Source organism: Schistocerca americana, chromosome 8 (genome assembly GCF_021461395.2).
Source record: "Schistocerca americana isolate TAMUIC-IGC-003095 chromosome 8, iqSchAmer2.1, whole genome shotgun sequence".
Lineage (NCBI taxonomy): Eukaryota > Metazoa > Arthropoda > Insecta > Orthoptera > Acrididae > Schistocerca > Schistocerca americana.
This window is the reverse complement of record NC_060126.1, coordinates 155,444,796-155,516,884: the sequence shown is the minus strand read 5'-3', so window position 1 is coordinate 155,516,884 and position 72,089 is coordinate 155,444,796. Positions and strand designations below refer to the sequence as shown.

Genomic DNA, 72,089 nt, shown 5'->3' with positions numbered 1-72,089 from the left:
GGGAGCTGTAGAGGGCAAAAACTGTAGAGGAAGACAGAGATTGGAATACGTCAAGCAAATAATTGAGGACGTAGATTGAAAGTGCTACTCTGAGATGAAGAGGTTAGCACAGGAAAGGAATTCGTGGCGGGCCGCATCAAACCAGTCAGTAGACTGATGACAAAAAAAAAAAAAAAAAAAAAAAAGAGAGAGAGAGTTTTAATGCGGCGACTGAAGCCGTGTTAGTCTGTCGGAGACAAGTCGGCAGTGAACCGACAGTGCTATCGGATTCAGGCTACTGGACTCCCAGGAGAGGTTCCGTCCGGCAGCCCCAGACGTTTCAGTCTATTGGAGAGTAATCGGCATGGATTTTGTAGTTTTCAATCGCGACCCAATTTCTGTCGCATCTTCAATGGGAGAGTGCCAGAGTTACAGTAAACAGGCAGTGGTGCATCGGACTCCGAGGAGAGGGTCCTTGGGGCGACGGTAGCCGTTTTAGTCTCTTAGAGAGTAATTGGCATGGAACTTCGTGACGTAATTTATGTGTCGCACCCTCAATGGGACCATGCGAGGGTTTCAGTAAACGTGCAGTGTTGCATCGGATACGAGCTACTGGAATCCCAGGAGAGGTTCCGTGCGGCAACTGCAGCAGTTTTACACTCTTGGAGAGGTCTCCTGATTGGGCCTGTAGTTTTCAGTCGCGACGCAATTTCTGTGTCGCACCCTCACTGCGACGGTTTATTTGGCATCACAATTTTCACATAATTTTGGCGATAAATGTGAATGAAATTGTGAAGTTGATAAATTACACAACTTTCGTAGTATCGACATAACCATATTCTTTGTACGTATGATTTGCGACCACAGATCTTGGTCAGAGAGGTTAGTTTTACTTAGAGTAGCATTCAGTGTGAGTTAGACAGTCTGGCTATGAACTTTATCTGAGAAGGATGGAAGCTTCCGCTGCTGCATATGGGAGGCAGCATTGTTTGAAAAGCATTTTGTATTAATTTATTCTGAGGGAATGTTTTGTGGAACTGAAACGATACGAAATCAAGAATGTGAGAAGAGAAGTTTTCTAATGTAATCTAGTTTTTTTGTAATTTACAGTTTCTAATTGTTAGAACATTGTATGTGCTTAAAGTTTACCTTAAGAGGTTTTATAGTGAAGCACATGGATTTGTCTTATAATTGAAATAAGTCTCACATGAAAATTATTGAGAAAGATTTATGCTAACTTGCCTAGTTGTGAGAAATTTATGAAAGGGTGTATCGTTATACTTGGAGTCTTTGTTCTCATTTATTAGTCGTTAAGTTTAGTTTCTCATCTTTCAGTCTTTACAAGTATGAACGTGTCTTGTATACTGGCATTGCACATCACGAGTTGTCTGCTGAAGAGGCATTTTTAGGAAAAGTTATATGATAAGCTCATGCATAGCACATTGAAAGTATGGTAAATGAAATTTCACTGGTTAGTAACAACCTATTTAATAGTTAAGGACGATACGGGAAGACGGCTTCAAAATTTCGACGACTCCAACACACCATACGTCGCTGTAGCCAGAATGGCCCAGGAAGCAAGAACCGGCAATTAATGAAGAGATGTCACAGCAATTGAGGTTTCATAACAGGTTAACTGATCACTCAACTTCAATGTCCATGTTCAGTGGGCAACGAACTTTGTAGCTCTCAAAGCTAGTGCCTCATAATCCCACCGCGCGTGCACGCCGCCAGCTGTCCCAGCCTGATCTCACACTGTGGAGACTTCCTCGCTGCTCTGTCCCAACCAAACGACTCCCACATGCAGCACGCAGATGGCATTAAAATGGCTGCACAATCAAAACCACACAAGCTACACACGGTTCCACGAAACACTTCCACAAACAACTCGAACAATACTAAAATCAGTGACTGTGGAACAAAGGATGAATCACAAGCCAACACACATGGAGAACCCAGAAGCAGTTGGCGACCAAATACAAGTCGTCAGATGAGACGACCGACCGAACGACCAGCCCAGGTCGTCCCCACTCAAGTCGTGTGTTTACAACAGTCGGGAGAGGCATGGCTGTCCGGGCTTCACTGCGGCTCCGTCCCGACTCAACTCCCGACACACGACGACCCGGAATTACTTGCTGTCACTCCAAAGATAATACGACAGTGCTCCTATCGATAAGTGCTGCTGCTGCCACTCATGGGCTGGCAAGCCAGTAACTTAGTGACGCCAGTAAATCGAATAAGAAACGAGGTAGCAGTGCCGTAAATGCAAGATGACAAGCAATGAAGGGCATGAACAAGAGCCACGCATGGCTCATACATATATATAAAATAGATTGCCTTAGGAAACTTACCTTCTGACATTCTTGCATTCATATTGTCTCAGTTCCACAAAATTTTCCCCAGAATAAATTAAGACAAGTTGCTTTTCAAATAATTCAGTCTCTACTACAAGCAGGCCAGATTCCAACCTTCTCAAAGCAAGTACATGACCAGACTATCTAACACACACTGAATGCTACTCTAACCATGATCTGTGGTCTCAGGAAGAGACTTACAAAGAATATGAATATATTGACACTACAGATGTTGGGTAATTTATCAAATTCACTGTGTCATTTACATTTATGGCCAAAACTACCTGAAAATTGTCATGGCGAATAGAACAAAAACAGCATCCTTTCAAGTTATTTATGTTAGTAAATAATTTAAGAATTCTCGCTGTTCCTCTGTTACAGTGCCGGCAGATGTGGGCGTAAAAGGGCATTATTTGAAATAAACGACAGTTTGAGTCTCATTAGTACCCTCAACGGGTTTTGTAACAGACCAAAGAGGATCAGTTCAAATTAGGGTTCCCAAAAATTAAGTTAGTTGAGTTACTGTAAGATTCTGGTTTCGGTTAGATGTATTTTTTGTGTTTGAGGTACTCCTTGGGTGTCCTGCTGCGACACAAGGTCTTCATTCGACTTGATCTCGTCATCACCAGTACTTCCTTAGAGTCAGCAACTCTGACCGCCGTGGCATGGAGCCCCTGACAATGTGATGTCCAGTGGTTTGGGCTTCCCAACAATAATCAACACGTGTTTGACGTAAATTCCAAGAAATGAGACGGTCTACAGTGGAATCCTGTACAAAGCTACCTGACTGTAAAGTCCAACGTAATACTGCCACTGTGTTATTTTGAGGTTAATAATTCGAATCAATATTTGACGTTTGGGCTTTCGTTTCGTAGTCAGAGTTATCGTGCGAAGTTTTTCTAGTATTTTCGAGGTCTATTCGTTTCACGGTCAAACTTCAAAACCATTTAAGTCACGAAAACTAACCTTGCTCATAGCAAATAAATTGAGTTTTTCTCGTGCGATTTCTTACGCATTGAAATGTCTGCTCAACAGCGTGGACCTTGGCCAGACCAAGGCAACTTCCTTCTCAAATAAGAACACAGCAAAAAGTGCCTATTCAGCTTCCCATACCAAGTCTGAACAAGTGACAAAAAATTATGGCGTACTACTTTCAAACGAAAAGGACCGCACATCCCAATATCCGCGAAGGGATAGTGTTGGTCGAAAGCTAACCGACTCGGTAAAGACTTAAGTTTGTCAGAGGGATCAAGCAAGGAGGTTGAAAACGATCGAAGATCGAAGCTGTTTAGAGCAAGTTCTCATTGGGCGTAGTAAATACAAGCATCCCGATTCTCAAAAAGGCAAAATGAAATTGCTGCGTAAACAGGCATCTTTCAGTTTTCCTTTGGATTTCAGTCGTACAGGTGTTTAAGAATCTCGTGAGCATGGTCAGAAAGAGTAACGATTCTTCACGTGATCCGATCTAAGCCTTAATAATTTTGACGACGAAATGTCCATAATGGCGCCAAGATAAATGAAACAGCAGTTTTGTAAAAGGACGAGAGGCTTTCCATAAGTAATTAAAAACTTTTGTAAAGCAGATTGGTTTTATTGTGGATTCCAATACATCGTATTATTACCACACTTTTGATTAAAATACTGTAGTCCTCAACACAATCTCCGTTCAATGTGACGGCATTATGCGACCTAACTGGGACGCCCTGTACGCCCTTATGGTACGACCCTACTGGTCGACGTCGGAGAGAACATCTCACTGCATCAGTAAGCGTCCCATCATCCACGTACTGATTCTCGTACAGAGCATCCTTCATTGGGCCAAGAGATGGCAGTCGAAAGGTCGAGATCATGGCTGAAAGGTTTATGAGGAAGGACAGTCCAATGAAGTATCCTGAGTTCCTCTCGAGCGCACAGACTTGCGTGAGGCCTTGCGCCGTTACGTAGAAGTTCGTTTGTATTCTCACGGCAACGAACGCATCAAGCCCCTTCAGAGTCCCAGAAGACCGTTACCAAAATTTACCAGCTGAGTGTGTCGCTTTGAAATTTGTCTTCGGAGGAAATGTGATGCAGCGCCATTCTACGGATTGCCGCTTTGTTTCCTGTTCGAAGTGATGTCCCATGTTTCATCGCCTGTGATGATGTTCGAGAAAAAAAATGGTCTCGTTAAGTTTCGTAAGGGGCAAGCAATTCCTCACAGATGGTCCTTTGTCGTTCTTTATGGTCCTCTGTTAGATGAAGAGGAACACAGCCGCCACCCACTTTTGAGTGCCCCAACTGGTGGGCGAGTGTGTCAGAACTACCTACAAAGACGTCCAGCTGAGCAGCGAGGTATTTGATTGTGATTCGTTGATGATCTCAAATAAGAGTATCCGCACGTTCCAACATAGCAGGAGTCACAGCTGTGTACGGCCGGCCGACACAGGGGAGATGGAGAGGCTTGTGCTACCTCGATGCGATGAGGGCAGACATCTCGCCCAACGACTCACCGTGCTTTTGTTCACTGCCAGGTCTCCGTAGAAGATCTGTAAGCTCCTAGGAATATCTGTGATGCCCTTGTTTCCCGCCAAAAGAAACTCAATGACAGCTCTTTGCTTGTGGCGCTCCTCCGTTACAGATGCCATTTTGAAAGCTACGTAGACCGCCGCCACCTACGCAAATCCGTGAAACTACCTATCGGAAATCCGTGAAACTATAGGGGCTGAAGCAAGGAAATTCCCTGATAGCTCACAACAAATTCTTCATTCTTTCAACCGAAACTGACGGAGAAAAATGTGTTACATTAATCTGAACGCTCGTAATACTGAGTGCGAGGGCAGACTGAATTACTCCTAGATTGAAATTGTTGTGTAACGAGCAAAGTACACCACATGTACTGAATGCAAACCGCGTTCATCCTACCATTTATGAAACTGCAGAATCATCTAGCTGTGTTACAGTCGAAAAGCGAAGTTGGAGTTGGTAGTAGGCAGCACACGCTCATAGCTCTTAACCCTGTCTTACTTCCGTGTATGAGAGTTCTTCGTCCAAACCAAGCGACTGCGAATTGGTTTTGATTAAATTTGCGACCGGTAATATAGATCGAATCAAAGAGGGAGATGATGGAAGCTTATACACAATCGGCTTTCGTTCCCTGTAAACCTGCTATGGCATTTGAGCCGTGACTAAATTATCAAGATGCTACCTGCATTTTGAAATATTGGTTGCTGTGAACGAGTGATTTTCTTTGAGGTGAATGAAAATAAGTACTGCTCTCACCAGTAGGTTATTTGGCTCTGAGCACTATGGGACTCAACTGCTGTGGTCATAAGTCCCCTATAACTTAGAACTACTTAAACCAAACTAACCTAAGGACAGCACACAACACCCAGCCATCACGAGGCAGAGAAAATCCCTGACCCCGCCGGGAATCGAACCCGGGAACCCGGGCGTGGGGAGCGAGAACGCTACCGAGTAGGTTATTTATTTACTAACTTAACATACAGGGTGTTACAAAAAGGTACGGCCGAACTTTCAGGAAACATTCCTCACACACAAAGAAAGAAAATATGTTATGTGGACATGTGTCCGGAAACGCTCACTTTCCATGTTAGAGCTCATTTTATTACTTCTCTTCAAATCACATTAATCATGGAATGGAAACACACGGCAACAGAACGTACCAGCGTGACTTCAAACACTTTGTTACAGGAAATGTTCAAAATATCCTCCGTTAGCGAGGATACATGCATCCACCCTCCGTCGCATGGAATACCTGATGCGCTGATGTAGCCCTGGAGAATGGCGTATTGTATCACAGCCGTCCACAATACGAGCACGAAGAGTCTCTACATTTGGTACCGGGGTTGCGTAAACACGAGCTTTCAAATGCCCCCACAAATGAAAGTCAAGAGGGTTGAGGTCAGGAGAGCGTGGAGGCCATGGAATTGGTCCGCCTCTACCAATTCATCGGTCACCGAATCTGTTGATGAGAAGCATACGAACACTTCGACTGAAATGTGCGAGAGCTCCATCGTGCATGAACCACATGTTGTGTCGTACTTGTAAAGGCACATGCTCTAGCAGCACAGGTAGAGTATCCCGTGTGAAATCATGATAACGTGCTCCATTGAGCGTAGGTGGAAGAACATGCGGCCAAACAAGACATCACCTACAATGCCTGCCCAAACGTTCACAGAAAATCTGCGTTGATGAAGTGATTGCACAATTGCGTGCGGATTCTCGTCAGCCCACACATGTTGACTGTGAAAATTTACAATTTGATCACGTTGGAATGAAGCCTCATCCGTAAAGAGAACATTTGCACTGAAATGAGGATTGACACATTGTTGGATGAACCATTCGCAGAAGTGTACCCGTGGAAGCCAATCAGCTGTTGATAGTGCCTGCACACGCTGTACATGGTACGGAAACAACTGGTTCTCCCGTAGCACTCTCCATACAGTGACGTGGTCAACGTTACCTTGTACAGCAGCAACTTATCTGACGCTGACATTAGGGTTATCGTCAACTGCACGAAGAATTGCCTCGTCTATTGCAGGTGTCCTCGTCGTTCTAGGTCTTCCCCAGTCGCGAGTCATAGGCTGGAATGTTCCGTGCTCCCTAAGACGCCGATCAATTGCTTCTAACGTCTTCCTGTCGGGACACCTTCGTTCTGGAAATCTGTTTCGATACGAACGTACCGCGCCACGGCTATTGTCCCGTGCTAATCCATACATCAAATGGGCATCTGCCAACTCCGCATTTGTAAACATTGCACTGACTGCAAAACCACGTTCGTAATGATCACTAACCTGTTGATGCTACGTACTGATGTGCTTGATGCTAGAACTGTAGAGCAATGAGTCGCATGTCAACACAAGCACCGAAGTCAACATTACCTTCCTTCAATTGGGCCAACTGACGGTGGATCGATGAAGTACAGTACATACTGACGAAACTAAAATGAGCTCTAACATGGAAATTAAGCGTTTCCGGACACATCTCCAGGTAACATCTTTTCTTTATTTGTGTGTGAGGAATGTTTCCTGAAAGTTTGGTCGTACCTTTTTGTAACACCCTGTATATGAAGATGGTATCTGTTCCTTCGGACATGTGACCTTGAAGCCGATTGTTTTAGAATGAAATTACAATTAAATCACTACGCTTAGCTGCATAAAGGCGTTGATATATGTCAACGGGGACGCGTGAAAATGTGTGCCTCGACCGGGACTCGAACCCGGGATCTCCTGCTTACATGGCAGACGCTCTATTCATCTGAGCCACCGAGGACACGGAGTACAGTGAGTGCGACTGCAGGGACATATCTCTGGAACGCCTCCAGTGAGACATGTTCTCACCCTATTGCCCCACACTATATTGATAGTGTCTCTGCCCATTATACTCATTACTCGCTGCTTTATGCCGATTCCCGTAAGAGTTCGGGACTATTTGTGCATCAGCACATAAGAAGATGGTCAAATGGTCGGTGAGCCTTATATGAAGATGGCATCTGTTCTTTCAGACATGTCCGAAAGAACAGATACAATCAGTGACCATACAGCTCATTGTTTTAGAATGAAATTACAATTATATAGTTAAGGTTCACCGGCCGTTTGACTATCTTCTTCTGTGCGGATGCACAAACAGTGCCCGAACTCTTACGGGAATCGGCAAAAAGCCGCGAGCACTATATACAGTGTGGGACGATAAGTTGATAATTTGGGTCTCACGGGAGGCGTGTCAGAGATAAGTCCCTGCAGTTGCGCTATCGTCGGTGACTATCGATGGCTCAGATGGGTAGAGCGTCTGCCATGCAAGCAGGAGTTCCTGCGTTCGAGTCTCGGTCGGGACACACATTTTCACCTGTCCCCGTTGAAGTATATCAACACCTGTGTGCAACTAGGTGTAGTGATTTAATTTTAATTTCATTACCAACTTTTATTTGTAGCCTGCTATACCGACACTCTCCTTAGCTGTATTAACAATTTTTCCTCATCGCAAATTTTTCTGGCCATTCAAAGTGCTCAAAGCCTAGGAATCAGCACACTCAACCAGTGATCACTTCACACCATTTCCACACCGCGTGAGATCTAGGTGGGTGTAATATCGGGTGATCCAAAAAGAAAGAACAGATTTTATTTATTTATTACAGACAATAAAGGTAGAAGAATTTTGGCATGTCAACGGACAGAGGAAGGTTCACAGTTTTCGCATAGGTGCACTGTTGTTTCTTTATAGCATCATGGCGACTACACCACAAGAGAAGTCAATCCATTGCCCAAGTGGAACGTGCATTTCGCCGTCGATTCAGCAAGAAGTCACTCTTGCATAAGCAGATTTATGACTGGAAGGAAAAATTTTTAGGAGTCGGTTGCATATGCAAAGGGAACAGCACTCGTCGGCCACGCCCGCCTGATGAAAATGTATGCGAAATGTGTTCACAGGGAATCTTCGGAAGTCCACAAAATGGTCATGCCAGGAACTTCAACTTTCTGAAAACAACGGCATGACGGGTTCTGAAACGACGCCTGCATATGGAGCATTACAAGTTGCAGTTACTGTGCGTCTAGGCGACATTAACGGAATGTGCGAATTTTGCATTTCAGTTTTCCGGGATATGTCAGAGGACACTTTTTCGGAACGATTCTTCTTTTCGGACGGATCGATGTTTCATCGATCAGGCAAACTGAACACCATAATGTAAGAATTTAGTGGCCTCAAAATCCTGGCATTGTCGTCCAACGTGAAAGGGACTCACCGAAACTGAATGTGTTTAGTGCCGTTTCTGTTCGTAAAGTTTATGGACCTTTTTTTTTTTGCGGATTGTGGCAGAAATGTCATACCTGCACACTGGTTGTTTTATTGACCACGAAAGTTCCTGTGATTTCATTTTTATCCATTACAGCACCACGTCTCACTTGCACTTTGAGATGCGGTGTTATTTTAATCAAAGCCATTCCACAACGCTGGGATGCAAGAAGTGGACAACAAGATCTTGTTCACTGCTTTGACCTCCCTTGACACAAGAGCTCACATCTTGCGATTTCTTTTCTGTGGGAGTCTTTCTCCCATCTATGGCAGCTATTCTTCGAGAGCTGAGAAACTGAATTTTTCAAGTTGTCGAATTAATAATCAGGGACCTGTTACTTCGAATGTGGAATGAAATGGACTACCGTTTCGATACTTCTCGAGCAACGCATGGTGCACGTGTTGAGCGCGTGGTACAGTGTTTGAGCGAACATATAACTTTCGAAGTCTCTAAATCCAGTGACATGCGGAGTGTATCTCGAATAACCTTCTCTCCTGTCCGCTCCGATAGCTGAGTGGTCAGCGTGACGGATTGCCATCCTACGGGCCCGGGTTCGATTTTCAGCTGGGTCGGAGATTTTCTTTGCTCAGGGTCTCTGTGTTGTGTTGTCTTCATCATCATTTCATCCCCATCCGGTGCGCAGGACGCGCAATGTGGGGTCGAATGTAACAAGACTTGCACCAACGTGGCCAGACCTGCCCCGCAAGGGGCCTCCCGGCCAATGACGCCAAACGCTCATTTCTATTTACCTTCTCTACTTTCTTCTCAACAGTTTATTTCCATCCATGAGGTAGTCGTACTCTCTCTTTATAAAAAGTATTACCAGGATACTGTCAACCTCACTCCATCGTGTTGAGGAAAACAGAACAGCTGACAGGCACAATTCGCTTCAAACAAATCACACTGATATATGATCGAGTTAGTAAAATTAATTTAGATTAATTTAGGCCTAACGTAAACTCGCCATAGAAATCGATTTTCAAACTTCCAATTTCGTCTTTCAGAAGTTGCGTCGCCATGGACGTCAATTCTAGGGGCCTGGGATGGGGGCGGGGGAAAGAATCTGAAATTGCCATTGAATGACCCATCATATAGCAACTGATAAGGGCCATACCACTGTCTCACTGCGGGCAGCGGCGTAATGCTACAGTTGGCTAAATGGGAGATTTAGGGGAATCTCGAGAAATCACTGCTACAAGTGTACGACAATTCTGTAGAGAAACAATACTCTGTACCCCGGGGGGGGGGGGGGGAGGGGGGGGGGGCAAGTGCCGTCTCTTGTCCCTCTTGCAGATGTGTGTCGTTTTAGAATAGAATACATTATAATCTGGTTTTTGTAGCACTGAGGTGTCATGTGAACGTTCCACGAGTCCAGTGCTGCGTTTACCTCTCTGAATACCCGTTCGCTCAATGGCACTCTGCTCGAAACCCTTTGCGTTAACCCATACACAGTGTGCGTATAGCAAGGTCGCTAATTTGCGACGTTAAGCTTCTGTGAAATTTCTCTGGAGTCCAATGCACCGAAGCCTCCAACAAAATGAGATGTACACCTCATGAAGAAAGTGCAGTGCACAACGTACACTTATTTATCCTCGATTTCAATTTATCCGACTACATCTTTGATGTTAAAGCAAGACAGATCATTGTTATTCACGAAAAGAAGAGAGGGGCACAACAGACACTTAGCTATCCCATACTTCAGTGCGCCTGACCACATATTCGAAATAAAGGCACTCGTAACTGACAGAAAATGGGGAAGGAAGAAACACTATGGTAGAGAGATCACCAGCACCTTAAGTTGCAACATATTAATGCATAACACTGGTGTTCCACCTGGAGGCTTCTATAAAGGAAACAATACTTCACAGCGTTTACGCATCACAGTTACGACTGGCATGCAGTGTAAGTTGTGGTGACACATTTATCAATAGCGTCGTACAAGTTGGAGGGTGACAGTCTGGTTGCAAATCAGCGAAGCCAGGAAAACTCATATCGTGAGAAAAGCTAGGATTATTGTTAAGGCGCATGTTTTACGCACATTGGGCTTCGGTGAATGATTTATGTCGGGTATTTTGATGACGTCATAAGTGAAACCAGATGGCTGGTATTTCCGTATTTATTGAATTACATTCAGTCTTCGACTTAAACTTCCCTATTATATTCTCACAAGGTCCCAACTGGCGCCAAATCAAAAGATTTGCACCAACGGCTTATCTTCCCAGAAGAGGACTCAAGGTCAAAAATTCTATACACACATTTCTTATTATATTCTTCCGTTAACCTCTTCCAGCTGCTGTAGTGACGAAGGAGTCGGAAATCTACTCGGGAATCTGCGCTCCAACACCGCCCATAAGGGTTCGATAATGTTCCAGTCCGGGGACTGTGCCGGCCAGGGTAGGTGCTGCAATTCAGTTGCATGCTCCTCATACCACGACTGTATTGACCTTGCTGTGTGAATGGGTGCATTATCGTCCTGAAATATGGCAGTATTGTTGGGAACAACGTTTGAATCATGGGGAGCACCTGATCTCCTAAAATGTTCACATAATCGTCGGCTGTAACATTACCTTTGACAGTATTGATGGGACCAGCAGAATATCATGGCACCATCACACTTCACCTCCATGTTTAACTGTTGGAATCAAGCAATCACGACTGTAGGCTTCTCTTGGCGCTCCCCAGACGTAGACCCGGCCCGATGTTGGAAATAACGAAAACCATATGACGTGTTTCCACTGATCAGCCGTCCATGATTCATGCTCCTGACACAAAGTTTTACTCCATCTTCTTCCTTGGTTGCGGTCACTAATGGTTTCGGTGTAGCAGCTCGTCCATGAATATTTGCTCTGTGGAGTTCTCGGCGGACAGTGTCGATAGATAAGGCCTCTCGAAGATACCTATTGAGTTCTGCAGTAGCCACCGTAATTTTGTGATGTTTTGATACAATCCTTGTTAGCGTATGACGATCTCTGTCATTTAGTTTTGATTTGCGCTCACTATTACGTTTACACGATGATGTCTTTCATGTTCTGTGTAGGCTGTCATGACTCTTCAAACAGTTGCTCCTGAAACATTCAATCAGCTGACTGTTTTGGTTACTGATGCTCCAGCTAATCACACCCACAAAATCTGCCCTTTGTTAGGTCTTTCATTGCACGTCCACCTCAGCCTCTGAATGCAAATATGGAGTGTGCAGTACTCGTAAACCACGTGCGCTGATGCCTAGTCCTTAGTGAACACGCACAGTGCACGTTCCTTACCTGCGTTGTTGACCGTCAAACACAAACATCCCATTACTACCACTGTTCATACTATTTTGCCTTTCCCGGATATAGCACTCCACTCCGTTTCTACTCTTCTGTTTAATCATTTTGCTATCCCTCGAACCGTTGTCTTCAACTGACCTAAATACACAAACCCATAAAATGTTTTAGGGCATATAAGTTCATTAGTAATGTTTTATTTTCTGTGTGTAGTTATTAGATTATTTTCGACTTTTTATAACTGATCTGGAGTGATACTTCGATACCTTGTCTATTAATTTCTACCATTACTTGTTGAAGTTTATCTGCACAAACAGCACAATCGAAGTGTCAATAGCTAAACGAAGGTGGTTGAGATATTTTCCATTCTTTCTCCTTCTTTGCAATTGATGTATCTCAGTATTTCCTCCAGTGAATGTTGTTTATTGATTCCTCCCTCAACTCTGGTTTTGTTAAGTATAGTTGTGAAGTGTAATGGAAATTGTAGCTCTAACGTACAAATTCTTCAGGATATTAACATATGCTGAAACTGAATCTAGAGTACTGTCAATAACTTCTAATCAAAGTGGTCATTCAGCTCAATTCTCCGTTCAATATTTAGTTCATCACTGACTGGCAAACGGTTCCGTGTGATACATACAGTTCTAAAGTTCTTTTATTGCTCTGCACGACCAAAATCCAAATCTGTCATCTGTGAAACTAGTTTTTTATAAAACAGAATCGATTATGAGCGTTACAAATTTGTTTCGTTCATTAGAAAATATGAGACAATGTCCGCTATAGATTAACGAAAAACAGAACTAGATACATTTACTTCTTCTGGATATATTTGAGATGATCTGCCTTCTTCAATCTGTACACAGAGTCAGTTCAACCACCAGAGACAAAATTTGGGAAGGTGCGCTGGACGAAAGGAAATTCCATGTGATATGTCACCCTGAAATAACGTAGCTCGGTGAACTTTCAGTCGTACATAGAAAGAAATTCTACTGTATGGTACGGAAGACAACTGAAAGAAATACGCGTTGAGACGAACAGAAATGTCGCTTTTATCGAAGTCACTTTTATACTGAAGTCCCCGCGATTCACGATGGTTTCCTGGACTTTACTGCAGGCGGGACATGGTTCGTAATAGGATGTGCGACCACCATGGGCAGCAGTGCATTGGTGATGGGAAAAACCGAACATAAACAATCGACCCAGTCGGTTGTAGTATTACTTATTGCTTGAATTATTCATTCATTATTTTGAATGAAATCAATCTGTGGAAGCAACCGAAGGAAAACATTCCCTCGTTATATCATTGTTAGATGTTTATTGTTGGCTACACTCCATTATAGCCTGTCGTTACTGATACTGCTGTTCCTTCATTTGCTTTTTGTTGAGTGCCGACTGGTAGCTTTCAGTGCAGTTTTCCATCGTGCGAGGTAACATCTCAGAGATGTTGGGCATCACATGCGGTTCCGTGTCGCATTACACGCGCTAAATTAGACACTTGTGACCCTTTCGTTAAATTTTCTGGCTGATGGGAAGTTTGCGAAATACAAACTTAATATAACATATAATAACAGTAACAATAATATCGGGAACCAAATTAACGACCCATAAATGATGTAGGCCACACAATTGCTATTAGGTTGCAATAATTTTTATTCAGAAAGCAAACAAACATCGAAAGTGGTCGTATTTTGAGTTACTGATACTCAAGAGCGCATATCCATTTGACACAGTTCGATTATTCAGAATCTCATCGCGAATTGCAAGACCATCTCGTAACTACGAGAAATGTTAGTTTACACAAGCCGAGCGGCTGCTCACCGCTCGGAGGCTAGGTCCCACGATACCACACAACGCAAAATTTTCTAAGTCGTTTCACTTCCTAGCTACCTAACGACCGTCGGCTTTCGCGTTTCCCCCAGTACTGTATCCTTTGGTGTCTCCAGCCGAACTGTCCTCCTTGGTGTCTAGACCAGAATTGTAAGTCTCTGCCCCTCTCTGGCCACGTTTTCCCACGTGCCGAACATCGTCACTCAACTGACTAGGGCAGTTCCCTTTCCTGAAGCTGTCCATCTGATTGGCTACAGCTTATTCTACATTATTTTACATTTTAACATATTTAAATAATCAAAGCTTGACCACTTTCACGTTCTGAATAAAGTAACAATAATATCCATTTCATAATAAACGTTAAATTCTTTTACATAAAACCAATACAGTTTCCTTCTTAGCTTTGACTGTCATGGCCAGTATCCTTGCACCAGTGTGCTTTCTTATGAATAAATAAAGAACAAAAGTAACAATTATGCACTAAACATAACAACAAATATTCTGTTACCTAATGATTCAATAAGGTGTCATGCTGTCATCGTTCAGTGTGTTTTGAGTGGAGGAAATCATGATATGATGCTTAACTGAAAATACTGATAATTTAAATTTGCTATATCTTTTAAGAAAATGAAGTTGGAGTTGATATTTACAACATTTGTCATTTTGATTATGCGCTTCTATATGAAATATCGATCGTTAAGATCGACCAAAGCGTTCAGATTTTACCATTCAGGTTTTTGTCACGAAACTTGTGAATTTAACTTTAACAGTAAATCCTAAACAATTATAGATATGATCAATATTCAAGTTTTATTGGGATCTCCAAGAAAATTTGTGGAGGATGGCAGATTAAAATTACTGTGGCTTTATTCTCTGCATTACTACAGAACTAAATAGTTTTCGTAAATGTTTCCCTTTAAGGTCGATCTTAGGTCCGCCATATTTAACACTGCTACGCATCCCTGGCCACAAAAGCCTTCTACTGGGTTTTCCTATGACGTAGGTCCTCGTCTGCCTCACTCGCACACTACAGCGCTTAGGCCTCAATAGACAATAGACCCTTGTAAAGTTTCCCCATCCCGTGGTGAATCTGCGCTCTTTGTGGCACGCGGTCTTGGACGGCAGGTTTCGTTTCACAATTCCTGTAGGCTGACTCTTTCGGCCATATACTTAAATGAGCGTACAATGCTCGTAAACTCACAGTCAGTGTCTATAAATAGAATCATACTTAATAGTGGTGTGGAACTGGAGGGAATCATTTAGCTCAATAACAAGTAAGTCTCAAGATAAATTCAGTACAATATACTGTATCTGCAGGAATGATTCATATTGTGAAGCTATATTAATTAAAGAAATACAGAAAAGTTAACGAATGATGGCAAATATACCTCTTGAAAAGGGTACTTCGGGTAAGTGGCAGCATATCCTTAATACCAAGTTATTTAAGTCACCAAACAATTGTATCTTATATACTTTCTGTACATGTCACCTCAATATTTCACAAAGAGAATTATCAGTGATGGGCACTAAACAGCGGGAAGAGAGAGACAGGGCTGCAGTAAATTTGAATGAGAAAGTAATTGTTCATTTATTTTAATGTAAAGTCATTATGTAGCACAAGATATCAACATTTTTTAAAAAATAAAAAAATCACATTTAATACAGAAGTACAAAAACTTGTATTTAAGTAAATAGATGAGTAACTTTTGAAAATATTTCATTTTTAGAAAAAAAACTCTTTATTCACCTCTATTTGGAACAAGGTACGTTATTTGTCTTTCTAAAAGTTGGCATCAGCAACGATGGTTCATGTATAACCGAAAATACTGAAAAAGTATGTACGTGAAATCACACAAACTCGGAGAGTGAGTGATAAATATCCATATGGCTGACGTGGCCGTGGAGACTGGTTTCATTCGGTTGTTTCATTCCACTGAAAATGCCGACTGAAGGAAAAAACAATAGACAGACCAATCGGTCGTTATAGCCAGTCGGTTAATCCTTCGCTGAAGTGCGTACTCTGCAGAGTGCTACCATATGGTTGGCAAACAGCTCTTCTGGTAGGGCGTTCCATTCCTACGCCAGTGCGGTTCACAACTGCTGAATTGTCGTTAGTGCATGAAGACGTGCTGCAATTCCACAGGTACTCAATCGGGATTAAATCTGCGGTACGGGGAAGTAAGTCCATTCGCCGAATATCCTCTCATTCCAAGAGCGCCTCCACCTGCGCTATTCGATGTGGTCGCACATTGTCACCCATAAAATTGAAGTCAGGGTCGAACGCGTCCCTTAAAAGACGCACATGGGGAAGGGTGCAGTGTCACAAGATGTAGACGGCCGTACTCACCTGCAACATTATGCCTCCACGCACCGTAACATCTGAACCACAAAAACCATCATTTTGAACATTGTTCCAGGGTGCATTACGTTTTCCCCACCTCTCGTCATATTTGGCGGCGACGCATCACGCGGAAGTTACTTTTGTGCTTAACTTACGCGCACCAGTGTATTTAGTCAGATTTTCTACTGTAGTGTAAGTTACGTTTAGCTTTCGGTGGATCGTTACTGAATTATTATGTAAACTGTTTGTTACGCCAGTTACCTTTATTTTTGTGAAAATATCTTCACAGTAGCATAAAATCTGTAATACGTTACTAAGAAAACGTACAACACAAAACACAAAGTAAGGCAGCAACCGTTAGATGCAAAGGTACTATAGTATGGTTGGCACAGCTGGAGAAACAGCATCTGTGGTGCCGATCGCCCATTCCGTTCAGTGAACCCGAAAAACGTGGTGCATATCAGCCAACTTTTCATCAGAAAACTTGTCCATACTGCTGTGTGTTACTACTAAAGTAAACTAACGCTTCCGGAAAAACAAATCTGTAGCAGAATTGAGCAGCAGAAGGGAATGCAAGATTGACAACGAAGAGGTATGTGGTTATTACAGTTATCAACAGCAAGTACCGTTAATGAATGAAATAGTTATGTTCCCAGACAACGAACACATAGCACGTACTGTGGACATATTCACCGTTGTGTAGAAACTTTCGTTGTAACACAGATGTAATGATAAATGGGGTAAATAAATTAAACAAAATGCAGTTAATCTGTTACTAGACACAGGAGACCCCGGGTCCCCAATAAGATACTCAGAAATTTTGGCATTGGTATACGGGGTTGCCCCCTATCATGCAGTTCTTCATTGCCCAGCTTTACATTAACGGTATACCTGACACGATTAGCCTGTTACTAGTTTTTTGCCTCCCGCCAGATATTCGAGTCATCCCTCGGGCATGGGTGGGTCTGTTGCTCTTAGCATAAGTTCGTTTATGTAGAGTGTAAGTCTAGGGACCGATGACCTCAACAGTTTGGTCCCTTAGGAATTCACACACATTTGAACATTTGAAGTAGTTTTTGGGATAAGTATGAAATTCTGTTATCTTATTATTCCTTTTTACGGACTGTAGAACATCTGTTCTCTCACACCCTTGTTAATAAATGTGAACGAACTTGCTGCCTTTCTAGCAGCAGTTTATCGTACATCTGTGGCTCAACGAACGGTACCCAGCGATTGGAGAAAAGAGCTGGTCATTCCTGATTTCGGGTCGTAGGACGGTTGAACCTAATTACACGTCTTTCACATAACTATAGGACCATATCGTTAACGTCAGTCTGTTGTGGAATTATAGAACATGAATCATGCTCAAGAATTGTGAAGTTTTCAAAGAGCGAAAATCTCCAGTATAAAAATTCCACATGGATTCCGCAGGGATCTGCCGAAGTTCGAGGTGGCTTGCAAGGCCAATGTTCAACCGACTGTTGAGTATTGTTCAACTATATAGGATCCTTACTAGTTAGGACTAACAGAAGGGATGGAGCGGCGCGTTTCGACACGGGATCGTTTAGTCGGCGCGAGAGCGTTACAGAGATGGTCAACAAACTGCAGTGTCAGACGTTACAAGAGAAGCGTTATGAGTCACGGAGTGGTTTATTATTTACATCTGAAAACAGCACTTGCAGGGAAGAGTCGGACAACATATCACTTCTTCAAATATACATGACGCGAAATGATCACAACGAGAAAATTCGAGAAATTAGAGCCAATGCAGAGGTTCACCGTTACTCATTCTTCCCACGTGCCATCCGCGAGTGGAACTGGGTAGCGGGGATCACTTAGTGGTACCAGAACTACTGTCCGCCACACACTGTTAGCTGGCTTGCGCAATATGACGTAGACAGACGGAGATAGTTACGGAAAGCAGTCCACCCTCATTAGGGCACTTTAATAATTTATACGCGGTTATCCTACTACGCCAATTACTGTTGTAATGTTGTATTATTTTTGGGGTAGGACTGTGAGAGAAAATCGTATCCTCCAAAATTGGCCCCTTCCAAAGAAGAAGCAAACCAAGAAGAACGAAAGAGATGCAATTCATTCTGCCATACAAAAGTGTAAATGGCACGACAACTCCACTGTTTCTGCAGCATCAAACACGAGTGGTGTGAACCGAATAACTAATATTAAAAGATACATCAACGAAATAAAGCGTAGTTCCTCAACCCCCTTGCCCCACCTTCACCATACTGACAGAATCAACAAGCACATGGGTAGACCTTATCGAATTCATCAGAATGTGAATCAATACAGAAAAATAAGGATATCTGTAACAGGAAATGGTACTGCCATATTTCCTATTGGTTATTGAAATCACTGTACGCGATGACTCGATAGTGTAACTCAAAAATGGAAATACAACTTCTCATGTAAATTTTAGAAGTGAAATTATGCAGGTATACTTGACAAGGTGTGGAACGCCACCGAAAGGGACTGCAAGCCTGCACTTCAGTACTGTAGCAGAAGAGCTCCGGGTTGATGAAGTGAAGCACTTGAGTGTGAAAGTTCGGAAACTCAAAACTGGACGATGTATTGATATAAACTGTAAGACATCTTCACGTACCCAGTGGAAGAAGCGTAACGTCAGACTTTGTGCTGAATGGATGTTGAATACTTACCGTAACAAAGAATTTGTTGTTTCTTTTTTACATGTAAATTTTTAATCATGTCTGATTTGTTCCTTTCAATACAAACAGGTGTAATCTTTCAATCTGAATGTACGTTTTGCGCTCAGTACTGATTAATGTTACGGTACATTATACAGGGTGCAAATAAAGTCCGGGAAGACTTTCAATTATCCTGCTGAAAGATGAACGGAGAGTCTGATTGCATTTGAGACATCAGCCATTGCTGCAACATGTCCTAGTAAGAATATCCAGTGACAGTGCTCTTGGCGAAGAAGAATGGTCCTTACAGTTTTCGGAGTGACAGTCAAATTCAGTACATTCCTGTGGATGCTTTGTACCCCAGATTCGACAATTCCTTCTTGGTGGATTCTTACCGTACTTGATTCTAAACATCCGTTGAACAGCTGTAGCACACTTGTTTCTGTCGAATTCCTCCAACACACAGAAAGCTCGCTACGCACCTGAACTCGCCACGTTTGCGACTAGCGCTGACTATCGGCAAAGTACCAAACTACACTGTGGTAGTATACATGAAAAGAAACTTTCAGGGTTTCTCTTCAAAATGACGTATGTATGATATCTGCACAATGTTTGGTTCTTGTGCAATAAATAACTGAATGTGTTCCCGGACTTTATGTACACCCTGTGTGAAAAGGACAAAGCTAAAAATGCCTATTTTACCTCAAATGTTTCTTTTCCAGTGTAACAAACAATGTAAAGGTAATACATATAAAAAAAGTTAGTGAAAAGTAATTCAAGCAGTAATGGTTAATAGCTTATATCTAACGCTGGTTGCCAGGGTTAAGAAACACTTGACATAAGACATAGACCGAAAGTTAAAATATTAATAATTTGATTGAAGTTCCAACTTCTCCAGTCTCTGGACTCCCTCGTGACACCTGCAGAGCCGCGGCAACGGCTAAGCCGGTGGTCGCTGGGCATCGACCTCGAAGAGTCAGAAACACGCCACACACCAGACTGCTGACTGCACGGATTCTTGTGCCGAACGGAAGATGCCTCGCCACGCAAGCCGAAACCTGGCACGCGTCTCGCGCCAGTAGCCGTCTTGCGTAACCGGTGGAGGTCCGGAAGCAGTGTTCTGCTTCGTGCAGAGTCTACAGTGGCGAGACTACAGACTCTTTCTCATCATTGTCTGCCAAAATATTGCTGCATTATCCCTTCCTTCCTTTGTGAGAATATTTTCTGTTTATTTGTTGAGCATTTTTAGGTTCTTCTCATGCAACTGTTCCGTTTTTATGAATCGTTTTTACAGTATTTCACCTTCAATTCATTCAATTGTTCAAGTTTTTCTTTCTTAACACCAGGTAGTCCGTCTTCTCTTTATGAATCTACCGCACCCCTGAAGAAACCCCCGATATAGCTATTTTCTTGCTTAACTTTTCCCTAAAATACCGACAGTCTCATTATCTCCGAAATATCGGAAATCGTTGCCATCTAAACGGGACAAACCTAACTTTCTCTCCTTAGCAAAAATTCAGGAATAGTAATAGCGGAAAACTTGAACTGTCGTGAGCAGAAAGGAGCAATATGCAAGATGGCAACAGCATCTCTTCATGTCCTACAGATATATGAAAAGCTTTTCTCTTTGATCTGTGAAAGAAACGAGTGCACACGCTTGGTTATTCAGTTGTTGATTACAGAGACGTTATCCTGCAAAGCATTTCTCTAGACAGCTCAAGACTCGTTGAACTGGTTATGAAGGCCAACATACGGTACACCTGTGACATTCGGCTTTTTTATAACATTTATGATCAGTTACCCTGCCTGTCTTTACACTATGTCTCTTCTACCGTCATATCAACGTGTACAGCCTCTACCAGCAACCTGACTCTGGAATGAACTCCGTCATTATATCACAGAACTGAATATCGCCCATAGCTCCAAGAGACACTTAATGGCGTATCTACTAAAGCAACAATAATTTCTGCCTTTGTTCCTGTACATACTCGTACCCCAGCTAAACATGCTTCATATCATCTACGTTTCTCAGTACCCATAACTGTTGCGATCGAAATAAATTCCTTTTTCTCAGAATTCGCTATGTCAGAAAATATCGCTTTCTTAAACATATCAACACATTTTGTATCTGTTCCTACCACTATCATTATTGCCCTGTTATTATTAATACTATTTGTGTGTGTACACCGCTGGATCACTAGGTGTTTTGAGGATTCGTTTTTACCATCTTACATTTTGTTCTCATTCTCTCTCCGTGGATTATTTTTATTTCTTCATCTATGTCGTTCCTTATTTCCTTGGAACCATTGGAAACGAATTCTCTTACTGTATATTTGTTATTATGTTATTGTTATTTGGCCGCCTCAGTAGCCGAGGTCACTAACGCACGGTTATGCAGTGGCGCTCTATTTGGAGGTAAGCTGTTTCAATTCCGACTGCTCCAAAATTTTCACTTCCAGTATTTGGCTGGCAAGAGAAAGAGGAGTGGTGGCGTATTGTTGTTGATCACCCGTATTTGCGCCAATACCCTAGATTAAACTCCAAACCTCTCCTCAGTATCTCATCAAGTAGGGCATGTGGAGCAGTTGATAGTGATCCGTCCGTCAGATGGGGACGCTAAGCTCGTTGACCTGCCCCCCCCCCCCCTGCCACCACCCTTGGCACTATTCGACAGGAACAGACAATATGTCCCCTGCCTTGTTTCGCCCTCTCTCTTTCTTTGGTCTGTAAAAACAGAAACCCCACAGAACACCACGCAAGCACTCCACTCACCACATACATCCACACGACACAGATACACAGCTGACACTTCGTAACAACTCAGAAGGCAATGGCAGACCACCTGCTAGAACGGCGGTACAGGATTCCTGTATCTGCTCCACTATACTCATTCCCTGGGTAAGAGACTGTTTTGACTTTCATTATAATTATTTTCTTTAATTTCGGTGGTCTGCATTGAGATTTTGCATACGTACTGTGGACACCTACATTCATGGTGCTGTACATATGTGTTGCTTTTACTGCGTGACAAACCTTCAGCTGGGAAGTACATGATGCGGGTGGAAACTTCATTATTAGAAACTCGCGGCACACGGCGGCTGTTACTCATTGTTGCCTGGGTTTTAGTGCAATCAAAAGTGCGAGAGGTTATTGAGGTTAGTTTAGTAGCAATCATGCAGTGGGCAAGAGAGGAGCGCGCGTGGCTTTCTTTCCGAATGGACTTTCGGTCATCGGAACTCAGCGTGCATTCAGGAAACACTTCAACATCGCTCCTGCAGCTCGTGTGCCTGATGGGAAATCAATTGTTATGTGTGTAGACACCTTTATTGATACTGGAAGTGTGCAGAAAAAGAAGCCCGGATCTCCAAGAGCCTGAAAACATTGAGAGGGTAAGGATGTCGATTTTGAATTTCCCCAAGCGATCTGCACGCAAACATGCAGCTGCCCTTGCAATTTCTGAGCGCACAGTCAGACGAATTCCTCATGAAGAGTTCGAATTTCATCCATATAATCTATCAGTGGTGCACACACTTCATCCACGTGATTTTGGTTCACGAAAAAAATGCGTTGAAGCCTTGATCGAGGAGCTACCTCACGACGTCTTAGTGTTTTCAGCGACGATGCACATTGTCATTTGTCTGGCTGCGTGAATAAACAACATTGTGGTACTGGAGTGGCACGAATCCCCGAGAACTTCATGGCTCTGAGCACTATGGGACTTAACATCTGTGGTCATGAGTCCCCTAGAACTTAGAACTACTTAAACCTAACTAACCTAAGGACATCACACAACACCCAGTCATCACGAGGCAGAGAAAATCTCTGACCCCGCCGGAAATCGAACCCGGGAACCCGGGCGTGGGAAGTGAGAACGCTACCGCACGACCACGAGCTGCGGACGAGAACTTCATGAGCAGGCCTTGCATACAGAACGTGTGACTGGTGTGCACTACCTAAAGTCGGCATTATTCCTCCATGATTTTTCGAGAAGAACGATAAGGCAGTGACGGTCACTTCTGAGCGTTATGTTCAGATGACTGAACAGTTTTTTTCTGCCAGAACTTGAAGAAATGAATGTGGGTGATGTCTGGTTCCAACAAGATGGCACCACAGCTCACACGGTACAAACATCGATGACCATGTTGCACAAACACTTCCCCGATCGTCACATCTCTTTGAGCGGCTAGCACGCTCGCCAGATTTAGCACCATGCGACTTTCTCTTATGGGGTATCTCAAATCCTTGATGTATTCCAGTCGTCCGCAGAACCTGGGTGAGCTACGGAATAATATTCGTATTGCTACTACCAACGTCGACAGAAACATGTTGGAAAAAGTGTTACTCTTTGTAAAGAAAAAAGAATTAAATCGATGTCTCTAATACTTTCTGATTTATGTTTTTTTTTAAATAAGAAAGTTCCCGCGCCGCACCCTGTACAACAGCAAACTTGTAGTAACATAGTTCGATGACCAACGTTAGACTAGTTTTTTCCTACTTTTGAGACACAAATATTACGCTTTATTTAAACTGAATGTGCGTCGCAAACCAATACAGACTTCTTCGCATGGCAGGAGTAAAGGCACATTGTCTCAGCATGTACGGTACAACTTCAGTCTGTTATAGCACTCAAAGTAATTAAGATATTCACGCCACGTTCACCTTGTGTGACAGAAAAACTCACAAAGATTTTTTTCTGTGTGTTCCAACAAGATGGTGCATGGCCACGTTGGGCTCAGATTGTGCAAAGTGTTTTAGACTAGGTGGTTCCGGATCGCTGCATTGGCAGGGCTGGTCCTGTTCCCAGGCCTCCTACTGCGCCTGACACTGCACTGCACTGGACTTCTTTCTAGGATGTATATCAAGGTCAGCCCTTGAACAACATCAGTGACTTAAGGAACCGAATCACTGCTCCCATTGCCACAGCTAATGCGGACATGTTGCTCCGAGTGTGGATACATCTTGAATCCAGACTGGACGTTGTGCTTGCCACTAAAAGGTGCACATATCGAAACTGATTGAATGGCGTAGAAACTCTGTCAGATAGTGTGTCACGTAAGCCAGACATGATGTGAATATCTTAATTAGTTTGGAAGCTGTAACACATTAAAGTTGTACCGTACCTTTTGAGACACACTGTACTACGAATGAAACAAGTTTGCGTAATATTATAATATTTTCTATTAAAATTATTTTTATAATACAGAGCTTTCAATATGACATCTCTAATACTTACCTGACACTGCAAGAATAATTCCGTTTAACGCAACTACCAGACGTAAGTCTTTAAATTGGACTCCGAATCTACGAGTTGCGTGTCCATAACACATCTCAGTAATACTACAGGAGAAAGGAGACGTGGTACTCCTGGCGAATCTTCAGATCATTGAAGGTACAGCCTTGGTTAATGGCAGGCTGAAATATTCCTCTGACCAACTGGAATTCCACACCGCGACCTTTCGATCTGCAGGCATGCGCTGTGTCACTAAACCCCCGCCGCGCGGGATTAGCCGAGTGATCTATGGCGCTGCAGTCATGGACTGTGCGGCTGATCCCGGCGGAGGTTCGAGTCCTCCCTCGGGCATGGGTGTGTGTGTTTGTCCTTAGGATAATTTAGGTTAAGTAGTGTGTAAGCTTAGGGACTGATGACCTTAGCAGTTAAGTCCCATAAGATTTCACACACATTTGAACATTTTTAAACTAAACCCCCTGGTCCGCTACATACGTGATGTAACAGTGTGGTATTTGCGGCAACTGGTATTGAGTTCATTAGGTGAATGCGAAGGTCGCTGTAATAGTATCGCTGAAGCGCAATGCAGTGCCATAATTGCAAGTCGGTAGCAATCTGTCACCAGCAGACTATGTTTATGGACAATGAGAGGACAGGAGAGAGTAACGGACGCGAAATGGCGATCTCTTGTTGTGAAATGTATGCAGTAGGAGGGCACAGATATGTGAAAAAAGTAACTTTGTGAAGACCAGTTCCTTTAGGACGCCTAGTTATATGTTGTGAATGAATACTTTAGTGCTTTTAACCAAACTCATTATCACTAGTAATCGCTGTTGGAACGCTGGTGGTTAGTGGCATAATATTATTCATCTTTGTAAGACCCATTATGTGGTTTAAGTACAGTGATGAAATAACAGAAACAGTATTTACTGTTCAAAATATGCAGTCTGGTCGTTCTCAATGGATTAATACGTTTATGCCATTCTCGTTCTGTATTTTATTACCAACATTTGTTTGAGTTTACTTGCTAAAGTTTCTAGGTGCTGTGGAACAACAGTTGGTGGAGAGACAGCAATTCGTGACATGACTGAAACGGTCTTATTTTCTGGTCTAATTTTCTCTTAAATGCATGGAAGCATTAACTATAGTTCAACATATAAAAACATCATTCACTGCTCTATCCTTTGTTATTCCAACGCTTTAAATAGGCGTGGACTTCCACAATCTAGAACCTTTTCTGTTGTGTTAGTTTGCTCTTCTAGTAGTTTTGTCAATTGTTTCTGCACGGTTACAAAGAGAGTCATAAAAAAACTTATAATTTTTATTACATTTCTCCGCTATTCTTGTGATTATATGGAGTTCTGCTGCACTGCGTCGTTAACCGGCATACAAAACAAAAATGATCTGTATACCGTAGGCTAATTATTGTTACAAATATATATGCGAAATAGCGGTTTACACTGTTCAGCAGACTGAAACACTTGAGTATAACACGTTAAACATGAGTATCTCCGAATACAGCCATCATTAAGGACGCTTATGCTGACTCTCTTTCTGGCCGAAAAGAGAACGCATCTTGGAGAGCGACACTTAGTGGATCATACTCAGACCAATAACATCGTCTTCGGTGTACAATTATATCTAAGAGACGTGAACTGATGTCTATAGGTCTTCAGTATGAGCATGTATGACTCACATGGTTCGAACAACAGCTCAGACGACCATGGACCTGACTTCAGAACTTCTGCCGGTTCCACTACACACATCAGAACGCGGCAAGACTTTCCGCTGTTATAAAGGGGCTCCCCCGGCGCAAGAGTGGTTGTGTAGACGTCCAAGAGAATTCATTTCTATGGGATTCAGACACTTCGTGAACTCCGACGTACGTGGATTGAGCTTGAGGAATATTATGTCAGAAAGTGAGACAGCTTTGTGTAACATGTTCACGCTAAAAATATTTCAAAATAATGTTTCCGACTTTCATTCGACTCTCCTTCGTAGAAGACTGGTTACTTTCAGCAGAGGTAAAAATGTGCAAGCTTTTAGAAAACATTACAGCGTCCAACAAGCATAATACGGCTGCAAATTGGACTGTTTACTGTTCTTTATTAGTCTCCTTATAGTAATGTATCCTACAGAAATGACACACTATGTCTAAATAACGAAGTACCGAAATTGTTCTGTGTGTCGTCCAAGTGGTTCAGTAGTACTTCGTTTTAATGACGTTGCTTGGAGTTTACTCCAACAGCATCACCAGATACACACATCACTGCGGAAGAAGCCGCGGTATATGTATGAAAGAAAAACCCATATGGAGGGTGAAACACTCTTGTTGTATCAAATTCAAACCCTCCCATCCCTGGGTCCTCATCTTACCGGTCTTGTTCCAAGCAATGATTAATCAGCAGAGGTGTAAGTAACGAAATGTATGGTTTATCTTTTCTTCTTTAATTTCATTTCTTTATTATTTACATAAGGCCTAGAACGAAATTAATTCAAATGTTTGTAGTACAGTGCAATTTCGATATTTGTCACACATGAAAGAGAACTTTGTTCTAAACTGTAATCCAAAGACAGATAAAAAATTCCATAGGCAATATCAAGCCTAGAAATCTGTTTAACCACCTCCCGTTTGTCTGCATTTCATTAACATGGTACAATCGAGCGAATGAAAATCGTTTGATTTCAGTTTGTTTTTGGATGTCTTAGATGTTTACGTACGCAGCGTAACTAAGCTGTGTGAGCCGTTATCTGCAACAATGGTTGTCGCATCCGCCACCAAATGTTTGGAAGTAAGTTCGTTGCTTAGCAATGACCTGCGTTACGTCTTTCAGGAACAGCAGTCGCGGATTAAACGTAAGTACGTCTTCATATTGTTTCGTAAGAGATTTTGATCTACTTAGAGTCGCAAACATTGTTTACTTGTCACAAGTAATATCATTATTATGGTGTTTTTTAAATCAGTGACGAGAAACATCATAAAATAGTATGGTATGTATGTTGAAACTAAAACAAATGACTCTACTCCGTTCGCCGCTACTCCAGGGAACATAATCTTAGAGAATGGAATAGAATTTTATAAAGTTAAATCGAGGAAAACAAGTTCGCGTTGTTTTCTTTCCAACACAGACTGAGTTTCAACACCTGTAATTTTTTTTTGTACGCCGCGTTACGTCAATGGCGTGATCATCTATGCATTCTTATAGTGAAGCAAATGGAAAGTTAGCTGTCTTTAAGTTGGTTAAAAGATTTACGTACGTTTAATGTCAACCTTGCTGCTGTAATGAGTGATGGAAATCTGGGTAATTTCCAAGAATGATTGCCTTTCGAAGTTGAGGGGTCCAAACGATACATATCGAACGTGCGATCGAATTCGATCATGCGACCCCGGTGGCGGGCGTTGTGATCGTCATTTTCATCTGTTTTCTGTTGTTCCCTTATTTGCTCTAAATTACATACCTCCGCGAATTATTTGTGAGTAGGATGTCTGGTGTTCTTGACGTTTCTTCGGCGGATTCTCTCACATGGATGAATCTAATTCCATGATTATGCAGCGTAGAAAATTGTTTGACTTTTTGTACCAAATATGGAGTACTACCGGAGGAGGAAAGAAGGGACTGTATAGACTGTGGTGGTGCGAAATACGTAAAACATCGTAAGAACAGTTTCGACGCTGAAAGACCGTCACAATTTCATTGCGGACAGTGCGAAAAACGAACGAGTATCAGGAAGAATACATGGTTCGTCTCTTCCAAATTATCCATCCCCACCACCGTAATGGACTTTCACATGACGACAATACCGACGACGAGTAAGGTAAGTCGTCTCCTTTGCAATTACAAGTATTTTTGTAACTCTCGTCTTTTGTCGTTGCTGTAGTGACCAACGTAAACATACTCAACGCCCGCCAGAGTCGCATGATCGATTTACGATCGCACGTTCGATATTTATCGTTTGGACCCCAAGACTTCACTCTTGGAAATTACCGAAATCTGTATTTAGTGTTTATTATGTGAGAGCAAAACAAATACCTGCGAAATGAAATTGTATGTGAAGGCTGGGAAAGCACCAAAATACATAAAAAAGATGCAGTTTCTGACAGAACGTGCTAGCTTCGTAGCTCAGTACATCCTTTAACGGAATCACTGATATTATAAGGGATTTGGTTAAAATGCATATCGAAATCACGAAACTGTTAGTCATATTGAATATAGGTGAAGAATAGAAACTGCTCTGGAAAGCACGGCTACTAACAGCGTGCGTAATAAATAGGTAACTGTTTTTACCCCGTGTAGACAGTTGTTATTCCTCGGTAAATATCAGTGATTTACGTAGTACTTGTACTACTAGATAAGCGGTAACTGCTTGATTTAACTGCGGACACAAGAGCTTTTGACAAAGTGGGTGCTTTCATTCTCTTCGTACCTCATTCTTAACAAACTACGCAGACACAAATAGTGTATAGCAGTTTAGTGATATTTCATTGGTAGTACAGAGTTCCGAATTTGTTTCTTATAGCCTTTCCATGTTAATGCATGCTATCATTTATTTTACGTACCTGGAAGTCATACGACCTACGGAACTCGTCGGTAGTCAAGAATGGAGCGTTAATTATTTGTAACTGTGACTTCGACGTTGAACAGCGTTAGTTGACGGTCGTAAATCTCATGTAATGCCTAAAAAACTATGATAACATAAATACATCATATGTTAAAAGATATAAGGAAGTTGGGCAGATTTTTATTGTGAAATGTCGTGTGCTGTTCTATTTTTCCACATGTACTATATCCTGGGAATATTTTGAACAGATTCGTTAATAACTCATACTCTACATAGCGGAACATTGTTTTCCTGTCGACTTTCAAACAGAGAAACGTCCGAGTTTAACGTTAAATGTGAATTGAAATATTTGGAAAGTAGATTGAGTCTCATCATATACTAGTTGTGCCGGGGCAGGCATTGCTGTGGCTCAGTCTGGTTAAATGGAAAAGAAAGAAAAGAGAAAGCACACGTTTCTTATACGTGTGAGAATTGGATGTACTTTCTAATCTCCTGATCTCCCCTGTCTCTGTCCATCTCCTCCTCCCCCTCTCTTTGCCCATGTCCCCTCCTTCCCCGTCTGTGTCCGTCACGTCCTCCCCCCTCTCTGTATACCTCATCCACCCCCTCCTCCATCTCCTCCTATCCCTCTCTTTCCCCATCTCTTTGTCCATGACCTCCTCCCCCTCTCTCTATCCATCTCCTCCTACTCCCTTTGTCTCTTCCTCTTTCTGTCTACAACTTCCCACATGCAACTTCTTCTCACCCTCTCTCTCTATCTCCTCCTACTCCCTCTCTCTGTCCATCTCCTCTTTTCCGCTTTCTATACCCATTTCAACCCACCCCTCTTTCTATCTCCTCTTCCCTTCTCTTTTTGGTTTGAGTCTTTTTTATTGTTATTGCTAATTCAGATTCTGTTATAGTATTCAGAGTATAAGCCAATAAACCAAAACTACAGCTTACCTGCTTGCTATCAACGTTTCACAATCATTTACTTTATACAGCTATATATTATATATGTTAAAATATATAGCCCACATCCACCTGAATTTTCATTTGAAAATTGTGTGAAAGTTTTGAAGGAAATCGGTCAACAACTTTTCGAGGTTTTCGGTGATAACGTTTCCCTTCTATATACTACGTATTTTTATATATTATATATACTGAAAAAGTTTGTAAATAAAAACACGTTCATAATCGAGTGTGACGTTGAGTTTAAATTTAGAATCAAATTTGCACGAGTTGAGCTCGTCAGGCTCAGAGCTTGAGTCTTGCGTCTGGCCGGCAGTATTTTTTGCATTTTGTTAGACAATAATGTGTATATAATGAGGTAAGCGGTCTCACGGTCTCCTCTGGGTAATTTCTAAGTACAGTGTTGGAAAGACTTACTTATACTGCGTTACACGTAAACAAGTGTAAGGTTCCGAAAATGGCTGTAAACACTATGGTACTTAACTTTTGAGGTCATCAGTCCCCTAGAATGTAGAACTACTTAAACCTAATTAACCTAAGGACATCACACACATCCATGCCCGAGGCAGGATTCGAACCTGCGACCGTAGCAGTCACGCGGTTCCGGACTGAAGCGCCTAGAACCGCTCGGCCACTCCGGCCAGCTAAGATTACGAAATGCATCGCTAGCAATAAATGACCTGCGACAGTTACATATTCTATAACTATAACCATGTATAATACGATATTTGCCAAGACTACAGAAGGAGAACACACACGTCAATGACCGGACGGAAAGTTCATAATTTTGTGGAAAAAAAAACTGGGGGGATTTGAACACGGATCTTCTGTTTAGTTGACCAATACTGTGACCACACAACCACGAAGCCGTAACTCGTGAAATACGCTTGGTTTTGGACATCTTGAGTTTGGCCCGTTCATTATTTCGAATTTGCATCTTTTTCTTTCACAGTTCAGTGCACGTCTTTCCTGTTTCCGTGCTTGATCTGTGTTCAGTTTTTGACGGGCTATTCAATGGGCCATCTCACCACTAAATCTGAAAGGGATGAGACGTGGAGTTTCCCTTGTCAGTACATTTACTGCTTCATGAAATTTGTTCCAAATGATATGGCTTTATTTCCAACCAATAACTCATTACATAGTACCAGTACTTGGAACAAGAACAGTCCACATAAAGGCTTAAAATCACTTACCTTGTTACAAATAGCAGTCTAATATTCAGGAAGACACAGTTTCAATAAATTGCCAGCACCCATTAAAAACTTGGTTTCAGATAAAGCACTGTTTAAACAGAGTTTGGAAGACATTTTGGTAGGCAAGTCCTTCTGCTCTATAGATGAATATCTTAGTGCCTATTAGGCAGCGTAGGTAAATATATCTGTTAGGTTTCAGTTTTGATAGCAGTTGGTCACAACAGTCAAGATCAGGTATTTTGTGTATGATTAATTTATTAAAAGTGCGTACATATGTTTCATTCTGACTGTGTATTAATTCTGTAAATGTTAGCAGTTCCACGTTAATGTAATATATTCACTATCTTGACAATCACCTGGCAAACGACCAGATAAGTGAGTATTATATTCAAATATTGTGAATTTCTTATACCTTCTGACATGTTCCACACCAACGAGCATAATCTCATTTTTGGATATTTGGAACGAAAACTGAATATAATTTAATCTAATCCGGTGAGCGGCTATTGTGTGTGTTGTCACTTATTGTCTTTTAACTGAGAAATATGTGGCCACGGCCATTGCCCCAAGCAGACAGATTACGAGAAAAGACCTTGTTAGTCTCACAAGAGGTGCACATTCGTTTCTACGCGTATAAGGACATTAGTAAGCACGTCGTTATGCATCCTGATACCAGCGTTCTCACCATCGAGCCCGGCATCTTGTCTTTCGCGGGAAAGACTCCCACAGGCTGAGCTACACAAGCACGACTCACAACACTCCCTCATAGCCTCTTTTGTTTCAGTACCTCTTCCCTAGTTGCCAGATTCTACTGCAGAGCTCACTACTTTAATTTGACATTAAGTTTGGAAACAGAGAATTCTCCACCGCAGAGGGAAAAATGCATTCAGTAAAGAACTAAACTCAGAAACGACTTTAAAGCTGTGAATAAGTCAAAATCCTCACCATATTCTTTCCCTCAGACGTGCTAATTTCGCACCATTAAGGGGGCTAGACTGTAATGTTTGTGAAGAAAGAAGAAGCGGACGTATACTTCGAAGCGGAGGTATTTTCGGTAGGCCCGATTAGTGGCGATGCGCATGAGAATGGCGTGGATACAGAACTGAAATCCTGTTCGGTTATTGTTTAGGCTTATTATTATTATTATCATCATTGTTAATCTGAAACTCATTTAAGCTACTGAGCCTTGTAACAAACAATATATCTAGGAAAGAACTAAACAAGTTCAGAGTAAGTATTACAGACAGAAATACAGGTCTGACATTATCAAATGTAGTGTGAATAGATGTCAGTATTGCCGACCGAGAGAGAATGAGTGTCGCAATGTGATGTGCAGGTAAAAGAGTGACGATGAAAAAAATACTTGAAAATATACTTTAAGAAGTAGCGTAAAGGCCCTCTGAGTTGAGTGAAGCGTTGTGATTGCTTTATAGTAGCATACGTCATTACAGTTTATTTCATTTAATACAAATAAATTAATAAGTCATTACAAAAGAGTATGTTCAGCTGCAAAGAATTTTGATGTTTCGATGATTTAAAAGGAGTTCAGTATTATTCCAATTCCGTACAGCGCGCGGTAAAAGCGTGCACCTACATCTTCCGGTGCGAGCTCTGATTTCCCGTATTGTACTACGGTGATCGTTTCTGCCTATGTATTTCGGCGTCAACAAAAAATTTTCGCATTCGGAAGAGGAAGTTGATGATTTAAATTTCGTGAGAAGATTCCGCTGTAACGAAAAAACGCCTTGTTTTTATGATGTCCGCGCCACATCCTGTATCATTTCAGTGACATTCTCTCCCCTATTTGGCAATAATGCGAAACGTGCTGCCCTTCTTTAAACTTTCTCGACGTACTCCGTTAATCCTATCTGGTAAGAATCCCACACCGAGCAGTGTAGGCAGTCTCTTTAGTAGATCTGTTACATTTTCTAAGTGTCCTGCCAATAAAACGGAGTCTTTGGTTAGCCTTCCCCACAACATTTTCTACGTCTTCCTTCCAATTTCTGTTGTTCGTAACTGTAATTCCTAGATATTTAGTCGAATTTACGGACCTTAGATTTGAATGATTTATCGTGTAACCGAAGTTTAATGGATTTCTTTTAGAACTCATGTGGATGACGTAACACTTTCCGTTATTCAAGGTCAATTGCGAATTTGCATACCATACAGGTATCTTTTCCAAATGGTTGTGCAATTCATTTTAATCTTCTGATGACTTTACTAATCGATAAACGACACTGTCATGTGCAAAAAATCTAGGACCGCTGATCAGATTGTCTCCTAAATCGTTTATATAGGTGAGGACCAGAAAGGGTCGATAACACTACCTTGGGAACGTCTGAAATCACTTTTATTTTACTCGATGATTTTCCGACAGTTGCTGTGAACTGTGACCTCTCTGACCGGAAATCAGGACTCCCGTCACATAACTGAGACAATATTCCATAAGCACGCAATTTCACTACAAGCCGCTGGTGTGGCACACTGTCAAAAGCCTTCCGGAAATTCAGAAATACGGAATCAATTTGAAATCTCTAGGCAATAGCACTCAACACTTCGTGTGGGTAAAGAGCTAGTTGTGTTTTACAAGAATGATGTTTTCTAAATCCGGGTTGACTGTGTGTCATTAGACAGTTTTTTCGAGTTAATTCATAATGTTCGATCACAATATACGTTCCAAAATCCTGCTGTATATCAACGTTAATGATATGGACTTGTAATTTAGTGGATTACTACTACTACCTTTCTCAAATATTGGTGTGCCCTGTGCAGCATTCCAGTCTTTGGGTACGGATCTTTCATCGAGCGAACTTTTGTATGTGATTGTTAAGTATGGAGCTATTGCATCAGCATACTCTGAAAGGAATGTAATTGGTATACCGTCTGGACTGGAAGACTTGATTTTGTTAAGTGATTTAAGTTGCTTCACTACTCCAAGGATATCTACTCCTACGTTACTCATGTTGGGACCTGTTATTGATTCGAATTCTGGAATATTTACTTCGTTTTCTTTGGTGGGAGAATTTCGAAAGGCTGTGTCTGCTTTGGCAGCACTGTCGTCGACAGTATCTCCATTGCTATCGCACAGAGAAAGCACTGAATGTGTCTTGCCACTGGGAAACTTTACATAGGAGGAGAATTTCTTTGGAGTTTCTGCCAGTTTTCGAGACAAGGTTACACTGTGGAAACTACTGTTAGCATCTCGCATTGAAGTCCGAGCTAAATTTCGAGCTTCTGTAAAAGATCGCCAATCTTAGAGATTTTGAGTCCGTTTATATTGGGCATGTTTTTCTTCGTTGTTTCTGCAACAGTGTTCCGACCCGTTTTGTGTACCAAGGAGGATCAGCTCCGTTGTTTGTTAATTTATTTGGTATAAATCAATTTCTGCCGATACTATTTCTTTCAATTCAAGCCACATCTTGTCTACACTCATATCGTTAATTTAGAAGGAGTGAAGATTGTCTCTCAGGAAGGTGTGAAGTGTATTTTTATCTGCTTTTTTGAACAGGTATATTTTTCGTTTATTTTTGGCGGATTTTAGGGTTACAATATGCAGTCTCGCTACGACAACCCTGTGTGTCCCAGTATCCGTTTTGATGCTCGCTATTAGCTCAGGATTATTTGTTGCTAAGAGGTCAAGAGTGTTTTCACAACCGTTTACTATTCGCGTGGGTTCATGAACTAACTGCTCGAAATAATTTTCTAATTATAACTATAGTATTAAATGTCAGAAATCCGTACAGGATTGTGCTGGCACGAGACTTAGTGAACTTCATAAAGGGTTAGTTAAAAAAAATTGCTCTGATCACTATGGGACTTAACTTCTGAGGTCATCAGTCCCCTAGAACTTAGAACTACTTAAACCTAACTAACCTAAGGACATCACATACATCCATGCCCGAAGCAGCATTCGAACCTGCGACCGTAGCGGTCGCGCGGTTCCAGACTGTAGCGCCTAGAACCGCTCTCCCACCACGGCCGGCAAAGATTAGTCATATAGAGAATAGATGCAGGGTGTCCAGTTTCAAAACTCTGTAGAAAGAGAACCACTGCTCAGAATGACGTCAGATTCGAACAACATATTATGGACGCAGTGGGGACGTCACGAAAAAACAGTAACGGAAATTTTGTCAGTATATAGCACCGTAATCGTCTTAACGTAACGCACGGATTAAGATCAGGTGATCTGGATGGACAGGCTGTGGGGAAAACGGCTGATAGCTATAGCATTTCGGAGATGTTTCTGCAGCTGCCGCTTCACTGGCTGTTCAATGTGTGGTGGAAAGCCGTATTGCATAAAAGTGATCCTACCCACACATCCACGCTATTGAAGGGTTGGAATGACGTTGGTGAGCGAAAGGCTCTCATAGCGTTTACCAGTGGCGATACAGGTAACAGGACCCGTAGGACGTACCTTCTTGAAAATCCACGCCCCTTCAATAAACGATGCCATGCAATTTTGCCGTTGTCCATATTCTGCAATTCTGCGTATTGACATGTCCTTGAAAACGGGAATGGACTTCGCCTGTCAACTGAATGTTCCATGGCCATTCGTTGTCCATTTCCAGAGCGAATGTTCGATGGCCATTTATTGTTCATTTCCAGAGCGAACGATTGTCTTGCTGGCAGGTCAGTAGGATGCAACTCTTGAACATGGATGATTTCCTATGGATGGCAAAGCAGGATGTTTCGTAGGATTTTATACACCCTGCTCACAGGCATGCCCAGTGTTCAGGCAATTCCCCGCACACTGCATGTTTGCACACTACAGCTCGACCCCTCCTACAATGCTGTGTCCACATCTTTGACAGACGTCAGACCAATTGCTCTTCTCCCTCTGTCGCATTGCAGTTCAAAAGAACCTGTCCTTTTATCCAGACCCTTAGCAGACATGGGACCTATGCCCTTTTTCACACCGTTGAATGTCCAGAATTTCTGCAAGGCTGTTGGTGCGTAATCACTGTTCTTGTAAAAGAGCTTTACCAGCAGCGCGCGTACATACATGGAGACAGGGCGTATCGGATGCAAGCTGAGGAAAAGCCGTGTGCCGCGCGCGCGTCTTCTGGTGTGCATATTCTAACGGTTACAGAGCCGTCTATTGGTCAAGTTTCGTTAAACTTTTGGTTGTATGACGTTTCCCCCTGCGTCAGTAATATGCTGTTGAAATGTGGCGTAATTCTGAGCAGTGATCCTCTTTCTATAGTTTTTTCAAACTGGGACTTTAATTAAGGACACCCTGTATATAAAACTTCTTCTTTTTCTACGTATAAAGAAAGTAAAGTTCCCCCGCTATGGTTTCTGTCTGTACATTTGGACTAATATCAGGAATTAATGTATGGACTTTTCATGCTTTTTTCACCAGGAGATAGACTGATTCATGAGGAAAGTGTGTATGTATAACTAACATATTGACTGCCGTGAGAAAATTTAGACCACGTGTTGCTATGCCATATTGAAATCACGAGTATTACTTCTGAAGCCAAATCGATTTTTTGCATCAGATATCTTCTTTCGAACATGTAGAATTAAGGCACTTGATAAAATGTCAATTTATGTCTGATCTGGACTGATAATAAGCTTGAGCCATATATGGCTCACGTGACATAGTGACATTTTAACACAGTTATAATCTGTGGCCACAAAGGTTCTAAAAGAAAATATTTTTTCAAATGGTTCAAATGGCTCTGAGCACTATGGGACTTAACTTTTGAGGTCATCAGTCCCCTAAAACTTAGAACTACTTAAACCTAACTAACCTAAAGACAGCACACACATTCATGCCCTTGGCAGGATTCGAACCTGCGAGCGTTGCGGTTGCGTGGTTCCAGACTGTAGCGCCTAGAACCGCTCGGCCACAACGGCCGGCTCGTTTTTCAAGACATGATTTAAACACTCAGTTTATTTGATTTTATTATCTACATATAATAGTATTTACAATTTTTTTACTTGCTCTGACAATAATGTTCAAGAATAAAGATCTTAGATATTCTACTTCTTCAATACAGCATTATGAATGTCATTAAAACACTCGTTTTCTGTTCTTCGCAGGCCCTTACATCAGCCCGAACAGCTTCTTCGACTGCTCTGCTTTGGTCCCTCTACTGTCACAAGACGATGACTGTTAATGTTCGTGGAACGGTTGTAGCCTTGGTCATGGTTGTGTATCTATGGCATTCAATAGCAATAGTCAAGCGCTCCCTAAAAGGAATTTTTTGTATGCGAGACTTGGATCCCTTGTTTGAAAACTTGTACAGCACTTGAGGATTTACAACAGATGTTTCAAAAAGGACTTCAGACACGATCTTTGTGTACCACTTAGCTGTACGCCGAAGTGTCGTTGAGTATGAGCTCATCCGATCGGATGCATCAATAAATGACTTTGCGGCATTGCAGTCCACGACTGCTTTTGATTTCAAAACTTCTAAGCCATTTTTACGTTTTACAGGAGCGATATCATCGTTATGTTTGGTAGATATCATCAAAACATCCAGTTTATCTTTCCATTTGATCACAGAGATTTTTGTGTTGCTCTGTGAACATACTGTTTGCCCTTTTTTCAGTTTTGCAGATATTACAGTTTGTGGGTTACATTTTCTGTTACTGCTATGAGTGCCAAAAAAATGGTTCAAATGGCTCTGAGCACTATGGGACTTAACATCTGTGGTCATCAGTCCCCTAGAACTTAGAACTACTTAAACCTAACTAACCTAAGGACATCACACACATCCATGCCCGAGGCAGGATTCGAACCTGCGACCGTAGCATGAGTGCCAACAAGGTGGGTACAGGTACTGATTAGTTCTGTAGTCAATGATACACTGAGTCGTTGTTAAGCATATCTCTGACGGTTCCAGTTAGGGATCACCTTGGCTACCAACTGCAAAAATATTTGAGTGCTACGAACAAGAGAGTATTCAGTGGAGCCACCATTTTTAAACCTGTAGTTGAAAGGCATTATCTGTGAGCCCTATGAGGCTCACGAGGCCTCTAAACACCGCTCTGCATGTGAGCAACTTATGGATCAGGCGGCCCACAGTACACTGTATAGGTCAACCAAATATGGCCCACGTGGCGCCACAACCCTTGTAACTGAGAGCCAATATTGTCTCACGTGGCAGACAGTATGTAAATAAATATTTTGTACAAATAGCACTCCGTCTTCAGGCCACGAGTGGCCTACCGGGACCATCCGACCGCCGTGTCATCCTCAGAGGAGGATGCGGATAGGTGGGGCATGGGGTCAGCACACCGCTCTCCCGGTCGTTATGATGGTATTCTTGACCGAAGCCGCTACTATTCGGTCGAGTAGCTCCTCAATTGGCATCATGGGGCTGAGTGCACCCCGAAAAATGGCAAAACCGCATGGCGGCCTGGATGGTGACCGATCAAAGTGCAGATCACGCCCGACAGCGCTTAACTGCGGTTATCTCACGGGAACCGGTGTATCCTCTGCGGCAAGGTCGTTGTCTTTTTGTACACATAGGCTGAAGTGTAATGAGCTAAAGTGTTCAGCCACTTTTAAGACGATGCAACTGCGATATAGCGGTGAACGGCAGTACTCGTAGGAATTATCGACACATTTTGTAGGTGTAAGACCACACTACTGCAGTGACACTCCGGCGGAAGCTGCCGTTTTTGGAAGGCCGTTGCAAGCTATCACCTCCTTCCTAAACAACCTGCGATTTAGGACATATTAGATATTAAAATGACGAGGGAAAAGACAATACGGGAAATGTAGATCGCGGCACACTAGCGCTGACTTGGGCAGCAGACAAGCGGCCGTAGTTAGCGCCGCCGGCCGCTGTGGCCGAGCGGTTCTAGGCGCTTCAGTCTGGAACCGCGCGATCGCTACGGTCGCAGGTTCGAATCCTGCCACGGGTATGGCTGTGTGTGATGTCGTTAGGTTAGTTAGGATTAAGTAGTTCTAAGTTCTAGGGGACTGTGGGACTAGGGCACTGTGGGACTTAACTTCTGAGTTCATCAGTCCCCTACAGCTTAGAATTACTTAAACCTAACTAACCTAAGGACATCACACACATCCATGCCCGAGGCAGGATTCGAGCCTGCGACCGTAGAGGTCGCGCGGTTCCAGACTGTAGCGTCTAGAACCGCTCGGCCACCCCGGCCGGCTGTAATTTGTTATTCTGATTTTAAGGTAGCAGAATTCCTTCACTTCTTCTGATTCGAAGTTCCTAATTCTGAAGTTAATTTTATCGCTAATCTCATTTCTGCTACTTCTCATTATTTCAGGTTTACTCTAAATCTACAAGTTGTAACTAAATTCCGTTCACAGGCGTTGGGGATTTGAAGTGGTGACCAAGACGGTTAACTTTAGCACAGTAACTTACGTGTACTGTTTGCCTGCTATATGCAGAATACCACAACACAAGTTGCCCTCTGATTTCTGCTATTTGTCGTCTGGGTCCACTCACAAACAGGGCACGATCTGACGACCAACCTACATCAGCACCGATACGGCGCCTCGGTACCATGGTCCGGCCCACACGCTCTCCAGTCCCCGGTCCAGCATCATCCGCCGCAGCCACAACCCGCCACAGCACGTCTTCCCCCAATACAGCAAGGGTCTCGTAAATCAAGGATTTCGTGTACCCCATAGGTAGCAGTCTAGCAGGTACATGTCTGAAGAATGTATTGGTGAAGCAATCGGACTGGTCAAGAAATCCAATTTCGCCCAAATCATTGGTCCAAATTGTCTCTGCTGGCACCAGAATACGACACGTTTCCAGTCAAACGTTCCTACGCTGAATTTAACTGTCTTGGCCCCCACTGCAAGCCCCCTATGTCTCTACACAGAATTTAGATACGCCCTGTATAGAATGTGCTAATAGATTGTTCCATTCTCTTCAACAGATCCTGTAATTCTTCCTCACTTTCCACGAGGGAAGCAATGTCATCAGCGAATATTTTCAATGATGTCCCTTCAACCTGAATGTTAATGTCACCCCACGACCTTTATTTTATTTTCGTCGTTCCTTCTTTGATGTACAGAGTGAACAGTAAGGTTGAAATAATGGATCCATGCATTACAACTTAGGTAATCACAGTACTTCTCTCTTGATCATCGATTTTCATTTTTCCCTCTTGGTTCTTGTAAATATTTTATATTACGTGTATTTCTCTACAGTTTTTTTTTCACGTACCAAGTAATTTCCATGTTTTGGTAGGCTATCAGGAAAGACTCTTAATTCCGATACTGAACAGGTCACTGTGACTGTTGTCGCAGTTTATGAAGAACAAATGTCGTTGAAGGTTTCGCCTCCTATCCTCTTGCATCAGAGTTTCACGTGCCTCGACACCGCAAATAGCCATCTATGCACACCGTCTGGTAAATTTGGCCTGAAACATGTTCTGAAAAGTTCGACTGTTCAAGCGGCGAAGAGACGGATCTCTTTCCTTAACTAAATCGGGATGGCGGAAAGTGTGTTTAAACCCTCTCTGAGTCCAGCGTCTTACAATTGCGCCGCCTGCCTTGGTGTTGTTTCCGAGATAGCCGTTCCGTTAGAGAAAAAAATTTACAATGAAATGAATACCCCTAGCTGCATAAAGGCGTTGATATAAGTCAACGGGGACAGTTGAAAATGTGTGCCCCGACCGGGACTCGAACCCTCGATCTCCTGCTTACATGGCAGACGCTCTATCCATCTTTCTTTTTATAATTTTATTCGTTGTTGATCGTTGTGTTTTCCGTTGCGGACGTCACATGATATCCGTTCAAGTTCGTTGTTGATACTTTCACTCAGTTTTTTACTACAGAGGTCAACCAGCTCTTTGACCGAACACTCTGAGCTACCGTGCTAGCTGATCCAGCTGAGCCACCGAGGACACAGAGGATAATGCGACTGCAGGGACTTATCTCTGGCACGCCTCCCGTGAGACCCACATTCCCAAATTATTGTCCCGCACTATATTCATATTGCCCCTGTCCATTATAATCAGTACTCGCGGCTTTTTGCCGATTCCCGTAAGAGTTCAGGCACTGTTTGTGCATCCGCAAAGAAGAAGATGGTCAAATGGCCGGTGTGCCTTATATATATAAAATTTCTCTAACACACCGTCCTGTCCTATTAATGTGACCGTCTGTCAAAATTCTCAGTAACAACCTCTCCCAGCGCGAACGTACAGGAAGAGAGTCAGTGAGGGTCTGAAACCTTCTGACGGAGCTGTGGAGCCATGACGACTCCACTCCCGTTCCAGCTGTGCTAGGTTTCTCGGTTCAGGATCCATCATGCAAACATCCCGATCGAGGGGGTCACACAAATCCTCGATTGGGGTTAAATAAGAGGTTTTTGGGGCCAGAGGAGTACGGTAAACTCCTCCTGCTGCTCTTTAAAACATGCACATCCACTACAAGCTGTGTGACACATTGCTTTGTCCTGCTGGTAGATGCAGTTGTGCCTAGACGAAAACAAACTGCATGTAGGAGTGGACATGACCCGCAGGAATAGAGCCATACTTGTGTTGATCCACTGTGACTTCAGGAAACGCGAGATCACCCAGGGAATGCCACGAAAACATACCCCCAGACCATAATGCCCTCTGCTCCTGCGTGGATCCATAGGACGATTGTTGCAGGACCATACACGCCAACGACCATCTGTCCAGTGGAGCATAAAACGTGATTCATTTGGAAAGGCCACTTCTCACCATTCAGTAAATGTCCAGTTGTGCAAATTCCAACCTTCGCTGCCGACGAGCAGCGGTCAGCATGGATGAACGAAGCCAATGCGGAGGCCCAAACGCAGCAACGTTCGCTGGCCGGTTGTTGAGGGGACACTGTTGGTAGCCCCTGCTTCATATGGGTGGTCATTTGCTGAACAGTTCCAAACACGTCTATTCGCCTGTGCACATCTCCGCAGTCGACGTTAATCCAGTTGATCTATGACCTGTGTTGCACCACAGTTGCCTTCACGACGGTTTAGTCATTTTTCCATGGAAGGTAAACTTTAACCACGGTGGCAGGCGAACAGTTCATAAACGTAGTCATTTCGAAAACACTTCCCTACTGGACACGAAAGTCAATGAACATGCCCTTTCGGACGTCAGATAACTTTCTCCGTTTCCGCGTTGCGTCAACGGTTACACTGTTTTCCGCAACCCGTGACATGCTTAATATACCATCCACTGTTAGTGCTACCACCTTCCATCTGTGAGTGGCTGATGCACGTTGTTGTCTAGCAAAGGCGATGCTCACATTAACGTGGCTGGACTTTGTAATTTTCTATATATCCACGATCAATGAAGACAGTTGAAAATTCATAAGGGAATATTTCTGAACCATAAAGCAGGACAAATCTGACATTAATTTAGAGATTTTTAATTATAAATATGTTTGTACATTGTCGTTGATTTACATTAACTTATTTTACACGTCACGTGCATACGAGACGCTCGCTGCTTGGAGTGACACCAACTTGAAGTCAGGACAATTAGAAGAAGGGATGTCCATAAAAGCCGTAGTAACCACCGTAGTAGGGGAAGCCTGCAAAGTAAAAAGTGCAATTAGCTGTCATATTAAACACTGCAAAGAGTAACGCTGTTAGCCGATCCTTGCATCGGCGTACGAGACGCCGACCGTGTCACAAGTACCTTCTACACATATACTTGCTATAATTATGTGGCTTAATCGCTGTTCGTTACACAAGAGTCGTCAACATGTGAAAGCATAAAAATAATGGCACTGTGAATGTTATTAACAACTGGTTTTACTCAGATTGGCTTGCTTTAAAGCTCTCAAGAAAATAAACTCATCTAGTATGCGAGTAACCAACAGTGAAGACGGTAGTGAACCGTAAACCCTTGATTTTAGTCAGGGCGAACCTAAGCGCCACAAACAAAGTTTTGGATAATCTTCAGGGATTTCCTCTGGGTATTTTGGTATGAGAGATCCATGGTCGCCGGTGACTCGTTACGGAGCGATTAGAATTGATTTATTCGGCTTGTACCGTCTGCAACAGAATCGTGCCTAGTAGAACTCAATAGCGTTCAATCCAGTCTTCCGATTGATAATAGGCTAGCGGCGTTAGCCGAGTAACCTTTGCTTCGACGAAACTACCGTTTCAACAGTGAAAACTCTGCAATATCGAATAATAACCGAAAAGTGCAACACAATTACACAGAGCAGTGCAACAACCCTCGGATGTAAAAGTGTTGTGCTGTGGCTACCGTCGCTGCGGAGACACACCAGCGCAGCATCTTCTTACCGGTCTTTCATTGCATTCAGTGAAACTATGCACGAGACGAATATGGGTCGCCTCTTGATCAGCAAATCCATCCTGACGGCTGTGTATCACTGCTAACGCAAAGGTAACACTGCTGCAGAAACGAAATCCCAGACAGAAGCTAGCAGTAATAAGTGCAGGTTTGAAGACGAAAATTGTAGGCATTACAGTCCTAAAAGCAAGTACAGTGAGTGAATGGAACAAGTTTATTTCCAATCAAGGCACGCAGTCTATATTGTCGAAGTTTCTACTGTTCTACAGACGGTTTCCATGCAATAGTTATACGAATATAAAGAAACAAAGCGAACTACAATTACTCTGTATAGACACACCAGAATCAAGTCTACTCCATCCGAACAAGCCTCGGAAGGGCCAATGGTATCGAGCGACCACGGTGTCATCCTTACCCGATAGCGCGTCACTGGATGCGGATAGGGAGGGGCATGTGGTCAACAGATGTCTCTCCCGGCCTTTCTCATTTTTCGTGACCAGAGTAGCTGCTTCTCGAAGAAGTACCTCCTAAACTGGGCTCACAAGGGCTGAGTGCTCCCCACTTGCCAAAAGAGCTCGGCACACTAGGACGGTCACCCAACCAAGGGTTAGCCAAGCCCGACGGTGCTTGACGTCGGTTATCTGACCGAAACGGGTGTTACCAATGCTGCAAGGCCTTTCGGAAATCATAGTTACCTCTTATCAAAATACTCAGAAAATATCGCTGAAGAACTTTCGAAATTTTATCGTTTGTTTTACAGTTCATCCTGTGCAATGATGAAAATGTGCACCGGAAAAACGCATGCAAGTCCAGCTAAAATTTGCCTTGAGAATTACAGCCTACTTTTGGGACACAGAAACCAATAGCTTAACATATTTTGCATGAGCCTTGTATTGAAGTTTTACTTTTAAATGAATCATCCATTACACAAAAGATAGTAACGAGAGTTTCGAGTAGAGTGTACACATCTTACAGTTATTTTGGTAAGCAACAGAAAAATTTACCACTAACTATTTCCATCGTCTATATACAGAAAAATTTGGAGCAGAAAAATTATTTCTAGACCGTTACACCATCTACACCGAATTTTATCGTCTTCGCAATACTAACAGATAAATACTACCACCACCACCGCACGTTATCTCAAACCCTTACGGCTGTCACATCCAGTACTCGACAATATCGCGTCTAATATATCCATAGGCGAACTCAGGAGTTTTTTTTACTAGTATTAAAGAGATCGAAAAGTTAGTTTTTTTGTGTGTCTTCTGCACAGTAGCACGACCATAATGAGCGTGTCATGTCGCCACTAAAGAGATTATTTGACCAGTGGTGTCTAGGACAATGCTGCAACAAGATTCCACAACCGGAAAAAACTAGGTTCTCCCTGTAAGTTAGTTTCTTGCCCCTTTCTGAGGAATAATTGGTTGAAATGTTTCCCAGACGTCTGTACTTCACACAAAATCGCTCAAAGTTGATGTGAGTGCATGTGAGTCCCTCTACATCCATCTGACGGAATAAACTATCGTGTAGACCCATACAGTCATGCTTGATTCGAGTTCATTCGATTCCCTTAGTTGGCTAACGTTGACAGGAAAAATGTCTGTGAAGCTGACTAATTACCCTCGTATCCATAGGTTGAGATCACGCTTAGATAATTCCGTGAAAAGACTTGTTATCGCGATTTCTGATTTCACTACAAAGATATGCAATAAATATTGGTCAAGCCTTGTCGTTGCCACACCTGCCTCCTTGAAACCATAGTTACACAGTCGGTCAGGTTTCCTTGGCGCGATTGGTTAACACTATGCTCCCAGGTGCTGCAGAGTTACTTTCTACCTTACGAACAAAATTTCGACTACCGAACCAGACGTCTGCTCGGAGTCTATGCAACGAGCACACATTAACAGCAAACCTCTTAACACCTAGGTCGGTCGTCGAAAAAATGGGCATAAAATGATAACAACAACTCGACAGAGGCACAGCATTAATTAAAGCTACTTCTTTCGGGCATCAGTTATTAGAATTACCTCACTTATACTATCATGCTTCGTTGATTTACGGTTGGAATCTCTGCTACAGGGTCGGGATTACATATTTATGTCTCTACGGGCACATAAGTAGCATTTAGACGTTCTGCTGGGCATTCCGAGACTAGCACAACGTCCGACACCGCTCCCTAGTGTTCGTCAAAGCCTGGGCAGTGTTCAGTGCGATAGGTTCTGTTGCTGTTCTACGTCTCACTCGGATTTATGCATCACGTTTCCGTTACCGTTTGTTGACTTGCACTAAGCAATGAGACCTCATACGTCTGCATAAATTTAAACGTAACGTGCCAGACAAGAGCAAAATTACTTCGGTAAACTTTATTTTAATCCGTTTACGTAAGGTCTTTGTAGTTGCTATCACATCAACGTATTTGCTTTCTATTGGGTTAATAAGAACTCGAATTGCGAATAATACGGTAAATCAATTCCAATTATTTGTTTCTTATCGATGTGACTATTACGAAACTGTTACGTGAAATATTCACTTTTATCGTTTTAGTAGTAGGAAAAGGAAGAATTATGTTTAGGAATTATTGACTCATATGGCTTAAAAACTTGACTCTGTGTGTGTGCTTGCGTGTGTGAGTGTCTGTGTGATTACTTGTAATATACGGTTATGCGATCGTAGTGGCATTTACAGGAAATAGAAAGGAGAATATCTCAAGATGTTGCTGCAATGTCCTAGGTTCAATCCTAAACACTGCACAACTTCATAAGATTGAGGTATGTGATATTGTTGACACTCATGGATCCACTGGATGTTGATGACCGGCAGCTCCCTTCTTGCTGTTTGAATGGAATTTTCAATGTTTTGGCAACGGATATCGCTCTCACTGTTTCTTGTACTGCACGCTAATCCATATCAACATAAAGGTAACACAAAAGCGCAGACACACACATTACAGTCACCCAGTCGGTGTGTTTAATTTCCTGCGGAGCACCTTCTTAGTTTATTAACACACCGTCAAATCACCTGAGGTAGAATGTTGCCTATGAAAACTATTTGGGATCATATTACTTCTCTCGATGATCGCTACCTGAGGTCGTGAAATACACAGTAGGAAGTGGCTCACATTTTGCTTGCTGTTAACTCTCGCTCAGTAACGCAAGCGCTGAACTTACCGTATCCGTAACCGTATCCGTATCGGTAGGGAAAGCCGTATCCGTAACCATAGAAGCCAGGATACCCGTAGTAGCCGAAGCCGTACGAGCTGTCCGTCTGCAGGTCGCCCTTGGCTGCGGGGGCGGGAGCGGGGGCGGCGTACGCTACCGACACCAGCCACAGCACCACCACGGCCAGCACCTGCAACAGGCAGGAGGAGTCATCATAACTGACACAAGAGAGTACACAAATGGATGGGCACAAGGAATTACAGATACAAAAAACAAGACGTGCGAACATACATCAACAAAAGTTTTGCATCACCCATTAGTTCCGAAATTAGTCGCGTAGCAAAACAAAAGCTGGCTGTCAGGTCTGCGTATACATTAATCTGCAATGAATGTGCCCAGATCACTATAAAAAAGAAGTATCAACAAAATCATCTGTTTACCTTTGGGCAAGGGTGAGGCGGAGGGGGGTGGGACGACGGGGGCCCTATAGCACTCCTGAGCAAAGTCAGTACGTGGTGGAGCTTCCCGTTGTTCGGATGCAGGCCTGAGTCCGTCTTAGCATACCACGGATGAGATCAAGTCACTCCTGGTCCAGATTGCCGCACTCTTCAATGGCTATTCTGCGTAAGTCGCACAGAGTATGTGATCATTGTCTGTGCCAAAAAACAACGTATTTCAATGGTTCTCACAAATGTTCGTTTGGGTTCATGTCCAAGGTGCAGGTAAGGCACTCTGTTCTGGTGATCCTAGCACGCCGAAGGAACATGTACATGAGAAGCGCACGTTGAGGACGGGAGTTATTATCTACCAAGATGAAATTTTCCACAAAGTGTGTTGATGATGCAGCCACATTATTGGTAGCTTAGTCTCGTCTCTGTACCACAGAGCAATGAGATAATCCTCAACAGGCACGAGAATTGAACGGTGGCCCCATGAAGTTGCACCCCAGAACATTTCTGCACTATCCGTTTGTTGAATATGGTGCACATAGTGTTGAAGGCTTTCGATATCACCTGATTGCCTCCAAACACGGTGTCTGCAATTAGCAGACTGTAAACAGATCCAAGTTTCGTCCATAAACAACATCTGGCGCCATACTGGGGCGTCCATTCTGCATGGTTACTTGCCCATTTGTAACGGAGTCCATGGTATTGTGTACTGCTTGATGGTCATCATGATAGCAGCGCATTGAGAATCGCATATTAAATCGTCTGCTAACAGTTTGATACGATACGTGACGTTCTGCAGCTTCTTCGGATGCCGGCTTCAGTTCTTCAGCACTAAACCCAGTGTCCCGTATAGTCAAAAGTCGTATATATCGATTATCCGCATCGAATGTGGATGGTCTGTGCGGTGTAAGTCCTCAACGTAGCCTGTCTGTTGGAACCGACTCCATGTCTGCACCACATCATTTTGACTCTGGGGCACACTTCTAGCAATACCCCTAGTTGACAAGCCCTCTGTGCATAATATGATGACGCAGAGCCAGTTATTGGTTGCGATTGTCCGTCATCGCATGATGGATGTTTACTCTGCTGTTCCACAGACGCCTCTAATGCATGCCTACTGGTGCTTTTGTTTCAACTGAAGTGCTTCAGCCTATTCGAGATCGGCGTTCTACAAGCATGTATAGCGTCACGGTATCTCAGTGTGTAAGTTTACAAACAACCTCAGGGGTGACTATCCGATCTGTACAGAAACTGTCAAAACAGAAGCACACATGCACGACATATCAGGGTGATGCAGAATTTTTGTTGATGTGTGTAGAACGTTGGCAACGGTTCAGGAGGACGAAAAGCGCTACAGAGGAGAAAACAGAAACTATACGTTTTGGTAGATACAATATATAAACTCTCCAAAAATCGAATCGCTTGTTGCTAAACGAAAAATTTATGGAGATAATAAACTGAGTTACCAAAAGTCGCGATGAGGGTTCATTCATTTCAAGGTGTTCGAACGCCCGAATGTTGGGTATGGCTCGAATGTAGACAAGATATCCGAACAGCTTGGGTTACAGACAGGTGTTTAACAAACTAACAACCACGTCACGAATTATCCGACATTGAACGTGAGATGATACCACTACAAGACGCATGAAATGTGTGTTATTGAAAAAGGTGTAAGGTTTTTAACACAAAAAATTCGGAGGCATTTGTCTTCATCAAGCCGTCGTTATACGCAGAGAACTACCTACCCCCTTCAAATGAATCTGTCACATTGCTGATAATGAATGATGTACAGAGCGGACAAAAGCATAAGGATAAGGGCTGAATTAAGAAAGTTCATAACTGTTCTCTAAAACATACGTACAATGGGTCAGTGGATCTGAATCGGAAAAGAAGGAAGGCAGATTAGTGCTTAACGTCCCAACGGTGACGAAATTATTAGAGACAGAACGCAAACATCGACTGGAGAGCGATGAGAAAGGAAGTCAGCCGTGTCCTTTTCAAACTCGCCACCTTAACAAGTTTAGTGAAATCACTTGATGAAAATCGTCTATGCATTTGCTTCATGACGGTACCGGTACAAAAGGTGATAAACCGGTAGTTGATACAACGTTTCTACCTTCCGGAATTGCATCGCTGATCACAGCGCAGTCTCAGTGTCTGAACCTAGTACGTCTGCCAAAGAAACATACATAAAAAACACTTTGTGTGAAACTGATAACTATTTGAAGGCACCCGACGGAGATCTTTGGACTTCAGGTGTACCCTAGTGACAATCAGACTTAGGTGTTTGGAAAAATGAACATCTGACAAAAAAGATGTTAACTCTATTCAAAAATCATGTAACGTAGTATGCCCGTGCATACATCTTTCTGTAGGCTACTCTGTGGGAGTAAACAAGAATCAGTAACCACCAGATGTTTGACTCTTGGTGTAATCTGGCTCTTCCGGAATATCTAGAGTACAAGTTAATTCCGTGTTCCTTGACTTCCTAAAGGCCTTTTACACTGCTTCGCATCGCCATCTAATAAACAAAATATGTACTTAAGGAATATCGGAACGGGTATAACATTAAATAAATAAATAAATAAAAAGGAGAGAGAGAGAAAAAAAAAACAAAAAATTGAGTCCTGAACATCTTGTGAAAAGAGAGACTTTGACAGAAGCGAAAGTAGTCTTCGGAACACCTCAAGAAAATGTGGTTGGCCCTTTCTGTTGACAATATTATAAACGGTATGTTAACAACGTTTTTAAATCTCAGAGGCTACTCGCACACGAATTTGTTGTGTACAGGGAGGTCACGTGCTGTTAAAAGTTGCAGGATGACTTTAAGATGACCAGATCTTGATGAAAACAGTGGTAACTAACACTCAACACAATCACAACACCCGTAAATGTACTTTCGTGCACGAAAACAGATGAAAATCCGAATACTACACGTGCACTAAAGTCAGTCACAACCAACAAACATCTGCCTGGAACATCTGTCTGAACCAATTTTAAACTGAACGAACGTATAACTCTTGCCTTGTGAAGTTTGGAGTAAAGAAGAGACCGCTATAAGAATCCCAAAGATATGTGACTTATAGAACTCTCGTTCTACAGTTTGTTTATTATTATTCGACGTTTTGCATCCACTACTAACTTTAATTAACGGACATAAGAGAGAAGACTCATAAAGAATCTGCGCGGTTATTGGCAGTTTCTTTATTCAGCGTTAGAATGTTATTGAAATGATTGAAAAATTGTGATGGGAAACAATGAAGAGTGATTACTGAGTTGCAACCACTTCACCAGAGACACACGAGGCTTTGAGAAAAGCCAATGTCTCTTTCATTTCTGTTTGACTAAAATTTCGCAAGAAAGCAATCTATGTAGCCTTCCTGGATTACAACTACAAAACGCACATATTTTGAATGTTTATCATATAATGGAATGAAATGAATGCAGTTGGATTTAGAGGCGACAGTCTAATCTCTGCTCGGATTGGGCTTTACCTCATCTGTTGGATCTGTGTGATTCCGTTACTTCTTCGACAGTCGTTGCTTACCTGGCAACAGTGTAGGTTCTTTGGCGAACTAATGGATTTTCGCTGAAAGTTAACGCGACAAGTGCCCTAAAAAACCTTTGTACAACAAATCCGTTGCGAAAGACATACTGGTTATAAAAAAGGTGTGGTCCCTGGATCGAGCCCTGTGGAACGCCAAACGTAACTTGTCCCGACTCAGAAGAAGATTTCATCATGAGAGCTATACGAGCTGTGTAACATGGTTCGTTGGTTGGTTGATCTGGGGTAGGGGAGGAAACAGTGACGTCATCGGTTCCATCGCATTAGGGAAGGATGGGAAGAAAATCGGCTGTGCGATTTCAAAGGAATCATGCCGGTATTTGTCTGAAGCGATTTAGGGAAATTAGCCTAAATCAGGATGGTCGGACACGGATGTGTAACATGATCCGTTGCATCATATCAGTAACATATGAAATGAACTACTGAACTCAAAATGAATAAACAAGAGGTTTCTCTAAAGGAAAGGTCCACTTTACATTGAGGAGACAAAAGTCAAAGGATACCTCCAACTATCATATTGGCCTCCTTTTGCCCGGCGTAGCGCAGCACCTCGACGTGGTATGGACTCGAAAAGTCGTTGGAAGTCTCCTGAAGAAATACTGTGCATGCTGTCTCTTTAGCTGTCCGTAACTGCAAAAGTGTTGCCGGAGCAGGACTTCGTGTAGAAGTGACCTCTCGATTATGTCCTATAAATGGTCATTGGGATTCGCGTCGTACGATCTGGGTGGCCAAATAATTCGGTCGAATTGTCCAGAATATTTTCAAACAAATCACGAACAGTTTTGGCCCTGTGACATATGACATTGTCATTTATAAAAATTGAATCGTTTTGGACTATGAAGCCCATGAATGACTGCAAATGGTCTCAGAGCAGCTGAATATAATCATTTTCAGCCAATGATCAGTTCAGTTAGAACAGAGGCACAGTCTATTTCGTGTAACACAGTCCATAGCATTGTGCAGCCACCACCATCTTGCACAGTGCCTCATTGACAGCCTGGGTACATGGATTCGTGGGATCTGTGTCGATCTCGAACCCTAACATCCGCTGTTACCGACTGAAATAGGGACTGATCTGACCACGTCGCGGTTTTCCAGTAGTCTAGGGTCCTACCGATACGGTGTCGAGCCCAGGAAAGGTGCTGCAGGCGATGTCGTGCTGTTAGTAAAGGTAGTCGCGACGGTCGACTGTCCCATAGTCCATTAACACCAGATTTTGCCGCACTATCCAAACGGATACGTTCGCTGTATGTACGACTTATGCGGTCGTTTCAAGCAGTACTGCGTGTGTGTTAGCACTGACAGCTACACGCAAACGTCGCTGCTCCCTGTCGTTAAATGAAGGCGCTCGGATACTGCGTTGTCCGTGGCGGGAGATAATGCTGAAATTTGGTATCCTTGGCACACTCTTGATACTGTGGATCTCTACATCTACATCTACATACGTCGCAATCCACCATACGGTGCTTGGCAGAGGGTACCTCATACCACATCTAGCATCTTCTCTCCTTGTTCCACTCCCAAACAGAACGAGGGAAAAATGACTGCCTATATGCCTCTGTACGTGCCATAATCTCTCTTATCTTTCTGGCCTTTCCGCGAAATATAAGTTTGCGGCAGTAAAATTGTGCTGCAGTCAGCCTCAAATGCTGGTTCTCTAAATTTACTCGGTAGCGATTCACGAAAAGAACGCCTCCTTTCCTCCAGAGACTCCCACCCGAGTTCCTGAAGCATTTCCGTAACACTCGCGTGATGATCAAACCTACCAGTAACAAATCTAGCAGCCCGCCTCTGAATTGCTATGTCCTCCCTGAATCCGACCTGATAGGGATCCCAAACGCTCGAGCAGTACTCAAGAATAGGTCGTATTAGTGTTTTATAAGCAGTCTCCTTTACAGATGAACCACATCTTCCTAAAATTCTACCAATGAACCGAAGACGACTATCCGGCTTCCCCACAACTGCCATTACATGCTTGTCGCACTTCATATCGCTCTGCAATGTTACGCCCAAATATTTCATCGACGTGACTGTGTCAAGCGCTACACTACTAATGGAGTATTCAAACATTACGGGATTCTTTTTCCTATTCATCTGGATTAATTTACATTTATCTATATTTAGAGTTAGCTGCCATTCTTTACACCAATCACAAATACTGCCCAAGTCATCTTGTATCCTCCTACAGTCACTCAACGACGACACCTTCCCGTACACCACAGCATCATCAGCAAACAGCCGCAAATTCCTATCCACGCTATCCGAAAGATCATTTATGTAGATAGAAAACAACAGCGGACCTACCACACTTCCCTGGGGCACTCCAGATGATACCCTTACCTCCGATGAACACTCACCATCGAGGACAACGTACTGGGTTCTATTACTTAAGAAGTCTCGGAGAAATAAATTCCCTAACTCTTTCCGAAATGGAATGTTCTCCTAGCTCCAGCAACCATTCCGTGTTCAAAGTCTGTTAGTCACCTGAGTACAAATGACAGCTACGTCGATGCACTGCCCATTTACGCATTTGTACGCGGTACTATCTCCGTCTGTATTTGTGCATATCGCTATCGTATCACTTTTGTCACCTCAGTACACTCCTACGATGATTATCTAGGTGTCACCTCACTTGTCGATAAGATAATCTTGTGCTGGAGGCTGTTGCATTTGTTTTTACTTTCCGGCAGTATAGAAGCTCCTCCAAGAAAAATTTCCACGTCACAAGAGGCTCACACATGAGTCACTTAGGCAGTCAGGTTGTGTCGAGACTCAGTGTACATCGAAAACCGTCAACTGGTAATATTCTCCAAAGTAAGTTTCTGCTGCACATGAGGATGACAGAAGTCATCATTGGACAGGAAGACATTATCGTGTGTGTGTACTCACGGGGCGTCGGAGTGCGGCGACGACAGTAACCATGGCTGCGGGCAGCAGGTAGCGAGTAGCAGGTAGCTGGCAGGTCCTCGGCGTCCCGGCTGGCGTGTGGCTCCCCACAGAGGGCGGCCCGCTATATAGCCGCGCCGGCGGACCGGACAAGGACGCCGCGACGCGGTGGACGCCGCTGCCGGCGCCGGCCGCGTCCCTCCTCTCCTAATTACGGCGACGGCGTCCGTGTCCCCGTCACGCGCCTGTGGCCCTGCGGCTGTGGGTGTGGTGTGCCGTCACGCATTGTTCTACCGGGCCGGCCAACGAGGAGGAAGCCGCTTTGCATGCGTGCTGCCTCGGTTGCGCAGTCCGCTGACAGTGATGTGGCCCGGCGCTGCAGATGACAGGCGGCGCCCGTTGCGATCCGCAGAAATAAGGAAGCAGGTGTACATGCATCTTGCGTGTGCGGCGGGATGTCGGCATGCTGAGGAACGCCTGTGATATCGGATCAGAAGTATTCGGACAGCCCTGTGTAAACGGTAGATAAGCGGTAACAGCAGAATGGGTCGCTGATGACAGCTCAGTGACTTCCAGCGTGGACTAGTCGTTGGAGGCCACCTGAGTAACCAACACATTGGGGACTCTTCGGTGTTTCTAAAGCTGCCCAAGTCGGTTACTGGTGATATGATTGTGATCGTGAAACGTCAAGGAACAATCACATCTAAATCAAGACCAATCAGACATGTACTGACGGACGGGGATCGTCGAGCTGTCGCATGGAATCAGGGGAGTGGTGTCGGGATGATAGCTCGTGAATTTTAAAGTGCTACCACCATTCCGGCACAATGTGTATAGGGAGATACAATGCCTGGGGTACAATGTTCGAAAAAGGAGGGAAGGAAGGTCAGGGTTCAGTGTGCCGTCGACAACGAGGTCATCCGATGCTCACACTGGTTGAGGATGAAGAAGGAAATTGGCCGCGCTCTTTCAAGGGAATCATGCCAACATTTTGGCTTAAGAGGCTCCAGAAAGCCCTATCTTTCCAATGTTAAAAATAGCGCTTATAAATTGCATGTTTTCTCACAAAGTATTTCAGCTAGGAAGTTGAAATTCTTACGGACTATTTATTGGAGTATTGGCTACAATGTAACGCAGGGAGTTTTAAAAAATTTGAATTCAGTTGCTAGAGATTAAATTTTTTCTATTCTAATCAGAATTGACTACATTTTTGTGCCATTTTTGTTTATAAATAAAACAATATACAAGTTTCTGAAAAAAAGGCTGTGCTAAATTGCGCAAAAGGGACTGTGTAACATCTCTTGAAAATCTGAAGCAAATTGGTTTGGAAGATCCTGAGAAAACATGTAATTTGAATGAAAAAAGTAAAACATCTTGGAGCTTGGTAGTAAAGGATGATGTGTGCAACATTGGCTAAAGGTAAATCTACATCTACATCTACATCCATACTCCGCAAACCACCTGACGGTGTGTGGCGGAGGGTACCTTGAGTACCTCTATCGGTTCTCCCTTCTATTCCAGTCTCGTATTGTTCGTGGAAAGAAAGATTGTCGGTATGCTTCTGGGTGGGCTCTCTAATCTCTGTGATTTTATCCTCTTGGTCTCTTCGCGAGATATACGTAGGAGGGAGCAATATACTGCTTGACTCTTCGGTGGATGTATGTTCTCGATACTTCAACAAAAGCCCGTACTGAGCTACTGAGCGTCTCTCCTGCAGAGTCTTCCACTGGAGTTTATCTATCACTTCCGTGACGCTTTCGCGATTACTAAATGATCCTGTAACGAAGCGCGCTGCTCTCCGTTGGATCTTCTCTATCTCTTCTATCAACCCTATCTGGTACGGATCCCACACTGCTGAGCAGTGTTCAAGCAGTGGGCGAACAAGCGTACTGTAACCTACTTCCTTTGTTTTCGGATTGCATTTCCTTACGATTCTTCCAATGAATCTCAGTCTGGCATCTGCTTTACCAACGATCAACTTAATATGATCATTCCATTTTAAATCACTCCCAATGCGTACTCCCAGATAATTTATGAAATTAACTGCTTCCAGTTGCTGACCTGCTATTTTGTAGCTAAATGATGAGGGATCTATCTTTGTACGTATTCGCAGTACGTTACACTTGTCTACATTGAGATTCAATTGCCATTCCCTGCACCATGCGTCAATTCGCTGCAGATCCTCCTGCATTTCAGTACAATTTTCCATTGCTACAACCTCTCGGTACACCACAGCGTCATCTGCAAAAAGCCTCAGTGAACTTTCGATGTCATCCACAAGGTCATTTATGTATATTGTGAATAGCAATGGTCCTATGACACTCCCCTGCGGCACACCTGAAATCACTCTTACTTCTGAAGACTTCTCTCCATTGAGAATGACATGCTGTGTTCTGTTATCTAGGCACTCTTCAATCCAATCACACAATTGGTCTGATAGTCCATATGCTCTTACTTTGTTCATTAAACGACTGTGGGGAACTGTATCGAATGCCTTGCGGAAGTTAAGAATCACAGCATCTACCTGTGAACCTGTGTCTATGGCCCTCTGAGTCTCGTGGACGAATAGCGCGAGCTGGGTTTCACACGACCGTCTTTTTCGAAACCCATGCTGATTCCTACAGAGTAGATTTCTAGTCTCCAGAAAAGTCATTATACTCGAACATAATTCGTGTTTCAAAATTCTACAACTGATCGACGTTAGAGATATAGGTCTATAGTTCTGCACATCTGTTCGACGTCCCTTCTTGAAAATGGGGATGACCTGTGCACTTTCCAATCCTTTGGAACGCTACGCTCCTCTAGAGCCCTACGGTGCACCGCTGCAAGGAGAGGGGCAAGTTCCTTCGCGTACTCTGTGTAAAATTGAACTGGTATCCCATCAGGTCCAGCGGCCTTTCCTCTTTTAAGCGATTTTAATTGTTTCTCTATCCCTCTGCGTCTATTTCGATATCTACCATTTCATCATCTGTGCGACTATCTAGAGAAGGAACTACAGTGCAGTCTTCCTCTGTGAAACAGATTTGGAAAAAGACATTTAGTATTTCGGCCTTTAGTCTGTCATCCTCTGTTTCAGTACCATTTTGGCCACAGAGTGTCTGGACATTTTGTTTTGTTCCACCTACCGCTTTGACATAAGACCAAAATTTCTTACGATTTTCTGCCAAGTCAGTACATAGAACTTTACTTTCGAATTCATTGAACGCCTCTCGCATAGCCCTCATCACACTACGTTTCGCTTCGTGTAATTTTTGTTTGTCTGCAAGGCTTTGGCTAAGTTTATGTTTGCAGTGAAGTTCCCTTTGCTTCCGCAGCAGTTTTCTAATTCGGTTGTTGTACCACCGTGGCTCTTTTCCATCTCTTACGATCTTGCTTGGTACATATTCATCTAACGCATACTGTACGATGGTTTTGAACTTTTTCCACTGATCCTCTGACACTATCTGTACTTGAGACAAAACTTTTGTGTTGGGCCGTCAGGTACTCTGAAATCTGCTTTTTGTCACTTTTGCCAAACAGAAAAATCTTCCTACCTTTTTTAATATTTCTATTTACGGCTGAAATCATCGATGCAGTAACCGCTTTATGATCGCTTATTACCTGTTCTGCGTTAACTGTTTCAAATAGTTCGGGTCTGTTTGTCACCAGAAGGTCTAATATGTTATCGCCACGAGTCGGTTCTCTGTTTAACTGCTCAAGGTAGTTCCCAGATAAAGTACTTAAAAAATTTTTACTGGCTTCTTTGTCCCTGCCACCCGTTATGAACGTTTGAGTCTCCCAGTCTATATGCGGCAAATTAAAATCTCCACCCAGAACTATAACATGGTGGGGAAATCTACTCGAAATATTTTCCAAATTATCCTTCAGGTGCTCAGCCACAACAGCTGCTGAGCCAGGGGGCCTATAGAGACATCCAATTACCATGTCTGAGCCTGCTTTAACCGTAACCATCACCCAAATGATTACACATTTCGGATCTCCGTCAATTTCCTTCGATACTATTGCACTTCTTATCGCTATAAACACGCCTCCCCCTTCACTGTCCAGCCCGTCTCTGCGGTATACATTCCAATCTGAGTTTAGGATTTCATTACTGTTTACGTCTGGCTTCAGCCAACTTTCTGTCCCTAGTACTATATGGGCATTGTGACCGTTTATTAATGAGAGCAGTTCTAGGACCTTTCTATAGACGCACCTGCAGTTTACTATTAGCATATTAATATTGTTATGCCCTGTTGCATTTTGCCTACTCCTACCTTGCCGCGTCTCAGGAGGCGTCTTGTCGGGCCTAGGGAGGGAATTCTCTAACCTAAAAAACCCACATGTGCACTCCACACGTACTCCGCTACCCTTGTAGCCGCTTCCGGCGTGTAGTGCACGCCTGACCTATTCAGGGGGACCCTACATTTCTCCACCCGATATAGGAGGTCGAGAAATTTGCCCCCCAGATCTCCGCAGAATCGTCTGAGCCTCTGGTTTAAGCCTTCCACTCGTCTCCAAACCAGAGGACCGCGATCGGTTCTGGGAACGATACTACAAATAGTTAGCTCAGATTCCACCCCGCGAGCGAGGTTTTCCGCCTTCACCAATTCCGCCAACCGCCTGTACGAACTTAGGATGACCTCTGAACCCAGACGGCAGGAGTCATTGGTGGGGACATGAGCAAAAATTTACAGTCGGGTGCACCCAGTGCTCTCTATCGCTGCCGGGAGGGCCTGCTCCACACCTCGGATGAGACCCCCCGGCAAGCAGAGTGAACACTGGCCTTCTTCCCCGACCTTTCCGCAATTTTCCTAAGGGGCTCCATCACCCGCCTAACGTTGGAGCTCCCAATAACTAATAAACCCCTCCCCCCGTGTGCCTGCTCGGACCTTGCTGAAGGAGCGGCCACATGTTCACTCACAGGCAGAGCGGGCGATACCCCACACGGCCAGCCTCCACATTGACCCTCCGCCTCGTGCGCCGCGAACACTGCTGAACCCGCCACTCCCCTTGGGGAGAGGGTGGCCCAACCGCGCCCGGTAGCCGCGAAGATGTCTCGACAGCAGGAACAGTGGGTGAAGCATGTAACACCTGGGTGTACCATGCGACGCACCAGACTCCCCACTGCCGCTACACTCCGAGGCAGCAGCCTGAAGACGGCTGACCACGGCCATCAACACGTTCTGCTGCTCGCGAACAGTGCCCAGCTCCCCCTGCGTCCGTACACAGCAGTCACACATTCTATCCATCCTAAGAAATCAATTTACTGTAGAGAGTTAATCAACTTTTAACTAGACTGCTAATTCACTAAAGGCGGCTGATTGTTGACTAAACTGTGGTTGCTAGACACTTCTTGTAGAAAACAATGAAAATAGCACTACCTGTCTCTGGACTGTATTGAAAACAAACACTAGCACTATTGGCACTATGGCTGACTAAAGGGGCTCTCTCTGACTGTATTCAAAACAAACACGAAATCATGTTCACGAGTCTGGGTATTTTGACATTTTCCTCTCAATATATATATTCTTTACCGTCATTTCTTGTTAACAATATCAGCTTATTCCCAACAATAAGCAGCTTTCACTCAGTTAATACTCGGATAGCCTTAACTCTTGTGCAAAAATGTGTGCAGTATACCACTGCATCCATTTTTCAATAAGCTACCACAAGAATTCAAAAATCTTAGCAGTAATCCACGCGCTTTCAAATCGAAACTGAAGAGTTTCCTCATGGGTCACTCCTATTCTGTTGAGTACTTCCTTGAAACATTAAGTTGATTCTTATGTTATATTATTGATTGCGTTTACTTAAACTTATGGCTTGACTTTGTTTGAGATTATAAACATTTTCTTTCCATCTGTTACTACTTTTATGTCGTAATTTCATGTACTGATACGTTTCATAACCTTGGAGATTAGCTCCGCAATTTGGTCCTACGGAACTTCACGTGTAAATAAATTAAAAGAAAAGTGTTTGGACTACCTTTTTAGTGCATTTCAGATCGTTAGGATGATTATCTTCATCTTCTGCAAACTCCTCGTCCAGCTCCCTTCTTTTCCTCCTCCTGTTCACTCTAGCTTGTATTTCTTGACTGTTTACAGCCCTGTCAGGAGCCCGAAGACGTTCTTTGTCTAAAGCAAACATCGCTCGTACTGTGTTGAAACCTGTCTTCATTCCCATATTTCAAAAAATTTTGTACCTTACAACGTTGCCATCACTGAAAGTAGCAACAGAATCACACACACCAAAGTGAAGTGTTTCTATTCCAAGGCAGTATTTCGGATTTATGACCATATAACACTGCTTACACTTTTATTGTGGTTTTGAGTTTTTCCATGAACATCCCTTTTCAACAGTTCAGGTGCTAATAAGTCTCTGAAAATTTGTTTTATCACCTCCATTACCGCATTAGGCAGACTATGTTTATGAGTGTACACTTCACAAGTTAGCAATCCCTTTTCGTACTTACACCAACTGTTTTCTCCTTTGGGACATAAGTAATGGTAGGGACATTAATCGATTGAAGAAGTATGAAGAAAAGAGCCCAGACAGCCTTCTTCATTTCATCAATACTGCGTGTGTGTTGCCTAAGAGCCATTGCATAATATTTTTGTATTTTTTCAATTACACTGTCAGTTAACCTTCCATTCTCATCCAAACCTTTACCTTCACTGAGCTTTTGGTTTTTGTACGAAGCTTTCAGTCGCCAAAGTCTTGATGCCATTCGTTCCTGTACGTGTCCAATACACTCAAATTTCTGCACTACAACACCACCACCTTAGGACTTCAGTTCTTGAATAAGTTTGGAACTTTTAGAATCACTGTCACCAAGATAATTCAAATATCGCTACAGAACATTGAAATGTACTAGCAACACCTGCCACTTCCATTCCTCCACTAACGCCTATATAGTTCGCTGTGTAATTATTTTAATGTGTACCTTTTTCAGTGGACACTTACAATATTTAGATATTACTTATATATAAAAAACTTCCCTATATACATACTGGTGGCAGATACTACACCACGATGAGATGTGTGTTTTTACCGTTGATACCAGGTACTATCAAATGCTGCAGTCAAGTATCGATTACCGTTGCTTTCTATTACTGCCTCTTCCATAGCTTTCTACTTCTACTTTAGACCCTATAAATCTATTATAGCTCGTAAACTTGGTTGGGGGATTTGGAAGATTCATCATGTTACAGAAAGCTGCACTTGCATTAGCACCCTTACCAATTGTACGCAAAGCATAAACAAATTTAATGTTGTGTTCATAGATTTTGCTGCTATTGCCTTCATTTGGAGTTGCTGCAACACTGTTCCAGAAGATAGTCATGTATGAACACTTAGCACACTTCAGTTCCATTCCACTGCCACGTCATACGTGATTTTTATAGAGAATTCCTGACCAACTTCACGACACTGAAAAAATCTTACACAATTTGCAAAAAATCCGTGGCAAGTGACATATCAAATATTTCATTCACATCCGATTCACAAATTGAACCAAGCTTCCTCTGCGAAGTACTTTCTTTCTCACTTTCACTGCAATGGGCAGGTGTACCAGCAAGATTAGGTTCACACACTTCGTCATCATCTTTACTGTCTACGGTAATAACACTTACATTGGCTTTCCCATATTTCACCTTTTCTTAAAAGCCTTCAGAGGATTTCTAGTCACTTTACGTTCCGATGATTATCCTTCAATAAAACTGAGTCTTCAATGAACAGAATTCACTACGAATATTTTCAGGATTACAAAAGAGTAAATAAACATGAAACACACGACAATTGAGCGAGCGATGTGTATCGAAATATTACAGGTTAGCCACAACACTTATTTTCTCTCATATTACTAAAATGTACATGATGAGCATATAGATTCATTAGCACAACATTTTACAGCAGTTTAAAAGAGCCACAGTGGGTTACGCCCATGCAGAACGTATTTCAAAAGTATATAAGAAACTATCAGCCTCGATTGCGGTAATGAAACCAACCTTTACCTAGGTTTCAGCCCAAATAATTAAGCCTTCTTCAGATGACATACCTGAATCTATAATTTGTCTAACAGGGCATGGTCTAGAAATGAAACTAGAACAGCCTGAATAGGCGTAGTCACATTTTAAAAATGCGGTACATAAGTACTAAGTCAACAGCAAGACTTACGCTCTGGCGTGCGCCTCGTCTCCATGGACGCCGTTCGGTGGGCTTCGGGAGTTCACGTGAGTCTAATAGTCTTGGGTAACTGAAATACCCTTGTAGAGGAAAGAGTAGAAGAAAGGATTAGGGGAGAATATAAGCTTGGTGCTAGGAATAAGAGAGCAGAAAGACTAATTGAATCCTGTAATGAATTAAGCTAGTAATAGTGATTACTCTCGAGAATCACGAGAGAGCGGGTATACTTGGAAAAGGCCTAGAAACACGGAAAGATTTCAGTTAGATTACATCATGGTCAGACAGAGATTCCGAAATCAGATAGTGGATTGTAAGGCGTACCCAGGAGCAGATATAGACTCAGGTCACAACGTGATAGTGATGAAAAGTAGACTGAAGTTCAAGAGATTAGCCAGGAGGAATCAGGACACAGAGAAGTGATATACAGAAGTACTAAGAAATGTCGAGATACGCTTGAAGTTCTCTGTGGCTACAGATACAGCTATAAGGAATAGCTCAGAAGGTAGTACAGTTGAAGAGGAATGGACATCTCTAAAGAGGGCAATCACAGAAGTTGGAAAGAAAAACATAGATACAAAGAAGATCAATGCGAAGAAACCATGGGTAACAGAAGAAATACTTCAGTTGATTAATGAAAGAAGGAAGTACAAAAATGTTCAAAGAAATTCAAGCCTACAGAAATACAAGTCACTGAAGAAACAATTAGCAAATGCAGGGAAGGTAAGACGAAATGGCTGCATGCAAAATGTGAAGAAATGGGAAAGAAAACGATTGTTGGAGGGAAAGTAAAAAAAGAAACCTTCGGTGGAATTAAAAGCAAGGATGATAACATTAAGAGTGAATCGGGAGTTCCGCTGGTAAATGCAGAGGAGAGAGCGCATAGGTGGAAAGGCCTGTATCGGGGGGAAGGTTTGTATCCTGTAACAGAAGAGGAAACATGAGTCTATTTACAAAAGATCCGGTATTAGAATCAGATTTTAAAGGAGATTTGGGGGACATAGGCTCAAATATGGTAGAAGGGATAGTTAACATTCCATCAAAATTTCTAAAGTCACTGGGGAAGTGGCAACAAAACGACTATTCACGTTGGTGTGAAGAATGTAAGAGTTTGGCGATGTACCATCTGATTTTCGGAGAAATATTATCCAAACAATTCCGGAGACTGCAAGAACCGGAAAGTGCGAGAATTAACGGCTTAACGGCTCATGCACCCGAGTTGCTGACAAAAATAGCATATAGAAGAATGGGAAAGAACGTTGAGGCTGTGTTAGATGACGATCATTTTGTCTTTAGGAAAGGTAAAGGCACCAGAGAGGCAATTCTAACATTGTGGTTGATAATGGAAACATGACTAAAAAATCAAGACACGTTCACAGGATCTGTCGACCTGTAAAAAACCTTCCGTAGCAATATCAAATGTTACAAGACGTTCGAAATTCTGAGTAAAAGACTGGTAAACTACAGAGAGACAGGGTAATATACAGTACGTACAAGAGCCGAGAGGGAATAATAAGAGTAGAAGACCAAGAACGAAGTGCTTGGATTAAAAAGAATGTAAGACAGGGATGTGGTCTTCCGCCCCTAATCTTAGGTCTATGCATCAGAGAAGCAGTGATGGAATTAAAATTCAAGGTACAAGGATAACAATGATACTGTTCAATCTGTACATCGAAGAAGTAATTACGAAAATAAAGGAAGGTTTAAGCGTGGAGGGGCTATCAATGATAAGATTCGCTGATGACAAAACTATCCCCAAAAGAGTGAAGAAGAATTACAGTGTCTGCTGAATGGAATGAGCAGTCGAATGAGTACGAAATATGGATTGAGAGTAAATCTAAGGAAGACGAAAATAATGAGAGGTAGCAGAAAGAAAGGGAACAGCGAGAAACTCAGCTTCAGGACTGATGGTCACGACGTAGATGACGTTAAGAAGTTCTGCTAACTCGGCAGCAAAATAAACAATGACGGACGGAGCAAAGAGGACATGGAAAGCAGACTAGCATTGGTAAAGAAGCCATTCCTGGCCAAGAGAAGTCTACTAGCATCAAACATAGGCCTAAACTGAGGAAAAAATTTTTGAGGATGTCCGTTTGGAGCAGAGTATTATACGGTATTGATATATCGGCTGTGGGAAAGCCGGCAGAAGAGAATCGAAGTATTTGAGATGTGGTGCTACAGACGAATGCTGAAAATTAGGTGGACTGGTAAGGTAAGGAATAAGGAGGTACTGCGTAGAACTGGAGAGGAAAGAGATATGTCGAAAACACTGATAATGAGAAAGGATAGGATGGTAGATCATCTGTTAAGGCATCAAATAGTAACTTCCATGGTGCTGGAAAGAGCTGTAGAAGGCAAAAACTATAGAGGAAAGCAGAGACTGGAATACTTCCAGCAAATAACTGAGGACACAGGTGTTACTCTGAAATAAAGAGGTTGACGCTTGGAGAGGAATTCCTGGTTGGCCGCATCAAACCATTCAGAAGATTAATGATTCAGAAAACTGTATCGGAAGAGTACAGTTCAAATGTCTAAGTCATTGAAGAAATACCTACGTGATGACCACAGGTGAACACCAAACAAGATACTTACTGCTTCAATTTTTCCATTCAATATTTTCCTTCCAAGGTATGAGTTACACCAGAAAGTTATTCCAGAAGACATTATTGTTGGAAACATCCTAGATGTGTCAGTAGGTTGATTCATTTGTTCCCAATACTAGCAATTATATGGAGCTTTGTTCAATTGTTTCCAAAACTAGTGATTATACCAAGCACAATGTAGGTTAATTAGCTTGTTTGAGCAACTCAATAATATGACTCTTCCATTTCAATTTTTCATCAATATTTACATTCCAAAATCTGAAGCATTCTATGCTGATTACTGACTCCGGCTTATGTGCTACATCATTGTTGTGTACCGCAGAATTTAGTGTGATTTTTAGAGATTAAGAGTATTTAGAGGTGTAGTTACACCATACATTCTTGAAGTGATATACTTATCTTTCTCTTCTGTCACAATTATTAATTCTTTTGTACTGAAGAACATATTAATTTCATGTTTTTCGTACATGTTATTAATCTTATGGTGAGTTGGTTATGGTATGTTATCGTGAGTCACTTTGTGTTTGTTTTCTGGGATGGGTTTTGCGGTGCATGTGTGTGCATTCCAGTTTATGTGTTAGTATGCCTCTATTCTTTCTTAGCCGGCCGGAGTGGCCGAGCGGTTGTAGGCGCTACAGTCTCGAGCTGCGCGACCGCTGCGGTCGCAGGTTCGAATCCTGCCTCGGGCATGGATGTGTGTGGTGTCCTTAGGTTAGTTAGGTTTAAGTAGTTCTAAGTTCTAGGAGACTGATGACCTCAGAAGTTAAGTCCCATAGTGCCCAGAGCCATTTGAACCATTTTTTAATTCTTTCTTATTTTCTTGCCTTCTGTTTTATTTTAGTTGTAATAGTCTTGTACAGCTTGTGTACTGTATTGTCTTACTGCTGAATCTATTGTTTCTTGCTGTGTTGATGACCTTTTTAGTTCTTCTTGACTGTTCTTTTTGCTTGCAGGTGTTTTGTCCAGTATGTATGCTGTGTCTCTGATAGCTGCCATTTCTTGAGATTGTTGGTGGTTTGATTTCTTGTGCATTATCATGTTCACAGTTGTCTCCTTCCCGAAAATGTTTACTCTTTGACTGTTGTCGCAGTTTGTAATTTCGTAGTTGAGGTAGTATTCCACATCTGCCGTTTCCATTTCCATGGTGATAAGTATTTTGTGATGTATGTTATTTATCACCCTATGTAAGCTGTTTATATGTTCTTGTCGTTCTTCTATGAGTCACATGAAATAATTGACTACATAGCTGTACCACTATGTTGTTGTTGTTGTCGTCTTCAGTCCGAAAACTGGTTTAATTAGCTCTCCATGCCAGTCTATCATATCAAACGGGTATTAATCTCCGAATAACTATTGCGACCGACATCCTTCTGAATCTGCTAACAGTACTCACATCTTGGTTTCCCTCTACGATTTTTAACCTCCACACTTCCCTCCGGTACTAAACTTGTGATCTCTTGATGTCCCAGAATGTGTCTTACCAGTGAATCCCGTCTTCTACCCAGGTTGTGCCGCAAATTACTGTTCTCCCCAAGTCTACTGAATAGCTCTACGTGAGTTACGTGATCTACCCACCTAATTTTCAACGTTCTTCTGTAGCACCACATGTTAAAAGATAGCGTTCTCTTTGTTAACAAATGTTAACAGATTTTCTTCTTCAGGAACACTGTCCTTGCCATTGTCAGTCTACATTTTATATCCGCTATACTTCGGCCGGCATCAGTTATTTTGCTGACCAAATAGCAAAACTCATCTACTACTTTAAGTGTCTTGTGCCCTGATTTAATTCCCTTAGCTTCAACTGATTTAATTCGACTACATTCCATTATCACTGATTTGCTTTCGCTGATTTTCATCTTATATCCTCCTTTCAAGACACTGTCCATTTCGTTCAACTGCACTTCCAAATTTTTTGCTTCCTCTGACAGAATTGCAATGTCATCAGCAAATCTCAAAGCTTTTATTTCTTCTCCCTAACCTTTTATTCCTACGCCAAGGTTTTCTTTGGTTTCCTTTACTTCTTGCAAAATGTACAGAATGAATTCTATCGAGAAAGGCTACAAACCTGTATGACTTCCATCTCAAACATTGATCTCCTTTCATTAACCTCGGTTCTTATAAAAGCTGTCTGGTTTCTGTACACGTTGTAAATAGCCATCTTTTGAATTTGCAGCTCCTATTTTTCCATTTTTGTAGTTAAAATTATAAGGTATAGGTTTCACTTTTTATGCAAAACACCTTTCTTTTGTTACCCAAACATGTTTCGGCACCTCTGTGCCACCATCAGTGGGTTTTGTTTATTGAAAAACTGTAAAAACTGAACAGTGGTTTTCCATATATTTCTTTCCTCACATATTCTCCGGAGAACCTCCTCTTTCATTACATTATCGCCCACCTAATTTTCAGCATTCTTCTGTAGTACCACTTCTCAAATACTTCAATTCTCTTCTTTTCCGGTTTTTCCACAGTCAGTGTTTCGCTACCATACAATGCTGTGCTTCAAACGGACATTCTCAGAAACTTTTGCCTCAAATTAATGTCGGATTTTGATACTAGAAGACTTCTCTTGACCAGGAATCGCTTATTGCCAGTGATGGTCTGCTTTTGATTTACACCTTGCACCGTTCGTCGTGTATTTTGCAACCTAGGTAGTAAAATTCCTTAGTTCATCTACTTCGTGACCTTCAATCCTGATGTTGCGTTTCTCGCTGTCCTCTTTTCTGCTACTTCTACTTACTTTCTTCCGTTTATTCTCAACCCATACTCTGTAGTCATTCGACTGTTCATTTCCTTCAGCAGAGCCTGTAATTTTTTCTCGGTTTCACTCAGGAGAGCAATGTCATCAGGAATCTTATCATTGATAGCCTCTCCATTGTTGAACCTTTCTATTATTACCGTAATTACTTATCGATGTGCAGTTTGAACAGTATGGGCGAGAGATACATCCCTGTTATACACGCTTCGTTCTTGGTCTTCCAGTCTTATTGTTCCCTCTTGGCTCTTGTGCATATTGTACACTATCCGTCTTTCCCTATAGTTTACCCTACTTTTCTTAGAATTTAGCATCGTTTGACATTGTCGAAAACACCTTTATTACCGATTATTAAAACTGTGAGGGTCTCGAAAAGGAGCTCGTTACGTAGTAACAAACATTTATGAACGTTTGCCTAGTCACATAAAATGTTTGATAGGTTGCGACATAGGTATTAAATCAAACCTAAAATGATTTCCTCTAGGCAACTCTTTCTAGAACATTAGTTATTGTGTGTATATACATGAGTGGGACTAAAAAAATACATGCAGTAATTTTAACACTAATAATATATACATATCCCATAAACTGATTCATTCCACATCAGTTCGACAAAAGAATCGTTCCAATAATCTGTGGAACTTGCAATTGACTAACTAACTGACTAACTAAGTTGGGACGACTGCAAGAAAATTTAATATCACATACAAAAACATGTAAAACTGCACTGAAAAGTGAATGCACCTGCTACACATTTGCAGAACACGTAATAAAAGAAAACCACCGATACACTGGGGTGAAAAGAGACACAGCAGTGTTATGCCATAATAACAAAATGCGCAGTCTACAGGAAAACGTTTCATACAGAAGGTCATGAATAAAAATTAAAAAATGTAAATGAGGAAAAGCAACAGCAGAAGGACAATATTCTCACTAATTCATAACTGACGATAAACACACACACATACACAAACACACACAGAGACACACACACACACACACACACACACACACACTCACACACACACACGAAATGCCTCCACCATACACCCTCCATCCACTTTCATCCCAAAACAGCGCAGTCTCACTACTCGCGCAATCTACAGCTCCCATGAATGTCAGACAGATCTTCAGCATGTGATCCAGGCCACGTGCAGTGTGCAACGGGATACGCTACGTGCAGTGAAATGCTTAAATGTAACATATCAATAGTAGACGTGTACTATGTGCGTCTAATAGCTACAGAACAACATGTGGATACATGATAAGCGTTTAAAAATGAACATAAGTGTTTAAAACATGACCACATATTTGGAAATAGATAATTTATATGATCAGCGAAAAATCACTACAGATCATCCAACGCAACATTTGTATTTCACTAATTTTCTTTAAGTTGTAAACCACTGACGATGCCTAGCGTCAACCTGCGAAACGTTTGATACACGCAAATCAAATATTTAGTTGCAACAGACAGACTTTTTTATCCATATTAAAAAGGATATTTGTTGTCCCCCTCCTACATATGCAGAAATGTCCATCCATTTTAGATTTTAATTTTTACCACGTGTTATTTCACAGCTGAACGATGAGAAACGGTCTGAAAGTGATTTTGTTAACCCTCTGCTGAACATTTAAGTGTGTATAACAGAGTAAACAGGCAGGTGTAGATTTAGATCAGTGGTGCAAGAACTTCGCACGATTCAACCCACAACTGTAGTTCGTGGGACAGGAAGACACACTGACATTCCATAAAGAAGTCATGTTACCTTTTAGTTGGCAGATGGCTTGGTGAACCTCTCTAAGTCCTGGTTCTTTTATTTGAGCAGAAGACATGTCTGCCCCTGGAGAGCTACCGTTGCAGGGAGGAATAAGTATACCAACGACGCCGATATAAAATTGCAAGTAGATGGAAACCAGGCCATCGTTGATGGAACTTCCCCATGGCCAGAAACATGGCAATTTCGATCGAAACTTGTTTCTGGGGTAATTTGTTTGAAAGATGAATAAAGTGGCACCCAGAAGACTTACAGAAAGCCACGAGTTTCTAACCTCACTTCACACTGGTGGAGAGAGTACAGTGGTCGAAGTAATGAGAATAAGTCTCGGAGAAAGAGAAAGAAGTTGAACAAAGCACTTGGCCAGGCAATTCCATTAGGCTGGATCCTTGGAGAGGGCACTTCTGTTACTGTATTGTGAGAATCGAAGTGCCTCACTAACTGCTACTGCTTCGACGTGGTATCATTGCCGAGGTCTATCACTGCAGTTTGGTTCACACTCTGCTGTAGACGGCTTGGTACGTCTTCTCGTCCTCACCATCCGAAAATCGCTGCACCTATAAATCGTAAGAGACACGTGAGCCCAGCTTTCGCCATTAACTGCTGCGTGGTATCGACCATTCCTGGAGGCTGGTAGTCACCGACGTTTCCTCCAACCTTGTCCAGATATAGACAAGAACGCGCTAATCCCATACAACATTTAGCTCTCATACTGTTCAGACAAAATGTCCAGCTCTTAGAGAAGACAGTAAAAAAAATTTTTTTGTTAGATATTCGAGTAAAAAGATTTTGTCGTGCTGTTTAGACTTATTCGCGATTGTTCACTATATGTCAGATCTTATCAACATCAATAATTTATTGCCAGAACTCAAAATTTCCATATCACATACAAAACACACTCTGTCATTCAGGACTGCAGACGATCTACAGCATGTTATAGTTTTCTAATATTAACTATTCACGAGATTAAATCAGTGAATAAATTGAATCCTTTAGTATAAACTAGCCCGATAAGAATTAATTTTCCTAATAATTCAATCCTGTAGGCGCACTTAAGACAAAAAATGTTGGGCCCTGAAAGGGATCATGCATGAAATACCATTGGCCATAAATTAATATGGAATTTGTTAACTGACATTAGCCACTAACGCTTCATATCAACCGCTTGAGATGACATTAACGGCTCAAACTGGCCTGTATTAAACAGCGCATAAAATTTTGTCACATTCTGCTTAACGACTCAGGGAGTTAGGAACATATCAGTGAGTTCCTCTTCACTTCCCTTCAAGATTTCATACACCAACGACTTCATGTAACTCCTTAACAAAATATCTACCTTATCTTGCTTCACAATTGAATGTGTATTGTTTTTTAAGATTTCTTCTGCAAAATTACAACTTTTTTCTTTCAATAGAGAGTTAAAGATCAAGCTCACGGTGCTACAGACTTAGCTTCGTTAAACCTCTTACGATTCTAATAAGAGACCGAAGAACTGTGATTCCATGAAGTACCGGGGCATTTGGGACCACTCCAACAGTAATACTCTAACTGTGACGTTCTACTTGATAATTAGACAAATATTCCATGTTCTCGTTGCAAAAAGGAAGATCCGACAAAAATAGACAGATAATTCGTCAGTCGGGATTACTACACTAGACGTACTCAAAGGGGAACCTGTTATTTAAATCGCATACGATCCGAATATTTTCTTGGCGTCCGAGAGACATTAAAGCCAGAGCCAAAACGACTGGACGTCAATTCTATAGTCGACACCTGATTTCCCTTTCCTTAATTTAGATGAATGTTTTATACTCTGTGACAACGGACTTGCCGCAGTGGTAACACCGGTTCCCGTCAGATCACCGAAGTTAAGCGCTGTCGGGATGGGCTAGCACTTGGATGGGTGAGCATCCAGTCTGTCGAGCGCTGTTGGCAAGCGCTGTGCACTCAGCCCTTGTGAGGTAAACTGAGGAGCTACTTGATTGAGAAGTAGCGGCTCCGGCCTCGTAAAGTGACATACGGCCGGGAGAGCGGTGTGCTGACCACATGCCCCTCCATATCCACATCCAGTGACGCCTGTGAGGTGAGGATGACACGGCGGCCTGTCGGTACCTTTGGGCCTTCCAAGGCCTGTTTGGACGGAGTTTGGTTTAGCTTTATGCTCTGTGGAGTCTGTAACAACGTCGTAAGCCCCAAAGAGCAGACGCACAAATTTAACAATTCTTAAAAGTGTTTGTAAAAACTATGGATCTAATGGATATATTAGATATACTCCATCCTCAACTACTTGGTTATTCCTTCGTGTCTTTAATAGCAACCAGCTGAATGGATAAAGTATACACACAAAGATTGCGTATGGCAAATGTAGGGGACATTGAGCCTAGTTGTTACGCTGCAGTTTTTCCGAAGAAGTGTTGCACTGAATCAAAGAACACCACTATCGCCTGGAAGCCTGACGATGAAGAGACGCTCATGGAGAGAGGGTCTCGCTGAAAGAGGAGGATAGAGGCCTTTAAAAGAAAGCTGAGTGGTCAACTTGTTTAACTGTCATGCAGAGGACATGGGTTCAGTTCCTGGTATAACAAGGGTATTTCAGTGGTGTGGCGACTAGAACGGCGTGCACTGAGCCTTATGACAACCACTGAACAGCTACTTCAGCACACAATACTCGGCCACGGCAGATTTGTCAGGCCCTACTGCATCGACGTTCTGTACAACATTCTGGAACTGCACGTAAAGTGTGTCGGATATAGAACAAACCACACTGACAAAAAATGTTATACACGGCTGCTTTCCGTAGAATCAGCTCATCCTTTACGTAGCTAACAAGCGTGGCTAACTGTATTGCTGGCAGAAAAATAGCCTTGACTTTACGTTCAGATAGGACGCGATCAATTTTGGGACAAAATTTCTTTACGAACAGTAGAAAGGTCATGGTTTTGAACCATTCCTCTACTTCTTTCTGAGTGGTAAGACTCTCCTTAGTTTAAATTGCAAACCATTGGGGTTCATCCGTGACGGGCAGGCATTATCTTCAAAACTTTTGTTGAATAATCAAGTCATTGCCGTACTCTGTGTACAAGAGTATTCAGGACACCATTTGTCTGATCAGGTTTAGATCTATACGAGTCACCTTGTGAAAGGCACTATCTCTGACGGTGCCTCGCTTTTACGATGAACCAAGACATCCAACGAATGACGGGATCGTCCTTTTCGAGTTCCACGGAAAATCTAGATTTTCCCATGAATGGAATTAAGACGTTCAAAGAATTCATGAAGTTTCAGTCATGTTCTGTATGGTGTGTCCAATTCCCCAACACATAAACGCTGCCAAACGATACGCATACGTCGCCTTT

At 42.6% G+C, this 72,089-nt stretch overlaps 1 protein-coding gene across 1 annotated transcript; it reads right to left on the bottom strand.

Annotated features, from left to right (window-relative positions):
• Positions 1 to 42,507: 42,507 nt before the first annotated feature.
• On the bottom strand, positions 42,508 to 53,522 carry LOC124546015 (prisilkin-39-like). Its single transcript, XM_047124984.1, has 3 exons — positions 53,441 to 53,522; positions 46,547 to 46,727; positions 42,508 to 42,645 (listed from the first exon to the last, which is right to left on the bottom strand). The coding sequence occupies exons 1-3, from the start codon at positions 53,471 to 53,473 to the stop codon at positions 42,593 to 42,595; spliced, it is 267 nt and encodes an 88-aa protein (XP_046980940.1). The 5' UTR covers positions 53,474 to 53,522; the 3' UTR covers positions 42,508 to 42,592.
• Between the last annotated feature and the right edge of the window lie 18,567 nt (positions 53,523 to 72,089).

What these genes read in the sequence shown, in the direction of transcription:
- LOC124546015 (XM_047124984.1), bottom strand. Translation starts at nt 53,473, where the DNA reads ATGGTTACTGTCGTCGCCGCACTCCGACGCCCC. An exon ending in TCGCCGCACTCCGACGCCCC is followed by an intron (nt 46,728 to 53,440) that starts GTGAGTACACAC and finishes TGCCTGTTGCAG; the next exon opens with GTGCTGGCCGTGGTGGTGCT. An exon ending in CGGATACGGTTACGGATACG is followed by an intron (nt 42,646 to 46,546) that starts GTAAGTTCAGCG and finishes TTTACTTTGCAG; the next exon opens with GCTTCCCCTACTACGGTGGT.